The 72089-nt window shown below is 37.2% G+C and overlaps 1 pseudogene; it reads right to left on the bottom strand.

Annotated features, from left to right (window-relative positions):
• Window positions 1-15019: 15019 nt before the first annotated feature.
• On the bottom strand, window positions 15020-44500 carry LOC127185380 (splicing factor 3B subunit 4-like; annotated as a pseudogene).
• Window positions 44501-72089: the final 27589 nt, after the last annotated feature.

Below are 72089 nucleotides of genomic sequence, written 5' to 3'. Positions count from 1 at the left end.
GTGTGTGTGTGTGTGTGTGTGTGTGTGTGTGTGTGTGTGTGAACTTGATCATTGTGGTTTTATGACTGCAAAGTACTTCAAATCCCAGAAGTGAAAATAGAGAAAATAAAAGACCAGAAGTTTCTCTCCTGGGTTGAAAAGGAGCTTTCTAGTCTTAACAAAACAGTAAAGAAATGGTAGATTATTTGATTTAATAAGGAGATAGCATGGGTCCCAGTACAAGTAGGGAAGCAAGTAAAGAGAATAAGATGAAAATGTCATCAATAGAGATAATGAAGTTGGAGATTAATTGGGTGGAGAAATGGCAGTGAAAACATTCAATAGCAATAAATGAATATAAAGGAGTATGATCACATAGTAATGGTAGCTGGTCCTTAAAAATGATACACGGAGGAAACAGCTGAATTGTCTGAATAAAAAACGCATTGCTGAGCCGTTTGCTGGAAACTAAATCACCATGGATCTTCCATTGTAAAAGCTAAACTACTGTAAGATACTGTGCAAGAAGAAACGTGATGATAAACTCAAGATCTATTAAGATAGGTTACTTCCAGAGAGAATGAGGTTCCATCGTCCGCACCATATCAAATCAGAGTAGAGACAAGCAGTTGCCAGTTCTTTGATTGTCTATGGCTTCCTTTTAGAATCCATTTATGAGTTTTAGTGCATACTGCTGCTAGACTTACCCTTTCAATTGCTACCACAGCCATAAAACAGTTGCCGCATGGTGCTGTCTGTCACTTTCCCCAAGTGTACACTTGCAACTCAAACAGAAAAGATTTAGTCTGTAAAACTCAGCTAGAATAATGCCCTTATTAAAAACAACAGCAACACACTCTTGCTGATGGTAGCAGGAAGAAAAGCAAGACGAGACCGCAGTAAAAACAGTTAGTTGCAAAGTAGGAGAAGCAAACTATAAGCTTGCATCCAAATATCACAAATGAATTTCTGCTCATTGAATCCACATAGAAAGAATTAAGATTCGATGCTGAAACACAGTAACCGTGAATGGGTTCAATGGGGATGATGAAAAAGGACAGGAATACACAAAATCTACAGAGTGCTTGTCTCTAGAGGTTAAATGAAAGGAGGGGAGGATGAGGAGAAGGAGGAGGAGGAGAAAGAGCCTGAAGGGAAGATTTTTTCATAAGATTTAGGCTTGTCACAAACTTCAAGAATGTCTTAAAGTTTAAGAAAGAAAAATACGAAGAGTGAAAGAAAAAAATTTACCATATGTGTAACCTTAATCAATATATTTAACTCCTTGGATTTTTAACTCCTTGATATTGTCAGTTGTAAAATGAGACTATTAGGAATTACTCTGCCTATTTATTCCGCCAGTCAGGAATTATTGAGTAGAATATCATATGTGTTGCACATTGGTAACCAGTAGCGTGGCTGTGGGGAATCAAGTGAATCTATTTAGGTTATGCATTTGGCACAGAGAAAAGAACTAAAGAGATGTCATTATGTTCCTTCCATTTCTCTTGCGTGAAAGTAGAAGTGGTTTCTGAATGGGAGGCAAGGTAAAACTGAGTGAATGGTAAGTGAACAGGTAGAGTCGCCAGGCAAATCCTACCTGGACAGTAAAAGTCCAAGCACACATTGCCAAGAAGCAGGCTTCCTTAAAGTCCTGAGAAAGTTCCAGTGTCCTTGTGTGCTCCAAATCCATTTGATTTTGTTTGGTTTTTGTTTTGCCTTTTGGTTAGGGTCTTGCTATGTAGCTCAGACTGGTGCAAATGTAACAATCTTCTTCCTCTGTCTCCAGAGGGTTAGGATGAGACACAAACATCCCACCATATCCAGCTTTCCAAACCTCTTCTTGCATCCTCAGGAACACCTGAAACCTTGGAATCATTTTCATCTCAAAGAACTTGCTTTTTGGAGTATATCAGATTTTCTGCATTCAATCAAAACCCGCTCCCTACAATTAAGTGTATAGCTTCTTCCAGGCTACAGAGGAAGAAGACACAGGTAGTACAGATGAGACTTGATAGGCTAAGGTCAGATGTTAGGGGAGGAGGGCTCCCCTTTCTGAGGACTAGCGGAGGGAAGGAGAGTGGATGAAGGAGGAAGGGGGATTGGGAGGGGATGAGGGAGGCATCTACAATCAGAATGTGAAGAATTTAAACTGCAGAACAAGCTGATAACATGTTGCTAATCCCACTATATGGGACTAGCTCTGAGACTGGCTGAGACATGAGCGTCTAGGCATAGACAATGCTTCTTGTTGGTCAAAGAATCCTTGTGACTTATTATTAGATGCCATTCTTCGTATGGCATGAATGAAGATTTACAGATTTTTTTCTTCTCCTATGAAGAGCAGAAAAGCAGCCTTAATTTTTCTGTACATCCTGCACACCTTACACATTTATAAGTTTAGGAATGGATAATGCTTGTGCAAAACTGTATGCTTTCACAACAAAAGAACTGGACACTGACATTGGATCAGATCTGACAAGATTCATTCCTTTCAGCATGCTGGACACTGACATCCTGCATCCTTCATATTCCAGCACCAATGGCTTCAGTTTCTGTTCCTCATCAGAACAGCACAACATCCATGATAGCTTCAAAAAAAGCTTCCAATACCAATTGGTCCTGCATTTCAGAATGTCTCCCACAGGACTTCTATTAAGCATGTAATTATTCAACAGCCTGGACCACAAATGCTATTCCTAGCTTGTTTAACCATTTCCCCAAGTTTATTTGGGCCCCTACAAAGGTATTATTCATCCAAAATCAGCCAGAAGAAACCTTAAGAGAAGGACATCCCATTTCCTTTAAGGGGTGGGGGTGGGGTCAGGAAGGCTTTTGGTTGCTTTCTTGGCCTTTAGAAGGTTATTTTCAGTGGGAGTTAGTTATAAGTTATTATTGGTTTTATTTAGAGAGAAAACAAGGTTGGACTCAGGGATGTCTCTCTTTTCCTTTATCTCCCATTCTTAGGTTTGGAGATAGGGGTTGAAAAGAAAGAAGGAGGAATATAGAAATATATAAGGAAGATAGAACAAAAAGTAGATTAGTGAATCTACTCCTCAACTTAATGTCTTGATTGTCACTCACAAGGTTATTTTTAATTCACTGTTAGAGATTTTTGTATATAGATGCAAAATATGTTTAATTATAGATACAATGGTATAGAATTCAAATAAAAGATTATTCTTCACACAGTAGATATATTTCTACTCTAATATGAGGTATTGTACCCATATAACTCGATTATAATACAAGGTTTACGTCCAATACTTTGCAAGCGCTATTGCAGGCTGTTTAGGATAAATAAGTTATACAAGTTAATTGTTAGTTCATCAAATCATGGTCATGTCAATTACTAGTCTACTTTTTTCATAAGAATATACATCTTAGGCGCAACAAATAGATATGATTCTATAGAAAGATAGGGTAAAATAGTTAGACAAGGTCTTCAAAAGTCTCAGAGACATGCAAAATATGTCATTTAAAAACATTTTTATTAGTTTAAAAATTCACTGGCAACAAGACAGGTTAAATCCTGGCAAGATCTGGCCTATCTCAAAGAGGATGATGAGCATCAAAGAACCACCTTATGGAGATGGCTTCAAATGTGGCAAACAAGCCACTGGGCAAAATGTCTTTATTTCTACCATAGACAGAATTCTGTCTTAAAAGGGGCAAACTTCAATGCAGGCAGAGTCGACAGCCAAACTCTGCCAAGACAGGGTAAGCAAGTCTTCAATAGTTCCTGCCTTACAGATATGTCTGTCCGATATATTGGACCAGAAGGCTGAAGATGATGATCCAACATTACAGAGAGGTTTGGGTGACTGTTCAGGCAGCAAACTGTCTCTGTCATCTTCTCATTTGGAAAGCTACTAGCCTGCAATCCCGATATATTCAGGTGATCTCTGATGGAGTTGAAGACCAGGTAGCTTAGTTTTACAGTGAAGCTTAGTTGTTTAGGGGTTAGGATGGTTTTAGGTATAGATAGATGGTTTAAGTTGGTAATGATGAGATATGATAAGTATTGATTTACATTCAGAATTTTAGATGTACCAAGAAAGGAAAGATTTTTTTCAAGGCTGTCAAATACAAATAGCCAAAACACTAAGAACATAACATTTATATAATTCCTGATTGTGTCATGGTTCTTCTTGGTATAGGTAGTTTATTGTCTATATGTGTAATAATATGAATATATGTACAATAATATAAATATATATAAAAAATAAAAATGTTTAATTAAAAAAAGTATAGCTTCTTGAAGTACTTCACTTACTAACTAGATGAAGACACTCCAGTTTGTGGGTGCATGTTTCTATATTTAAATATTATTTAGTGACAGCAATGGATAGAAAGTAATGTTAAAGAATGCAAATGTCTCTGAAAATTGAATGCTGTTTATGAAAATAAAATGAAACTTTTCTTTAAGTTTGCCCTCATGTGGAATGTAAAGATAAGGGAAGTTGATTCATGATCTGTCAGTCATCTCATCAAATTGCTTTATTGTGAGAAATCAAATGATGTCATTTGGGTAATGTATCTAGTACACTAATTACTACTAAACTTCCAGATTCAGTATTCTAAATTCAATCCTCTCTTCAGTTACCTTATGATTTTGTAATAAAACAGCATTTAAATCATATTTTTGCAGTCTGGTACAAATATCTCATAACTTCATTGGAAAAAAATTATCCACTACAATATGACTGTGTTATTCTGCTTTTCAGACACTGGGGAGGTCAAAGTTCTAACCTACCTAGATTTATGTCCAGAAACAAGGCAACACAAAGAATATATGTAAGTTTCAGAAAAAAAATATGTTAGATTGAAACTGTTAAATAAAATTTGTTTTAGGAGGATCAAAGACTTGTAGATAACTATTTTGTTCATGACAAAGTTGATCTCTCACTAACACCATTTCTCCTGGAGCCAGAAAACATTCTATTAGCTAACCACACACTTCTGAGCAATTCACAGGCTGTGTTTCTGACTTGTGAAATGAGCGTAGTGCTAGCTACCTCAGAGCATAAATGTGATAATATTTATTAATGTATTTAGAACAGCATAAAATGTTGTATGTATGTTTTCAGGGTTGGTCATTTCGTATTAGATGACGAATTGATGTGCTACTTCTCCTGCTCTCACAATCCCTTAGTTGTCTTTAGTTCTTTGTCTATGGTTGAGACCTCTGGTCTCAATCGCCACACCCACAACACCAGTAAAACTACTGTTGTACTTGTTCAGATCACGTTTGGGCTGGTAAGAATTCATTGGTGCAGATTTAGACATTCCTAGGAGACACAATCTCACAGGCAATATACATACAAGTAGCATAAAAACAGATTGATAAGGCTGTACTTATGTGTTTATCTGTGTGTGTGTTTGTGTGTGTGTGTGCACACGCCCATGCGTGCGTGCGTACCTGTGTGTGTGTGTGTGTGTGTGTTAGTTATAATTAGTGAAAAAGAGGCCATGAATTGGAAAGAGAGCTATGAGAAAAAAAGGAGTCTGTGGGAGCATTTGAAGATAGGAAAGAGATGAGAGAAATGAGGTAATCTAAAAAAGTAAAACAATGTTATATAAATATAAAATGTTGTTTAATTTCCTATACCTATTTTATTTAAATTTTCTCATTTTACAATTCTAGAACTTGTCTATTGAGCCTTTTGCTATTTAAGACAACAATTTTCAAATATTTGTGTTTTTAAGTTTTAATTAAACCCCAAATTCAATATAGGTAAAAGAAGACTTGCTCCCTTAAAGCTTAACAAAAAGTAAAACATAAAAAATTAGAAAAAGATGAAAGAGAACAGATCAAATAGGGGCAGAAAATGTTTCCTTACATAGAATGTTCAGAGAAGTTTTTCTTGAGGAGGGTGTAGCTCAGTAAAAATCTGAGTGAAGAAGAAAGGCCATTGTCAGAGACAATCAAGGGATGCCAAGAATTCCACTGTGTGTGGAACGGGAAACTATAAAGTTCATGTGTATATTGAGAAGTTACGGGAAGGCTTTCATAAAAAATGAACGTACTTCTGTTTGTGTATTTTTAAAAAGAGAATTCCCACTGTATTTTGTAGAATAAAGTTCAGAGGGACACGGATGAGAGAAACTTTGAAGCCAGTTACAATATGTCCTGGTTTGAATGAGAAGCGCCTCCATAGGCTTTGTTTATTTGAATGTCTGGTGCCCAACTTGGTAAGACTAGAAGCTGTGTGGCTTTGATGGAGGAGACTTGCCACTGAGGGTGGGCTCGGAGGTTTCAAAAGCCCACACCAGGCCCACTCTCCATGATGGTCATAGACAAACTCCCTCTGAAACTGTAAGCAAGCCCTCGTTAAATGTTTTTTTTTTTTTCTTTCATAACAGTTGTTTTGGTCATGGTTTCTCTTCACAGCAATGGAATAGTAACTAACACATAAATTGGTATCAGGAACTGCATAGTAGGGATCCATAGCCCATATATATGTCTGCATATATGTCCATCAATAGAAAATTTATAAACCGTGTAATTTATACAGGCATTACAAAGGAGAAAATCTTATGATACAGAACATCATGATGAACCTGACACTGAACTACATGAAATAAGCCAGTCATAGAAAAGTTAATGCTTAAAACAGTCACACAACAAGATTATCAGGGGCTGTGGGGGATGGGGGAGTGAAGGATTGATAATCAAGGGCACTGAAATCCAAGGAAACATCTACAGGCCTGGTGTATAACATTGTGACAATACATACAATAATGTAATATTTGTACAGGTAAAAGTCTGTCTAGATATAAAAATCACTTCAAGTGTTCTTACTGCAGTAAAATAAAACATTATTAGAAGTTTGGATTCTTCTACGTGACATATAGCAAAATAATGTATAAACTAAAATAGAAAGAATGATTTTTTTTATTCCTTGTCTTTGAAGAATGCCCAAGAAACAGGGGAAATAAAAATAAATGTTAGACATTTGTATTAGTATCTATGACACAATTCTGTTTTTATATGTTTAAGAAAACTATAATTATCCAGGCAATTGTGGTGCACATCTTTAAGCCTAGAATTTGAGAGGCAGAGTCAGGTCGATGAGTTCGAGGTCAGTGTGGTCTACAGAGCAAACTCCCAGACAACAAGGGTTACACAGAGAAACTGTGTGTGTGTGTGTGTGTGTGTGTGTGTGTGTGTGTGTGTGTGTGTGCATAAATATAATAAATAATAAAAATAATATATAATCTATAGATGTTTAGGCATGTGTAGGAAAAATGATTTTATTACATTTATTTATCTTGTGTGTGTCAGGAAGGTCATGGGTGGAAGTCAGAGAATAGCTTGTGGGAGTTGATTCTGTCCTTCCATCATGTGGATCCTGCACCAAACTAAGGGCGTGAAGCTTGTTGGCAAGTACCTTAACCTTCTGAGGCATCTCACTGCCCCGCAAGAAAAAAAATATCTTTATGAATTTGTACAAAATTAATAGTGATTTATCTAAGGTGATTTCTGAAATTTTCCTTAATTTGAAGCTATTTCCATTTTAAGAAAGAACTCTCATGCTATATTGAGTCTTTGTGAATGTACTTAACATGAGAAGCCTGCCTTCTGTCAGCCTGCAGATGTCATTTTTCATCACTCTAAGGATTTGTGTCGATCTCTAAATACAACATATGTATATATGCTCTTCTTACTCAAAGCTCCTGTGAGGAATTCAAAGTACTAGCGACTGATGTACATGAAATTTCAATATTCAATTATTGGGGCCTATAAAAAGGGTCATTTTATAGGTTTTGTCTATTGTTTAACGTCTGAGCTGATACTATGATTCACGACCTGGAAGATCCTAACTAATGATTCCCCCTATGAATAGTGATTTCTTTCCCTCTATTCACCATCCTCAAAGGTTCCATTCCCATCTCACAGAGACAACTGTGATGTAAAAACAAGAACTCTAGACAAAGTCAGGCAGATTATACTTTAGAAAATTTTTGACGTCTATTTGAGTTAAGACAGAACTAACATATTTGAAGTCTTAAATTGGATTACTTTATACATAAAACCACACCACGATTAAGATGGCAAATATTTCAGTCAGCCCAAAGGGATTATTTGCGTACCTTTATAATTCACCCTTTCTGCAACATCCATTCCCAGGCAACTGCTGACCTGCTTTCTCTCACTATATTTGGTTACAATTTTTATATTAATGAATTTTAAAAGTATATATTCTTTACATTTTGTCTACTTTAATGTACTACAAACTACTTTGTTCCAAGCTATTTTCTTTTTCAAATTTTTATTGCATTTATTTTATTATCAGGGTGGTGTGTGTGTGTGTGTGTGTGTGTGTGTGTGTGTGTGTGTGTGTGTATTCCATGGTGTCTGTGTGGAGGTCAGAGAAGAACTTGGAGTACTTAGGTCTTCTATTCCTTCTATTATGTGAGTCCCGAACCTCAAGTTCAGATTGCTGGGATTGGCAGCAATCACCTTTACTTACTGAGCCATCTTGAAAGTGCTATTTATGATATTTTTGGTATCACATATCATAAGGAGCCCTTGGATTATACCTTGACACTATTTAATTTTTTTCCATTTTATTATTTTATTCATATTACATCTCGATTGTTAGCCCTTCCCCTGTTTCCTCCCATTCTTCCCTCCCTCCGACTTCCCCCCTTCTCCCCTCCCCTATGTCTGTGATTGAGGGAGACCTCCTCCCCCTATATATGCTCTTAGAATATCGAGTCTCTTCTTGGTAACTTGCTATTCTTCCTCTAAGTGCCGCCAGGCCTCCCCATCCAGGGGACGTGGTCAGAAAAGGGGCACCAGAGTTCGTGTGAGAGTCAGATCTCACTCTCCACTCAACGGTGGAGAATATCATGATTGTCGGCTAGGTATTGTAGTGTTTAAATAGCCCAGATCTAGCCACTTCTTCTGTTTGCTTGTTATTTACTTGAATGTGTCCCTGGTTCCTGACATCATTAAAAGGTCTAGGCATATCTTGACTATTTCTTTGTCTAGACTTAAGTAGCCATGAATCACTGGTTTCGTTTTTTAGAGAGTAGCATTACAAACTATAATATGAGCTCTCAGTATATTCATTTTAACCACTGAGGTTTAGACACATACAAATTTTTGTTATTATTTAACAGGGTCACAATTGTACTAGAGTCATTTCCCTCAGATCAGATTGAATCAAGATTCTTGGCCCACCTTGATTCAGATGCTATTTGCATTAGACTTTGGAATTTAGACCTTGTAGTTGATGCTAGAAAGAGCTAACAATTTTGAGCATACTGGGATGTTCTGAACACACTTTGGAGGTAGGAAGGACTTGAATTGGTAGTATAGCAAGGAAAGATGCTATGGTCTGAGCAAGAGGCAATAGAGAGTCTGCTTTTCTCACCTCCATTTTTTTTTCTTTGATAAGATTTACTAAGTTGCCCAGGCTGGCCTTGCATTCCCAATCCTCAAGTTTCTGCCTATCAAATATTGGTTACAGACATACATTACCATTTTGTTTTGTTTTCCAAATTTTTATTTGTGTTTTTGTATCTCAAAAATAATTCAGACTGATCTTGAGCTCAAATGTAACAAAACCAGTGTTGAATTACTGATCCTGTTGTCCCCATCTTCCAAATGCTCAAATTTACAAGCCCTAGCTACCATGCCTTGGTGACCAGTTTGTTTCTCAAGGCAAAAACATTCTTGATTTTAGTTGTACAGCAACATGAATTTCACTGACACTATGGAAGTATACACTTAATCAGCTGGGATGACTAATCACACCTGTCAATTTGACTATAAATGATCAATTAAAACCTCAAGCAACTAGGCATACTTATGAGAGATTAGTCTCAATTGGATTGATGGAGATAGGATGATTCACCCTAAACTTGGATCATTTGATGTCAGAAGACCCGCCCTAAATTTGGGCCACATCTTCTGGTCCATGTAAAAGGAAATGGGAGAAAAAAAGCTTTTGCTCTTTGCTTGCTTGAATGCAGTCCTTCTGTCAGGCTGATCTATTCTGCCACTGAATTTTTTTTTCTAGTACTAGAACCTAATTCTCTGGAATGCCAAAGTAGATGGAAGACCAGCTGAGGCTTCCAGCTTTGTAGCCAGAACAACCACCGGATTCTTGGCTTTTCCTGTCAGGACACAGCTATTGTTGGGAGAGCCATATCACAGCCTGTAGGTTTCACTAATAATCCCCCTTTCAATGTTTATAGATCCATCTTAGAAGTTCTGTTCCGTTAGAGAACCCTAATACAATGGACATGGCATAACAATTACTGTATATCTTTAAATGTACAAAATAAACAAAGGAATGGGGTATGTATGACTCTGAGAAAAAGCTTCATTTTGTCTGGATACAGTGGCTTATGCCCTAATTTCAGCTACCCTGGAGGCTAAGGCAGGAGGATCACAAGTTCAAGGGAACCATGGGCTACACAATGAAGGTTCAAAATCAAACTTTGGATAAAGAGTAATAATGGAGCTCAGTGACTAACACTTAAGTAGAGAGGCCCTGGGTTCAATAACCATTCTCTCTCTCTCTCTCTCTCTCTCTCTCTCTCTCTCCTCTCCTCCTCTCTCTCTCCTCTCCTCTCTCTCTCTCTCTCCCTCCTCTCTCTCTCTCTCTCTCTCTCTCTCTCTCTCTCTCTCTCTCTCTCTCTCTCACACACACACACACACACACACACACACACACACACACACACACAAACACACAAAGATTTCTATTTTCAGATGTGCTTCAGAACCCATGGCTCTGCATCAGTGACTTTCATGGGTATGCTTTTACCAATGGTAATGTGTCTTAATCATTATACTTTATGGGAAGTCTTGAATGCAACTAGTGTAATTCAGACTTGTTTTTCTTTTTGAAAACTGTTTGGGCTACTTTTGTTCCATTACATTTTCATCTATTTCTCTGAATGGTCTTTCTGTATCTATAAATAAACTATGATCTCAAATGTAGCTGAGTCAAACATATAGATTAATTTGGATGAAAGTGATAGATAACAACACTGAATCTTGTAATTCATGAATATACTTTAGCTCTCCATTTATTTAGGAGTACCTCTATGGTGATGTAGCAGTGCTTAGTAATTTTAATCATGTGCTTTTAAAATGTATTCATAAATTGTTCTGGTTGTCTATGCTGCTGTGAATAGTATCTTTTTAGACCTTGATTTCCATTTATTGACATGGTTTCTGGTGACTAGTTCATGGGTGCTTAAGTTACTATTCCATATAGAATTTATGTTGTTCCTTATCTGTTTTCATAACATTTTGTCTTTGAACTTTTTGATTATGATCCACCTTGGCATATTTTTCTCTGAGTTAATACTCTGCCTTAAGTTCATTGAGTTTCTGGAGTCTGTTAAGTTATGTTTTGCCAGATGTACATTTCTAGGTATCATTCCTTCAAATATATTTTTGAAAATATTCATTATTTTTTCCTCCAGTTGTTCAAATGACATGAATATTAGACTTTTTTGAGATTTGAATCACAGGTCCCCAAAGCTCTGTTCTTTTAAGTCTCTCTGTCTCATATTTTGTCTTCCTTGTTTTGGTGTTTCTCGGATCACAAAATATTTACTGTTTTATTTTCTAGTTCATTGGCTGTTTCCTGTAACATCTCCAGTGTACTAGTGACACCATCTGCTAAATTTTTCACTTAAAATGTTATCGTTTGGAGTTCACAATTCTCCCATTTGGTTCTTTTCTTTTTTCAGATTGTGTTTTTAGCATGAGGCTGGCCACAAATTTCTGGTCCTCTTGCCTCAGGCTCTTGTGTGCTAGGATAGCAGGTACACATCACTATGACTGGTTTCTGTCTTAGATTTTGTGCCTGGCGGTTCAAATCTTGTATTTGTAGATTAGCTACATGATGAAATAACTTTCAGACACAAAAGAACAAAATGTTCACTTATAATATAATACAGATTGACCTATAAACCAGCATGCTAAGCCATATGCAAGTGACTACATATTGTGTGAATTCACTCATGGAATTTCCAGAAAAGATAAATCTACAAACATAAGAAGTATATTTGCAGTTTTCCAGTGATAGTGGTGAGAACTTAAATATACATAGGAACTGGGTTCCTACTGAGATGATGGAAATATTAGTTTTATTCCTGTATGAATTTACTCTTCCTAATTGCCTTATGGGAATTACTTGAAATTAGTGAAGACTTGCAAGGACATTTCAGGCTCTACCTCTGTTGTTAAAAACTTTGCTTGTTAGAAGCTGTGCAGTGCTTGCGTAGGGCAGAAGCTAGCTGTGACTTCTGAGATAGGGGACTACTCCAACTTTCTTCTCTTTGTAATCCTTCCAGCAATCTAAAGCTTTGTGGGGCTCCTTTATCCTAACTCTTCTAAAAGTCAAAAAAACTGAGAAGATTCCTATTGATTTTTGTTCATTTATTTTAGTGTATTGCTTTGGTTTTTATATTTATTTACTGTTGGAGACGTTGGTAAAATATATTCTATCTCATGAAACATCTCATGAAATGATTTCCTAAGTGGTTTCTTATTCTTTAGTGATTTCCCATTATCTTAAACAGAACTTAGAGAAAAACAAATGAAGTACTGGATGGGGTGGTTCAGTCTTTTAATCCTGGCACCTGGGGGCTATAGACAGGTGGAACCAATTGCAAAAATCATTCTTGACTATGTAGTGAGTTTGAGGCTAGCCTGGGCTATATAACATCCTGTCTCCAAAATTACAAAACTAAGAAAAGAAACGATTCTCAATATGTTTAGCAAAAACCACGCCTGATCTAAGGCCTACCTATTTCCCATCTAAGCATATTACAGAGAACCACTATAGATATAGTGGTGAGTCTTGCCAAGAAGCAGAGAAAACCATACACACAATAACTTGGTTGTAGTTATGAGATATATCGCCTGCTGTAACTTGAATGTGTAATAGCCACATTTCAAAGGCTTCCTCCTCAGTGTGCTATTATTGGGAGGTAGTAGACCTCTATTAGGACAAACATGTAATACCACTGCACCACTCCATCATTGGTTCCCAGCTTTAGTGGAAAATAGCACACCAAAATTGGGAAGCGGGCTGAGATATGAGTTATTTTTCAGCCTTTTGTGCTTCTCTTCCTAATCTCTCCTCACCAGATTGAACGTTCTATTAAGGCAGGGGCCATAGTTTCCTCTTTGATGTTATATCTCCACAATATTTTCCAGCCTCTCAATGTTGCCTTTCATTCATTCCTTCCTTGAGAATTGATCTCTTCCCGGGGGCTTTAGCCTTGTATTCTATTCTCCAACCTTGATATCTTACCTTTCGACCTTCCCTCTTTCTTAAGATTTCAAAGTAACTCTCAATGATTTTCTTACAGAGCAATAGCCCTGTAAGAGCACATTGCTAAAGTGGGCTGTTTGCCTAGCTTCTTGCAGGGCTGACATTGAGGTATCAACTTGGCCTGAAAACCTGATTCTAAGCTCATTTAGAGTGTTGGCAAAAACCTAGTGACTTGCTGGATGTTTTTGGTGCTACACTTCATTCCCCCCCCCCATGTAAGTTAGGTTGACCTATGCAGATTCTCAATTCTCTTTTCTAATAAAGTGTGTAGCTTCCTTGGGACTATAAAACACTCTAAATAAATTTCTCAAGTTTCTTTTCATTTTTATTCTTTGGGCTCAATCACGGACCTGCATGCATGTGATAACATATCTCTAAAGTTAGTTTATGCATTAGTGATAGAGAAATGAATGTTATCCTTCTTACTTTATGTTGTTGTTTTTGTTGTTTCTCTTTCCGCCCCCCCTTTTTGAGACAGAGTCTCACCACATAGCCCAGGCTCCCTTAAACTTGCAGCTATAACGTGGGCTCAGTCTCACAAATTATGGGGTATAGGTAAGAATCATCATGCCCAGCTCATTTTACATAATTTCCTTGCTTGAAGGGCTATAAACAAAGTGTACTATATAAATGTCCAGGCTCTGAAAAGCCATTTATGTTATTAGTACACAGTTAACTTTTATTTTTTCCACAAATCTGGATTCCATTATGGAGTATCTCTCATAATGTATGCCTTTTCTACTGGTATATTTAAATAAATCCTATCTTTATGAAAAATAATCTAGCAATACATAAAATCTTTTGTTTCTTTAGGTTCAGGCTGACCTCTAACTCACAGCAATCCTCCACTTTCTGAATCCCAAGTGTTGGAATTGTAGATATATACCAACACAGCTAGCTGAATTTCTGCTTTTGAATTTTTTAACACAAATCCTCACTGTATACCCTATGCTAGCCTCAACTTCACAGAAACATTTCTGCCTCACCTTCTCAAGTCTTGTGAATAGACATTTTACCATTACACATGGCAAGCAGATTATTTTTTAACTAACTAATTTATACTTAATCATTAGAACAAATCTGTTTTATGGAACTAGAGTAATAAACATAGTCTATATTCCTAGTTGGTATTTGGGGAAATAATTGTTTTTTATTTTCTTATGGTCCTTTCCTCTTATTAACCTAAATCATTGTCAGATGTGTAAGCACTTTTGATTACTTAGTTTGAATTTACATGTCTTTCAACTTTCATGAATTAAAAATGTTTACATGCCAAATCTCTATATTGAAGAATTGAAAGTTATATGTTTGTGAATGTATGTAGTGTGTGTATAGACTTATGTTTGCATGTTTGCACATGTGGGGAGGAGAGCACATGCACACTTGTGGTGGGAAGGCCAGAGATTGACATTTGGTGTTCTCCTCTATAACTTGGTCTCCACTTAATTATTTTTTAACCATCAGTATTGTTTTATTTTCTTTATGCATTTGTAAAACACCTAGAATTGACATTTAAAAACAAAATGAGGAAAAATCTCCTGAGGGAAAGAAGATATTGAAATGATGGTGAAGGTGCTGGGAGTCAGTAGTTAGCCCCAGTGAGTTATAGGAATACTGATTGGACCAAGAAATGAAGATACTGGGAAGATATCAAAAGGGAAACAAGGCATGACAACTTACTGAGAACGTGGTCTCTGAAAAGGACCATAAGGCATAACTGAAGGCTATGTACTTGCATCTGAGTAGAGGGGGGTTCTCCTGATGGTACTCATAAGGAGGGAGTTGTGGAGGGCCTGTGTATCCATGAGGGTGTTTCAATGGAGGAGGTCCACAGACACCATGTGCAAGCATGGGACTTAAATGGCCCATGGGAGATCCAAAAGGAGTCCAGTGGGGGAGAGTATGTCCACTGGAGGAAGTATAGGATGAGGCATTCCTGGAGGTGTTCTTGGAGTTGGCTGCCCACCCACCCCCAGAACCTGGAGACTCAGCAAAAAAGTGTTCTAAGCTATGATTACTGTGGTGGGTCAGCTGTATCTGGGACATTTGGTCCCCAGAATTCCTGTTGCTGGTGGGACATGTCATCCAACCTCAGATTGAATGAATTGTGGGTGCATGGCTGAAGGTATCCCAAGAAGGAGGGCTCTAGGAGGCAGCATTCAAGGTGGAAAGAAGTCAGGAGTAGGTATGTCTGGTGGAGGAATCCCTGATCCTGGGGATGAAACCAGGTGGAGAAAGAATATCTGCAAAGAGCTAATGAGGGCAGTCAGCCTAAGAGAGTGGGTTCTGTGGTGCCAGATGTGGTTTAGTTGCTGTACCATGGCACTCACCCTTAGAATCCTTTCTGAAGGTATAAGATAGAGTGATAGGGCAGATGCAGAGGTACTGTCTATTCAGAGCCTCAGTTGCTGCATCCATAGCATCAAATGAATCAAAATTAATGAAAGCATAACCCTTGAAATTGCCTATGTTAGGGTACCACATAATCTTGGGTTTGTAGGATGACCCCAAAAGTGCTGAAAGTGTCATAACATTTCTGGGTCTAGGTTGCCAGTGAAAATTATGGTCCCTACATCCAGGTCTTGCCTTCCCATGAGTTTGAGTACACTCATAATTTTAATGACATAGTCAACATTATCTTCACTCAAGACTCTGATAAAGCTATCCTTTGACCTGTGAACTGGGCCACAAGGCCAGCTTGGAGAAAAAGTTCACAGAGCAGTGTTTCTCTTACAGTCTCTTCTAGATTTCCTCTGTATTCGGTGACATCCTTATGGCATCTGTTTTGCAGCAATAACAAAAAGGCTTTTTCTGTCTCTAAGCAAAAAGATAAAACACAATATATCACTGGAACCAGTACTCAGCAGTTTGCTAACATTGGCCTGCCACTGAGCTGTTATGGAGATATGCAACCACACCCAACTTTTTTATATGAGTTAACAGTTTCATGTAATTGCATAGTAGGCACTTTATCCAATAAATGTTGCTTGTATTTCCTCAGATGAAGGGTTGAGATGAGAGTTGTTCCCGGGCCTTTCTAGCTCTTTCTGAACTCTCACTGATGGTTCAACTCAGTTGTTCTGACCTAAACTCCTCTCCAAGCCAACTGGTTCAGACTGGCTAATCTTGGCTTCTGACTGAATTGCTCTGCCTGGCCTCAAACTAATTCCAGCAATCTGTTCTAATCTTCTGGCTCTTTCTCATTCCCTGGCTCCTTCATCTCCACCTATGTCTAGTTTGTTCCCTCTTCAACATGTCTCTGTAAAACTGTCCCTAATAATTGACTCTCAATTAAAACCCCCTCTATCAAAAAGGAGTACAAAGTGAATTAATTAAGTATAAAAAGAAAAACCAAGAAAACTCTCTCTCCCTGTGCTGCTCTTTAGTAGCTTCTCTCTCTTTTCCTCATCTCATGAGAGTTGGCTTTAGCCTTTCTCTGACTCATTCTGTCAAACCTTTCTCTGTTTTTGTTTTGGTTTTGATTTTGTTTTTTGAGAAAGGGTTTCTCGGTGTAGACTTAGCTGTCCCGGACTGGCTTTGTATACCGCACTGGCCTTGAACTCACAGAGATCTGCCTATCTCTGCTTCCCTGAGTGCTGGGACTACAGGCATGTGCCACCATGCTCGGTTCAAACCTTTCTCTGATTATCATTTTGTCTGACCCTCAATTAGATGTCACTTTCAAACATGGCTGCTTCTTTTTATAAACTATCCTCACCTTCTTCAGTGTTTTGGACTAAAGGTGTGTACTAAGGGCATGCCAGTATTCCAACAAGATCATACTATAATCCAGACCATTTCTGCATTCCAGATGGACCTAAAAGGTCTTAGGATGGGATCCCTTCCCACAGCAGCTGTGTTGCAAGATTAAAATTGCTCCACATTACCCACTGATTCTTATCCTCAGGGCTAAGAATTTCAGTTTTATGATGGTTTTCAATAATGAATGGTGGTTAATGATAATTTCCTTTGTGGAATGGTAGAAATACTTTGAGTTTAAACAAGTGAATGAAGGAAAGTGAGAGAAAGAGGAAAGATGTTAACTTTTGCTTCTTGTTAAGTCAAATGCTATCCTTGTTTTATCCAGTTTTTATTTATTACTTAACTTTAGCCTTTCTTTAGGTTCTCTTTTTTCCCATCATCCCTATCTTCCAAAAATTACTCTTTTTATCATATCCTATAATTATTTGGTGTCTCTGAGAGTAGATAACCAAACACAGCATACATAAGACAGAAGCTACATGCATTTAATATGTGCTTAAGCACTCCCAAAAGACACCAATTGATGACTTCACAGCCCCATAGTTTACATAAACATACTGCTACACTGCTAAGACTGAAATATTCCATTAAAAGCCTGAAATTTATAGAATAGAGGTCATGCATAAAGAATATAATGCAATCCTCTGTTTATTTTGCAGAGAAACTGAGCACTTTCAAGGTTAATTAACATGACCAAGAATGCACAGTTAAATTGTCACTATAAAATGAACATTCATTTAGCAATAGTGGAATAATATATATGAATCTTAGTACTACATTCACAAAATGAAGCATTTCCTCTTTCATATTCATTTTGTAAGATAGAAAAATGACCACAAATAATCTGTTCATTGTGAGAACACTCGGTCTGTTGCTTTAGGTCATAAGTCTAAGATTACATTCATTTTGTATTTTGCTTTTTATTGCTATAAAGTGCAATTCTCTTAAATATCATAGATCCATTTATTCAGCAAATATTTGAAACTGTGTTCTTGATGCTGTTGGTGAGATGGAAAACGTGTTAGAACAAAGAAGAAAATGTGTTACTCACTGGAATGGAAAAGCTTCTAAACTACTCAGGAGATGGCAAAAAATATGCAGAAAACATTAAGACCAATACAGTCAAAGGCCTTAACGCAAGACCTGAAATTTTTTTCAAAGTTATTATTTGGTTTTTTTTGCACTTTTTTATTATGTTTCTTTTTTAATGTACACACTTATATTATTACACATGAATAAAATAAAATAACATACAGCAAGGAGAACCATGAAACAATCAGGAATTATATAAATGTTACATTCATAGTGATTTGGCTTTTTGTATTTGGCAATCTTGAAGTAAACATCTTTTCTATCTTGGTGAGTCTAAAATTCTGAATGCAAATCGATATCTATCATATCTCATCTCTATTAACTTAAAACAACTATTCTGATCTAAAAACATCTTAATCCCTAACCTACTAAGGTTAATTGTAAGACTAAATTATATGGTCTTCAACCCATCAGAGACTTGAGAAGGAATGAAACTTAAATACCTAAGTGAACCAGAAGTGCAGGTTAGCAGCTTCCAAAATGAAATATGACTGAGACAGATTACTGCCTGAACAGTCACCCAACACTCTCTATAACGTTCGAGCATCATCTTCAATCTTCTAGCCCAATATCTCTGACAGACATATTTGTGAAGCAGAAACTATTGAGGACTTACTTACCCTGTCTTGGCAGAGTTCAGCCATCAACTCTGCCTGCAACTAATCTTGTGTATTTTTAGGCAGAATTCTGTTTGTGGCAGAAACCAGGACATTTTCCCAGTGGTTGGTTTGCCACTTTTGAAGCCAGCTCCATAAGGAGGATCTTTGATGCTCGCCTTCTTCTTTGAGGCAGGCTCGATGTTGCCAGGAGTTAACTTGTCTTGTCAAACAATCTTTAGAATAATAAAAACATTTTAAAATGTCATATTCTGTAGGTCTCTGAGGTTTTTGAAGACATTATTTAACTATTTTTCCTCATATATATCTATAAATTATATCTATTAGACCTAGAATATATATTCTTGTGATAAAATTAGACTAGTATTTGATATGACCATGATTTGCATCAATATACAAAATTCAATAGTATTTAATTGAAAATAAACTTATTTGTGAGTAACAATTAAGGCCTTGAGATAAGGAGTAGATTCAATAATCTACCTTTTGTTCTATCCTCCCTCTATATTTCTATATCATCCTTTCTATTTTTTTCAGCTCCTTTCTCCTTACTTACAAAAGAAAGATAAAGGAAAAGAGAGACATCCTGGAGTCCAACCTAGTTTCCTCTCTGTATAAGACCAATAATAACTTATAGCCACCTCCCTATGAAAATAAGCATCTGTAGACCAAGAGAGTAAACAGAAACCTATCCAATTCCCCCCTTAGAGGAAATAAGATGTCATTCTCTTAAGGTTTGTTCAGGCTGATTTGGAGAGAATAATACATTTGAAGGGCCAAAAAAAAAAAAAAAAATGGGTGAAAATGGTTAAGTAAGCCAGGCATATCATTTGTTGTCCATTTTCCAAATGTTGCAAAATTCTAGGCTTAATAGGAGTCCTTTGTGGGACAGTCTGAAAGGCTGAACCAATTGAGATCAGAAGCTTGCTATAATGCATGAAAATGCCATAGTGAAAATTTAATTTTAAAAATACAAAGCAATGCAAAGCTGTATAGCTGTAGGTGCAGCGATTGTGTAAATTGACCTTGTGAGGACTAAAAGAGTAATCAGGTAAAATCAACAAGGAGAGTTCATGGAAAAGGTGCGTTTCAAACAAGATTGTGACAGTAATTGAGATGGGGTGGTATTCAATAAAGTGCCCTACAGTGAGGGAGTAAAGAATCTGAGTAGGAATTCAGTTATAAAAACTACTAAACTATTCTCTAAATTATGAACACTATAGAAGCTGAGTAATATATCAAAGGAACTTATTTTACCTACAACAAAAGGCCAGTCCACAAGAAATTAAGAATCCAAGTACTTGGCCTAAACATGGGAGTCAGTAGCTCCAAGTTCTTTAGTAGTATCAATAGCTATTTGTTCATTCATGTAATAAATATTTACTAAATATGTAGGATGTCCCAAAGGTTCAGGCATGCAGGGCACTCTGCTAAGAGCTTTAAACACTACCTCATGTATCCCTCCCAACAATACTATCTGTGATGCTTTAACCATCACCTCCATTTTGTTTATTAAGAGACTGACCCTCAGAGGAAATATGCAGTCTTTCCAAAATGTCACAACTAGCAAAAATGTAATACAGAGACTCAGATGGCTATCTCTGGAGCTCACGTTGAAGATATTGGAATGCTGTAGAGGTTTTTGAACAATAAAAATTATAAGAAAAATACTGTTAATAAGATACTAAGCCCAGTAATCTGTGAAAGGAAAATAATTAAAGCACATGCCTTTTCTACTCATGGGGTTTTTAATACATTGTATATCTGAATGTTATGTGAAAGGAGACAGATTAAAACTTCAAATTACCATGTTACTTTTCCTAGTGGTGCAGAACAATGAGAAAAATACACATAAATTGTATTTTCTGCCTAGCAATTAATGAGGTTTGGTGTGTAGCAACTTTTTGCATTTATTTTTAAAATTTTGTTAGAATACAAAATCCTAGCCAAGGAATTATACATATTTTCTTTTTACGGATATAGCAAGAAACATGTTGAAGTTAAATGTCCTTTTTATAGCAGTGTCTTGGTGGAAAATAATTTACTTTCTACCTTGAAAACAGGTATAAACTTAAATAAAAAATGTATTCTTAATGCTTGAAACTTCTTCCTTTGCCAGTTTGAGACATATCAAGACTTAAAGCACTTAACAGAACAAAGGATAGTACCTGTTGGTGCCCATAGCTGCCAGTCTCACATATACTAAGTGCCTGTAGAGGCAACAGGTCTCTTTGTATTAGTGGTTAATTTTTTTTATTATTCCCACATAAATACACCAAATGTGTTATAATTTATTTAGAAATAAGGAAAACTAGAAAATCTCATCCATGGAATCTCAGGTTGATTATTTGAAATATTCAGTAACTTGTCATTAAATTTTTGTAATTGGAATTCCTTTGGATGTTTTCACAGTCAGCTCCCTTTGTTCTGAGAGAGTAATCCAGAGTAAACATAAACTTTGGCCTTGAGGCTCAGCTAACCGAGTTTTCCGATGAGCTATGAAGGGTTTAGGAGATAACAATCCGAACTCCCTGAAGGGTTAGAACAATTGCTAAGGAACTGTGTGAGTCTCTTCCAGCGCCAGCTTTTTCTAATCTGCGGCATGCCAGTGAGATTGCATTCTATTCCCTTCCTGGGGCTAGTCTCCTAGCTAATATATAACCATCTCTATCTTCTTTTTGCTAAAAACAGAACCAAGAAGAAAGCCCCATGAAGAAAGTTTAAAGTTACTTTCTTTGTAAGTTTAAAGTGTCTCTAACTCCAAAGATGTTGTAACCCCAGGACAACAATGAAAAAAAGAAAAAGCACACCTCTTCATTACAATCCAGAAAGGAAACTATTATGTATTCTTAGATAATTTGAGAAGTTGATGAAGCAATGTGACACATTTTCATTCTTTTTCAAGAGGGAAAAATTGGGGGTTTCCTTTGAAGTGTAGGGATAAAGATGGAGCAGAGACTGAGGGAATAGCAGACCAATGACTGCCCCAACTTGAGACCCACCCCATGGGAAAGAGCCCACATCACTTGCAGATAGGAGCCTTGCATAACTATCTTCTGAGTGGCTTCATCCAGGAGCTGATGGAAACAGGTGCAGAGACTCACAGCCAAACAATAGGAAGAATGGGAGCCAGAGGAGTCAAGGACACCACAAGAAGATTTAGAATCAACTAACCTGGCCACATGGAGGCCCACAGAAACTCAACCACCAACCAAAGAGCATGCATGAACTGGACCTAGGCCTCCTACATGTATGTAGCAGATGTGCAATGTGGTCATCATGTGGGTCCCATAACAATGGGAGTAGGGGCTGTCTCTGACTCTGTTGCTTGCCTCTAGATCCTTTTCCCCTACCTGGCCTGCCAGTTAGGTCTCAGTGGAAGAGGATGAGCTTAATCTTACTGAGACTTGAGATGCCAGGGTGAGTTGGTACCCCTTGAGGGCCCCCCTTCTCTAAGAAAGAGAGGCAGGAATGGAGTAGGACTGGAAGGAGAGGAGGGAGGGGGCTGGGATCAGGCTGTAAAGTGAATAAATAAATAAAAATCATATTATGTGACCACCCTAGGCCAACTTCCCAGGATATCCAGTCAGTTGGAACAGTGTGGAGGCATTTCCAGAAAACAGAGAATTAGTTTTTACTACTGTACAGCCAAACAATCAAGCGAATTTGAGTTTACAACCTGGGATTGACTCAACTTTCTGATATCTTACATATGGACTAATACAAAAAATTATGTGGCTTTCCCAGACTCGATCTACAGAAGAACAGGATGAGAAGATCTCCTCCTCGCTCTCAAATAGCTTGTATTCTCACTCTGTAAACACATCTTTATAATACAATACAGACTATGATAATCATCACAATGAAAGTTTGTATACAGTTCATAATGTTGCAAGAAGTAAAGCTTCTATTTTATTGGGAGAAAAAAAAGGCTTTAGGAAGAAACACTTTCCAAAGCTGAAGATACCATCAGAGACCAGTCTGTCAGGTTTTGCAGCATGGATTCTAGCTCTGTAAACAGCTTCCTGGATAAGTGAAAACCTCTCAGATTAAATTTTGTCATCTGTAAATGGAGTCCATAGAATAACTGAATAGGATTAAATAAGAACAAAAAGATAGTGCACCATGCATGCAGCAAGGTATTATTCTAGATTTGTTAAATCTTATTTCATGTGTATGAATATTTTTGGCCTGCATGTATGTCTGTGTACCATGTGTGTACCTGGTATCCTGGGAGCCCAGAATAGGGTGTCAGATCCCCTGGAACTGGAGTTACAGATGGCTGTAAGGTGCCATGTGGATGTGGGAAATAAAACCCAGGTCTTCTGTCACAGAAGCCAGTGTTCTTAACTTTAACCACAGAGCCATCTCTCCAGCTCCCTAGTAATATTTTCTTATTTTTATGAAAATTATGATTATCAGAAGATGAAAGCAGGCAAAGGCATTTCTAGCCATAAGAACGAAAATTTACCTTATAAAGTCTAAGGTATGTCAGGGGAAAGTAAAAAGTTAGAATTATAGTAAATAAAAGTGTCTGATATGAGAGTGGCAAACTCTGCTGGTCACTCCAATTCACAGCAGCTGAAATATTCTTCCTAACACTAAATTTGGAAGAAGAACACAAGCCACCAGGACACATTTGAATCACATAATTTCATGGAAAAACTGATCTGCCTCTCTGCCATGTCCGTCTATTCCCCTTCTTTGTCTTAAAATTCCAGGAAAAGGTGCCATGCTATCCATGTGCAACAGAACTTGTTCACCAAAATTGGAGTACACCTAAAACGTGAGATTTAGGAGAGAGAACACCCTCTCAGAGATAGCTTGTGAAGACAAAAAGGGAGAAGAAAACTCCACACACTTTGAGCCAAGATGGACTCTTCCATACTGCTCCCTCCATGACTGGTGTCTCTACTTCCCAACACATACACACATGCAAATGCACACAAGTGCAAGTATCTCCTTGTCTCCCACACTTATCCAAGTAGATGCAACCAACAGCTTGGAGCCAGCTTTTCTTCTCCACTGAGATGATGCCTCTCCCAACCACTGTTATGGTGAAACTTTGAATTCTGAAGCAAGCTGTAAATTTCTAATGGTTCCAGTGGCACAATCACTGTGGGGTTCAATTACCCGGGGACTCTACTCAAAAAAGCATTTTACCAGCATGCGCAAGCACACACATAACCATCCATGTCTATCACACATACTAATAGATTCAAGGAATGGTAAAAGCACAAACACGGCATTTCAGCTGAATAGAAAATAATCTCATCATTAAAAGCACCACTTTTTCTTCAGCTTTACAGCAGTTGATCTTACAAAAGGCTACATTTTGATTATTCATCTTTCAAAGCAAATTTGAATTTGAATTGCTAAAGCAATTATTTTACTCATCAGTGTGTTGAGGGGGAGTGTTAAACTCAGGTCTTCATACTTGTGGGGCAAAGATCTTAACCTGCTGATTCATTCCCTGGACCTGACTCACATTAATTGCACATTTACTTAACTATCCGTTTTGTTTGACTATAGTTGTTAAGCAGATAATATTTCAAAATGGAAAACTGTTTGATCATCTTAGTTAAATTCAGTATTTTTATATAAATTCAGTTCTCCTTGATTGATTATACATTAGCATTTCATACATGTAGATATAAAAATAGTGTCACTTAGGCTAAGCATGTAGTTTAATGGTAAAATGTTTACTTATTATAGAGAGAGCTGGAAATATGACTTAGTGGGTGAAGGCAGTTACTGTCAAGCTTGAAAACCTAAGTTTGATCTTTGGGACTCACATGGTTGAAAGAAAGAATCAACTCAAACACAGTTTCCTTTGATCATCACATGCATTCTATGGCATGTATACAGACAATATATAGTAAAAGATGAGAATAAAAAAATAAAAGTGAGTTAAAATATTTCAACCTGGTCAACAAACACTTTGGAGTAAGCACTTATTTAATTCTTTATTCTGTAAAAAAAATACTTCATGTGTATGTTCTAGTAAGTAAAAGATATAGATAGACTGCCATTATTTTTTAACTATACTTCTGCTTCCACACAGCAAAGTGTGGAATCACTTATGTTGATTTCAAGCTGAAATTGAGTGTGCTGTTGACCTTATAAGACATTATAAGGATAGATAACACTAGTCTCCCAAATAAATCAATTGAAATGATTACAAGTGCCCTGCATTAATCTTCGTAATGTTTTAATCATTTAATTAAAAATGTAACCTGACATAATATTATGTTAATTTATCACTTAATTTATATATGATTTAATTCAATGGCCTGCCTTGGGATTTCTTTTTTTTTTTTTAATTATTTAAAAAAATTTTTTATTAATTTATTCTTTTTACATCTCAATGTTATCCCATCCCTTGTACCCTCCCATTCTTCCCTCCCCCTCCCCATTTTCCCATTCTTTCCCTCCCCTATGACTGTTCCTGAGGGGGATTACCTCCCCCTGTATATGCTCATAGGGTATCAAGTCTCTTCTTGGCTACCTGCTGTCCTTCCTCTGAGTGCCACCAGGTATCCCCCTCCAGGGGACATGGTCAAATGTGAGGCACCAGAGTATGTGAGAAAGTCATATCCCACTCTCCACTCAACTGTGGAGAATGTTCTGACCATTGGAATACTACTCAGCTATTAAAAACAAGGAATTCCCGAAATTTATGGAGAAATGGATTGAGCTAGAAATGATCATAATGAGTGAGTTAACCCAGAAGCAGAAAGAATCAGATGGTATATACTCACTTATATCTGCATACTAGCCCAAGGGGCATGTCCCACGAAAGCCTTCACTTCCCAGGAAACTGGGACAGAGGGGAGGACATCCTATTGGGAATCTAAATGAGAGAAGCATGAGAGAATACCAAAGCAGAAGGACCCAGAGGGTCCTAGAAACCTACAAGTAGAACATTATGATAAGCAGATTTGGGCCCAGGAGTCCAGCTCAAACTAAGGCACCCACCAAGGACAATACAGGCGGTAAACTTTAAGCCCCTGCCTTGGGATTTCAACAACAAATAAAAAAGAACTTTGAGGGTAGAATGTGTTGGGTAGATTTTATCAAGCCACATTTTATGCATGCATGTATATTTTTAAAATATGTTATAAAGAAAATCCTGAAACAATAAATTTGATTCTTTTTTCTCTGTCTCTTCATGTTTCTAGTCCTATCTTGGAAACCAACCTCTTCTACCCCAACATATTGGAGCACTTCTTTTATTTTATATAGTGTAGGTCTCAAATGGAAAAGAAAGCCAATTAAGACCTTTTAACTAAATCACTGTAATTTTTGTCCTTTGACACCACAAAGCACAAGGTAGACATTGTTCCTGACACAGTTGGAACAAAGTGCCTTAGGATATGAATGAATCTATTTACTTCTCATGCGACAACAGTAGAGGATTGACTGGTTGAAGTGGCTGTGTTGATCCATATAGTTAGAGGTCCAAGTAAATAGAGGCCTGGCCTTTTAGAAGGAAGCATTTCCAAGGTAACTTTCAGGGTCAACTCCATTCTAAACAGTAAGAAAAGGAAAGGCATATAAAGCAGGTAACTTAGATGGAGAAGTAAGCAGAACCAAGATGTGTGGTTAACACATAAGCATTCCACTAAAATGTTATTATGTAGAATGACACTGGATATCTACATTTGTGATGAAATTGTCTCAAATACTAATTTTCTTTTCTGCCTTGTTTTTTAAAGATTTACTTCTCACTATGTGTATGTGGGTCTGTGTGTTTGTGGACAGTGAGTATAGTGCCCAATGAGGCCATAAGATGGAATTGAATCCCCTGAGGAAAGAATTACAGATAGCTATGATCTACCAGACATGTGTGGTGGTACCTGTACTCTAGTCCTCAGCAAAAGCATTATGTGTTGTTTTGTTTGTTTGTTTGTTTGTTTGTTTGTTTGTTTTAATGGCAGGGTCTTACTATGCAGCCTAGGCTGGCTTTGAACTTCTTATCTTCTTGACTAACTCTCCTCAATTCTGGAATGAAACACATAGACCACTATGTCTAGGCCACAGTTGACTTTGTTAGGGAGTAGGAATCATTAGATTAAATAAGATAATGAGGTGTATGCTTAGCTAGTGAAGAGTGCATGCAAATGTCCCACTGCAGGAAATGGGTTAGTTAGCTATTACAGGAAGATGAATGCAGATGATGGGCAAAAGTTTCAGAAAATGAAGCTAGAAGAGGTGGCTATTATTTAAGTATTTCAGGACATAGTGCTTGCTGTCCAGGAACTCACTATGTACACCAGGATGGCCTCAAATTCACAGATATCCAACTGCCTCTGCCTCCCAAGGTTTGAACCGCTACAAACCCAGCTCTACAGAAGGTACTAAAAGGAAAATGACAACTTAAACAGGTTAACCACACCCAAGAAAAGAAACAGAGTATAAATAATCTCAGACCAGCAAATCAAAAGAGGGGGATAGGGACAGATTCTGGGAATCTGAGAGTGGTATGGAAGAATGGGAGGATGGAAGACCCAGAGAGTTGAGGAGCTCCATAAGGAGGCAATCAAGGATAGTGTATCTGGACCAAAGGGGCCCGAACAAACTGTTGCACCAGCCAAGGATAATGTATGCAGTAAACCTAGACCCCCTGTTCAGATCTAGCCAATGGACAGTTCATTCTCCATGATTATGGAGCGGTGACTGACTCTGATATGAGCTCTGGTGCCGCCTATTTGACCACTTCCCCTTGGTGAGGAGGCCCAGCAGCACACAGAGGAAAGGGAAGCAGTTTCTGCTGATGAGACCTGATAGGCTATGGCCATATGGTGGGGGAGGAGGTCCCCTTCTCTCAGAGGTATAGGGGAGGGAAATATGGCAGAAGTGCAAGTGGGGGGGGGAAATGGGAAGATAAAAGTGAAGGGATAACATTCAAGATGTAATCCTAATAAATTATAATACATTAAATTTTTAAAAAGAAGGGGGACACACACACACACACACACACCTCCACCAGTACCGATACCTCCATTACAAAAACAACAAAATAATAGAGATTAAAAAAAAACCTCTGCTCATTTTATCTCTCAATATCAATGGTCTCAATACCTCAATAAAAATACAGACTAATACAGTGGGTTCAAAAAAGGGATCCATCCTTCTCATGATTCAAGAAAATCACCTTAACATTAATAACAGACAACACTTCAGGGTAAAAGGATGGAAAAGATATTCCAAGGAAATAGACTTAGGAAGAGAGTCAGGGTAGCTATTTTAATATCTAACAGCCTATACTTCAAACCAAAACTAGTTAAGAGAGACAGGGAAGGCCACTGCATACTCATCAAAGTTAATACCCACAAAGAGGACATTGCAGTTTTTAACATATATGCTTCAAGCACAAGGACACCCAAGCTGGTAAAAGAAACCCCTCTGAAACACACATTTACAGTGGGAGACTTGAATACCCCACCTTCATCAATAGACAGATCATCCAAACAAAACATAAACAGAAAAGTACTGGAGCTAACAGACATTATAAACCAAATGGGCCTAAAGGATATAAAAGATTTCACCCATACACAAATGAATATACATTTTTTCTCAGTAACTCATGGAATGTTCTCCAAAATTGACCACATACTCAGACACAAAATGAATCTCAGCCAATACAATAAAATTTATATAACACCATGAATTCTATCTGACCAACATAATTAAAGCTGGATATCAATGACAATAAAAACAACAGAAAGTTTTCAAACTCATGAAAACTGAGTGACTCACTATTGAATGATATGCAGCACAGTCTCCGTATGGGGCCCACAATATGTGGAGTAGAGGCTACTTCTGACATGGACTCTGGCCTCCTAAAGTTTTTCACTTCCTCCCTAGCAGGGTGGCCTTGCCAGCACACAGAAGAATAGGTTACAGGTAGTAGAGATGAAACTGGATATGATGAGGTCAGATGTTAGGGGAGGAGGGCTCCCCTTTCTAAGGACTAGGAGAGAGAGTGAAAGGGGATGAGGGAGGGGATGGGATCAGGAGGTGATCAGGGAGGGGGCTGCAGTCGGGATGTAAAGAATTTAAACTGCAGACCAAGCAGGTAAATTATATTGCTAAAAACCACTGCATGGGAATAGCTCTGAGACTAGCTGAGATACAAATGTCTATGCATAGACAAGGCTTCATGTTGGTCACAGATTCTCTGTGACTTATTATTAGAGGCCACTCTTAGTATGGCATGAAGGAAGATTTGCAGATGTCTTACTTCTGCTCATACAGTGAGCATATAACCAGCCTTAATTGTTCTGTCATCCTGCCCACCTCATACAATAATAATGTTAGAACTGTATAATGCTTGTGAGAATTATATATTTTCAGAACAAAAGAACTGGACACTGATGCTGGATCAGAAGATGATGAGCAGCAAAGAACCACCTTATGGAGTGCGATTCAAATGTGGTAAACCAGCCATTGGCCAAAATGTCTTTGTTTCTGCCACAGACAGAATTCTACCTAAAAACAGGCAAGTTTAGATGCAGGCAAAGTTGATGGCTGAACTCTGCCTAGACAGGGTAAGCAAGTCCTCAATAGTCCCTCTTACACAAATATGTCTGTCAGATATATTGGTCTAGAAGGCTGAAGATGATGCTCCAACGTTATAGAGAGTGTTGGGTGACTGTTCAGGCAGTAAACTGTCTCCTTCATTTTTCATTTTGGAAGCTGCTAACCTGCACTTCTGGTTCACTTAGGTATTTAAGTTTCATTCCGTCTCAAGTTTCTGATGGGGTTGAAGACCAGATACTTTAATCTTACAATTAAGCTTAGTTGGTTAGGGGTTAAGATGTTTTTTACATCAAGATAGATGTTTTAAGTTAATAGAGATGAGGTATGATAGATATTCATTTTCATTCAGAAATTTAGACCTGGAAAGACGGGAAAGATGTTTACTAAAAGTTCATAACATTAAGTGTCTACATTAAAAAAAATCTGGAGCAATCTCACACTAGTAACTTAAAGGCACACCTGTAAACTATAGAGCAATAAGAAGCAATCACATCCAAAAGGAGTAGATGTCAAGAAATAATCAAACTCATAGCTGAAATCAATGAAACAGAAGTAACATTGAAAACAATACAAGGAATCAATAAAGCAAAAAGTTGCTTCTTTGAGAAAATCAACAAGATTGAGAAACTCTTATCCAAATTAACTAAAAGGCAGAAAAAGAATATTCAAATGAACCAAATTAGAAATGAAAAGGTGAATATGACAACAGGTACAGAGGAAACCCATAGACTTTAAGGATATACTTTAAATACCTATACTCCATCAAATTGGAAAATATAAAAAATATACATAGAAAGACAGATAGATGGATAGACAGACAGACAGATAGATAGATAGATAAATAATTTTCTTGATAGACATCACTTACTAAAGCTAAATCACAATCAGATAAACAATTTAAAGAGACCTATTAAAATAGAAGCAGTCATTAAATGTCTACCAATCAAAAAAGCACAGAGCCAGAAAGTTTTAGTCAATACTCTTCAAATTAATCCACAAAATAAAAACAGAAAGAACACTATATAATTTGTTTTATGAATCCACAGTTACCCTGCTACCCAAACCACATAAAGACTCAACAAAGAATTACAGACCAATTTCCTTTATGAACATGAATGCAAAATACTCAATAAAATACTTGCAAACTGAAACCAAGAACATGTCAAATAGATCAACCACCATGATCAAATAAGCTTCAGTCCAGGGATGCAGAGATGGCTCAATATTCATAAATTGATAAATGTAATCCACTGAGTAAACAAATTAGAATAGAGAAACCACATTTTCATTTTATTTGATGCAGAATAGGTCTTTGACAAAATCTAGCATACTTTCATAATAAAAGTACAGGAGAAGGTAAACTTCGACATAATAAAGGCAGTTTAGATAAAGCCCATAGGTAACATCAACTTACACAGAGCATTTCCACTAAAAGCAGGGAAAAGACAAGGCTGTCTCCTCTCCCCATACCTACTCAATGTAGTACTTGAAGCCTTAGATAGAGCAATAAGACAGCTGAAAAAGATCAAGAGGATACAAATAGAAAGGAAAGAAAAAGTATCCTTATTTGCAAATGATATGATCGTATACATAAGTAACTCCAAAATTCCACCAGACAACTCCTACCCTTAATAAGCAAAGTAGCTGGAAACCAAATTAACTCATACAATTCAGTAGCCCCTCCTTTATACAAGTAACCAACTGATAAAAAGTCAGAGAAAAATCATTTTCACAGTAAGATCAAATAATACAAAATATCTTGGGCTAACTCTAACCAAACAAAAAGACAAGTATTGTTATAAGTAGATATTTGCTGTTAAGGGAGTTAGTCAATGATTACTGTGTTACAATTCATTGAACCATAAAGGTTAACAATAGAGTAAAGGACTAGAGGAGGTACATAGTTCTTGTTAGAAAAGAGAAATATAATTGATATGGCTGGATGGGGGACTGGAATGAGGGGATCAAGTGGGGAGGAGAAGGAGAGAGTGATAGGGGAGGGAATACTGGGAGGGACAGGTAAAATTGAGGGCCAGTATGAAAACCCAACACAGTAGAAGCTTCCTAAAATATATGCACATATGAAGGCAATCTAAGTGACAATGACAACCCCAACTGGCCATCTCTTATGACCAAATGAAGTACCAGTACCAGGACTGGGTTAGGTCTAATAGAGTTGTTGTCCAGAGGGGCCCATGGGAATCCATATACAACCCAGCTTGTTGCCAATACTATAGGTTGCTTTCCACAAGCTGATGGTAGGGTGCCATTACTGAAGACAACACCTACACAACTAATAAAACATGAAGAAGTTTGACATCAAGAAGAGACTTCACCCATATGTTCTAATGTCTTTGGTACAGGAAGCTTCTTGCATGCTACCAACAGGAGACCTAAAAACCAGCCATAAACCCCTTTGATCTACTGGCTTGCCTTCAAGATATGCTAGTGGAAGGCTGACACAAAACTTGTGGGCATAACCCCCCAATATCTGCTTAGACTTAAGGCCCAGTCCATGACAGAGAACCTATACCTAACAACATTTGGGTGACCAAAAACCTGAGGCTACTTAGCTCAAGGATTTACGATCAAACAAATGCTGTGGAAGAGGCAGAAAGATTCTAAGAGCCAGTGTGGATGGAGGACACCAAGAAAACAAGGCCCTCTAAATCAGCCGTTCTCAGCCTGTGGGTCACAACACTTTGGGGAGTCAAACGACCTTGACACAGGGGTCCCATAAGGCCATTAGAAAACAGATATTTACATTAGGATTCATAACAATAGCAAAATTACAGTTATGAAGTAGCAATGAAAGTAATTTTAGGTTTGGGGATCCCCACAACTTGAGGAACTATATTAAGGAGCAGTAGCATTAGGAAGGCTGAGAACCAGTGCTCTAAATCAACATGAGCCAAGCTCATATGAACTCACAGAGTCTGAAGCAGTATGCACAGGGCCTGCAAGGGTATACAACAGGTTCTCTGTGCATATATTATTGTGTTCAGTTTAGTGGTTTTTTTGAGACCCCTGAGTGTGTGAACGAGTGGGTTTCTGATTCTTGTATCTTCTCTTGGCCTCTGTTCCTTCTGTTGCGTTATCTTGTTCAATTCTGATGTGTTAGTTTTATATGATTGTATTTGTTGTATTATGATCCTTTAGAATGCTTATTTTCTAATGAGAGACAGAAAGCGAGTGTAGCCAGATGGGAGGAACTGGGAAAAGTAGAGGGAAGGGAAACTGAGATTAGGATATATTATATGAGAGAAAAAAATCCATTTTCTCTAAAAGAAAAAAAGGAAAATAGCAGAGTCATCAGACTGATGATGCAGCAGGCAGAAAGAAATTCTGATGGAAATTATGACAAAGAAATGAGAGAAATATTGATAGATTGAAAGAGAGTGAAAAGGAGAAAAGGGAGGAAGATGATGGAGCACGCACACGAGAACAAACAGTAAAGAGGTAAATTCTTTTATTTTTTATACAGTGAGCTTCAGGTGTGTTCAGGATAGAAAGTATATGCTATGGGCAGTTAACTATAGAGCACTGAAGCTGCAGGAACATCTGATGCCAGAAAGAACATATTGAGCATCATGCGAACTTGGTGGTAATTTGATGGACAGGAATCAAGGAAGCTAAAAAAAGAAATTAAAAACCAGGCACAGTAGTTCCCACCTGTAACCCATGCATTGAGTAAGCCAAGGAAGGAGAATTGCCCTTAGTTCAAAGGCCACCTGAACAACATAAAATGTGTTCTAGGTGAGCCTGGACTACACAGTAATACCCTGAATTTTAGATGGGGGGTGGGATGGAGAGGGAGAAGGAAAGGGAAGATAAATTGAAAAAAAAAAAAAACAAGATGACTAATTGAGAAAGAAGAGAGGTTCAATCCGCCTAGGTAGTAAATACGTCACTGTGCTCTACTGGCATTTTACAGGCCTTGTGTGCCCCCAGAATAACTATGAATGTGGCTGAGCATGGAATCAACCACAAACAAACATAAAACGTTGGTATTTGTGATTTGTTTTCTTTCGCAACTCAGTTGCAAGCTCCTACAGCTCCTGAGCTTGAACTTTGTAGACAACAACTTTGTATCCCACTAGTCAAGGGTTCTACATGCCTGCCTGAAAGAAAAAAAACAAGATATCCAGAAATTTAGGTGGAAGATTGCAATAGATTTGCACCCAGGAAGCTAAAACAGTAAAACATTAAAAGGAGTTGGTGATCTGAAGAATAGAGTGTTTCAAAGAGTCAAAAAGACCAGATGGTCCTCTGACTGTAACCAGGAAAGCCTTTCTAAATGGGGCAGCTCTTTCCCTTCTTGCATTTTGTTGGCTTTATGACAATCAATATTTTGGTAAGAAAAGCCCTTCAATATTCCTCCAGCCTAGAATGACAAGGCACAGGAAAGAAGCCAAGAAATACTGAAAGGCACTGCAAGTTCTTCCATGAACACTTGACCATGGGTGTCTTTAGGCACAAGAGAAAAATAAAAAACATGTAAGAAGATATATTGTTAATGCACCTTATTGGGAGCACTTTCATTTCTCTTATTTCTGTGGTCACCTTCCCTCAAAATGGAGGCAACTCCCCAAATGACCACAACACAGAAAACTCATGAGCTGCTGTACATAATACAATAATCATCAATTAATAGGAACACGAACTTTGCAACCAAGAATGCTTTCCTGTCTCCTTCTATTTGCAGAGTTACTACTATGTGGAAAGACAGAAAAGAAAAAATCAACAGCTACCCAATGCTTCCAGGTTTTGCTTTGTGGCTAAATAAATTTAAAGAAGCAATAACCATGATAAATTCAAGTTCTCCAAGCAACTCATGGTTCATTCTTCTTGTTTAGGAGACTATCAGTTTTACCAAATGTGACCTTTGGTTTATCTGAGTATATCTAGTCTCAGGGAGTAATTAACGGGCAAGATTATATTTCAGGCTGCATTTGGGCTCCAGTTTCCCATTTGATTTCACTGTACTGTCAGCGGTTATTTATTGAACATCTACTATGTGTCAGGCACTCTTGGTGTCTGCAATAAAGCAATAAAATAGACATAAATCCTGGCCGTAATGGAGCTTATTGGTTGTCTTGTTTGGTATTGTGCTAGAACACTTTCTGCATATGTTTTTGTGAGAAATACCTAATGAAGAGGAAAATGAAATCTCAAGGAACTTCCTTCTTTTTTGCTCTTTGTATTTCCTGCTTCTAAAATTATATCCCTGACTCTCAGGAGTTAAAAGGAGAAAACATTTGTATGACCTACTTCTATATACCTCATATAACCTTCCTCTGTCCTTCCTTCAGGTTTTATTTTTGTGATGGTGATCAACCCAAGACCTTGTATATACTGAACAGTCCAAACTACCACTTACTTGTCTTCTAATTTCTTGTAATGATGTGGTAAATTCTCTGCTTCCTAAAGGGGGTTGGGTGAAGGTCTACTTGATCTAGTGACAAGGAATCTTTGAGCAGAGTGCTGAAGACCTTCAGTATAATATTACCCATCCTCAAACTCTCAGTATTTTTCACTACATTTCATTCTCTCTCTCTCTCTCTCTCTCTCTCTCTCTCTCTCTCTCTCTCTCTCTCTCTCTCTCTCTCTCTCTCTCCCTCTCTCTCTCTGTCTGTCTCTCTCTCTCCCTCTCTCTCTCTCTCCTCTCTCTCTCTCTCTCTCTCTCTCTCTCTGTGTGTGTGTGTGTGTGTGTGTGTGTGTGTGTGTGTGTGTGTGTATGAGAGAGAGAGAGAGAGAAAACAACTTCAGGAATTTTCTCTCTTTCCAGCATGTGGGTCTAAGGACGGATCTTAGATGGTCAGGATGTCAGGCTTGGCAGCAGGCACCTTTACTCACCAAACCATCTCAGTGGCCTCTTCTCAGCAATTATGATTAGCACTTTCTGTTGAGACAGGGTTTCTCAGTGTAGCCCTGTCTGTACTGGACACACTTTGTAGACCAGGCTGGCTTTGATCTCACAGAAATTCACCTGCCTCTTCCTCATTGAATGCTGGGATTAAAAGCGTGCACCACCATACCTGGCTGATTAGCACTTTTTTCCCTTGATCACCATGTACCCTTCATTTTTGTGATCCCAAATTATCCTGGCTCCTCAAACACTACTGCTGTGGTCACCATTCTCATCTCTGAGTGTTTTCTTTCTCTGTCCATCCCTTAAATGACAGAGTTTTATCTCGCAGGTCGATCCTAAGCCCTTGTTGCTTCTTCCCTTCCTATCCTCCTTTCTAGTCTCCTCTCCTTTCTTCCCACTTCTACAAATACAAGGTCTGTATGACCTGCTGGCAATAAAATGAGCTACCATATATCTGCCAATTGTTCTTAAATCTTTGTCTCCATACATAGTTTCTCCTGAGTTACAGATCATATAGTGGGAGGTCACAGACATTTCCAGTCCTCTACACACCTAAAATTGATGGATATCCATGATTTCACCTTTGAAGTGTTTTTGGATTCTTTTTATCACAACCCTAGCCACATCCTACCTTGGCAATCACCAACTTCTACCAATTTTCCTTCCTGAATAAACGTCAAGTGCATCCTCTGTTCTCTATGCCACCATTAGTAGAAAGGTTTTCCTTGTATAAGCCATTGTTGTCTGTTTTTAAGGCACGAGACAATCCCCTCAATTTTTCTTTTACCCTTTTGTTTTGGCTACCTCCACATTGCAGTTAGCCAAAAAAGCTAATGTCCACATCTAATCACAGGGTTTCCTCACTGCATACAGAATTTCAGTGCCTTTTTTTTAAGAGATAAAGAAAGCTCATAATAAGAACTTTGAGGCTAATATAATCTGAATTCCCTCATTGGACCCTATGCTTTCGTCATGTGTCCATCTACCACAATATACACATAACCTTTAAATTCTACAATTGCCTTCAGAGCTTGAACAGAATGAATTAATAAAATATATCTAAAAAATAAAAAATAAGAAACATGTTTAAATGCCAAAAAAAATCTACAATTGCACATGACATTAACTGTGCCTCTAAGCTCACCTACCTGTCAATCCATTGAGTACAAACACTCAAAATAAAATTATATTTCATTTCTGTTTGAGTACACTATTAACAATCTGTATATATGGCAACTAATGCCTGAGTATTTTTATTCCTGTTGCAATTACTTTTATTTTGTGATTTTCCCTTCCATTCAACTATGAAGTCATTTAAAATATACATTGTTATTGTTACTGTGTGTGCATGCATACCTGTGAAGTCTGTGTGTATGTGAGTGTGTGTGTGCATGTGTATGTGTGTGTGTACAGATACATGGGGTGGGCAATGGCAGTGAATGCAGGTGCTTACAGTATCCAGAAGAGGACAACACATACCCTGGAGCTGGAGTTACAGGAGACTGTGTGCTACCAGACATGGATATTGGGAACCAAATTGAATCCTCTTGAAAGAAGAATATACAGTTTACCTTCTAAGCTATCATTCTACTCAGAGGTTTAAATAATTTTTAATGATGCAACCAGACTATAGGTTTTTCAAAGCTAACATTTTCTGATTCGTGTTTTTATTTATTAGACCTAGCTTATCTTTGGAACGTAATATTGAGATAAAGAAAAATGAGACTACAGAATTCAGATGAATGGAACTCAAAACAATCATTCTGAGTGAGGTAACCTAGACTCAGAAAGACAAACAGCACATATCCATTTTCATATATGTGGCAGATGCTAGCTTTGAGTCTTTAGATACATGTTTTTAGATTAGATTACCCACAGAAGGTAAGAAAGTAGTAAGGAGCTCGTGTGTGGGGAGTGTTGGGGGGGGTGTTCAAGGGAAGAGGATAAAATGTAAGTGACATGGAGGGAGGAAGAGAAATAACAGGAAAGAGAGGGTTAAAATGGGGTGAGATATGGGAGGGGAAGTTAAAGGAATGAGTAATGAGGGAGATAACTAGACTAAAAACCTTTGAAAATATTGTATGAAAGCTTACTACTTTAGAGGCATCCTAGATGCATACCTATAGACATACATACACACAATAAAAAGAAATGTAAATGGAGTTACCTTATAACAGTAGGACAATGCATTTGAAATGCCCATAGGCTATCAAATACAAAGCCCAGTGCTTGGTATAGATTAACCCCTTTTGGGGTCCCATAGGACTCTTCTAAAACTTACAGTCTGCTGCCATTGCTCTTGGCTACCCTCCAGAATGCAGTATTGAAAATGCAATGTATCAGAGAACATGGAGCAATCAAGCTGGTAGCAACGTTGATGTTTAATTCCTATTGGCTAGTTTTCATAGTACTGAATAGTTTTATAAATTGTATCAGGAAGAAAAGTATTCAATAAATTTACTCAGCTATGAAATCTGAAAGATACAGTAAACACTGGCCCAGCAAGACATGTCCATTGATGCAAAAGGGGCACAATTTTTGGTAAGTGGCCTGTCTTAGTTACTTTTCTATTGCTGTGAAGAGTCTTGATGATCAAGGCAACTCTTATAACAAAAAAGCATTTAATTGGAGGCTGGATTACAGCTTCAGGGGGTAAGTTCATTTCCATTATGACAGGAAGCATGGCAGCAGACAGGCAAATATGGGGCTGAGATGTTTACTTCCTGATTCACAGTCAGCAGACAGAGAAAGACACTGGACCTGGCTTGGGCTTTGGAAACCTCAACGACCACTCCAGTGACTCATATCCTCCAACAAGACTACACTTAATCCTTTCCAAATAGTTCAACAACTGGGGGCTAAGTGTGCAAATATATGAGCCTATGGAGGCCATTTTCATTCAAACCACCACATAAGCATAGGAGAAAACTGTCCCCTAAGTACTTCACGTTCTATCCATAGATTACAAAAGCTTTGCAGTAGATAGTGACTAATACTGACACATACAAATGGTCTGTGTGCACAGAATAAGGGACTATGGAGTGTTCCTCTCTAGATAGCACTTCTATATCAGATATCCTTTCCCAAGGCTCAAGGATCTTTGTGGAAGAGGGAATGGAAAGGTTTTTAAGAGCTAGAGGGAATAGATGTCTGCTATGAAAAAAATATTTGCCAGACATATCAACATGATTGCACAGTAAACCACAGGATCAAGGCAACCAAAATCCAGGGGAAAGAGTTTGTGAAGCTGAGCATAATTTATGACTATCGGGAGAGGTTAAGGGAGAGTCAGTTTTCTTCAGGGATGTGAACTTAAGAGATCAGCCAGGTTTCAGTAGATTGTATTACATCTATGCACATATGGGCAGCACTAGGTGTACACAGTGGACTCCAAACAAACAAATGTTGGGAAAGAAAAGTGGTGGTGAGGGATATGGAAAAATGAAAGAGAGAGAGTGGATTTTATCAAAACACACTATATGCATGCAACACCACCCCTGAACAGGTAGGTGGTCCTCGGTTGCATAAGAAACCAACATAAGCCGAGCAAGCCACCAATCAGCATTTCTTCATGATCTCTGCATTATTTCACGCCTCCAGGTTCATGCTCTTTTTGAGTTTCTGCCTTGACTTTCCTCAATTATGGACTCTGATTGAGAAATATAAGCCAAAAGAAACCCTTTGCACCTCAAGTTGCTTTTGATCACCACATTTTATCACAACAGCAGAAAGCAGACTAAGAGAGTCCTGTATAACACAATAGAAAAAACACCCCAGTGTCATTGATGCACTAATTTAATTCTGTAAAAAAATGAATGAAATTTTAAATGCATGCACTTAAATAAAATAGTAACTTTTAAAACAATGGTATATCCAGGTAAGTGAAGTGTCTTTGTTCTGGGCATGGTGGTACACTCCTGTAATCTCAGCTCTTGTAAAGTGAAGACACAATTGCCAGGAGTTCAAGGTCATCATCTTTAGCTACACAGCAAGCCAGAGAACAGGCTAGGCTAGGTAGCATTGTCTCAAACAAACAAATAAAGAAAGAAAACATGGTTTCAGATTTAGACAGACCAGATGCTATAGTTTGGGCCAAAAGTACCCCCAAAAGGTTTGCCCAACACACTAACCAATTAAGGTATGAACCTATGGTACATGGAGAAATTCCCATACAACGCTTTAGTTCTTGATTGTGAACACGGAATTAATAAAAGTTATTTCATAGTTCCTCTGATATTTGACTTCTCATAATTTATTTTTGCCAGTTGCCAGTTTGCTTTCGATTTATTTGTCTCCCTTCAGAAGGAAAATCAAAAATATCAAAATTAATCTACTTTTCCTTATGTATTAATTCTTGAAAAACAGTATCCATGTGCAATTCTTTTGCCTAAGAATATGTTGTTCTCAGAGGTCTGGTAACCACCTATTAGTCGGGTTACATTGGCAATTCCTTATCCTTGAAGTGTTTACTGAATTTCAATTTTTATCAGCAGCTTCAGTTTCTTTAATAGTGACATCATCAGTCAGCTTCGGGTTTTCTGAAATTATAGCTCAGGCAGCCACTTGATCTTCATAAATTTTCACTCATAATTCTCTTCATTTACCTTTGCTGTTCTAAATTTTGGAAAAGCTAAGAAGGGGAAAATGTCCTTTTTTGTTTCATTTCCCACAACAACAAAGCACTAATTCTTAGAATGTATTTCTGAATGGGTCCTTGGTGAATAGATTTTGTCTTTTCATCTAAACCCCAGTTCCCCCGACACCTCTACAGCCATCTATTTTCTTAAAGTACAATCACTTGCAAGTTTTCTCCCTGTTCTACCCTTAAAACATCATTTTTATCTCTGTAGTTTTTCTTTCTTCTCTTCTATACATCTCAAAGGAATGAGCACCACTTCACTTTTCTACTGCTAAAATACTTCTGATTTTAAGTATTATTTCTTTCCATCTTCCATCCCATTATTGCTTTGACTGTGATGATATTGACAATGATCATAATTAACATTTACTTAGAACTCGTCTTATGTTAGCACCATTTCATTGAAGGGAAGTAAACGAAGAAGCCATGGAAGCCATGTAGATCTAGGGATGTTCATAACAGTATTCATTTCAGAATATTATGATTTCTTCTTTCTATATTCAATATTGATTGGGTTGTTGATAATGATCTATCTATTCATGATGTTTAAAACATAAACACACCAGATTTAATAGAAATTTTCTCTTGGGTACAAATAGAATCATCAGGGTAGTGTACCTCAAGGTTTTTTATTCTTTCTCCACTAAAACTGATAAATCAATCAGGGACATTCTGTCCTTGAAAAAAATATTGAGTTCTTACTACATACAAAACATTGTGAGAAAAACAACGCAACGTGATGAAAAGTTGGGGACTGATAACTGTTTCAAAACAAATGGAGTCCAGATCATAAAATGTTTAGAAAAATGGTGAGTTCATTCTGATGAGACTGTGTTAACATTAGCTGAATCTTTAATGTGAGGCTCACTCATCATTCAGTTATTTGGTAAGAGAAACTAGTTCTCACAAAGAAAGGACAGCATACCCAAGTCTTCGCTTTCATCATCCTCTCTAGCTCCTCTTTTTCTCCAAATTGAAATTTCAATGGCAAAAATGAATACCGAGGTGTGAACATAACTTGGAGAATGTCTGAGCCCTGATCTGATTATTTTTCTCATCTCATGTTTTTCTGGTAGTTTCCAGGTTGCAAACCTAAACCACAAAATATTTCATATTCAGAAAAGTTCAGGCTTATTGCTAACTTGGTCTGATTCACCTGCCTTAAGCTTAATTTCAACAATGTATCCAGAAGGCTATTATAACAGGTTATATAAAATGCCCTCTCCCTCCAATCTTGTCTCTGAAAACATTGCATTTGTACTTACCACGACTAGAAACACTATTCTGGGCACATTAAGAAAATCATTGGTCACTAACTTTTAAACCTTAATTACCTTTGTTCCAACAGTTTGCTATAAATTAGAAACCCCTATAAGAATAAGATTTTACAAACTAGATAATTTATCTGTTAATATTTTCAACTTTTAATAATACTGTCCTTTGAACTGAAATAGGATTTTGTACCAAAATAAGCACCAAGCCAGAAATACAATCCATGGATAACCTGGGAACCACAGTCCCCTGATCCCTTCATATGTGTACCTCCACAAAAGCCAAATCAATTTAATGGACCAGACACAGACATTTATTCTCCTTTTTCATCTACTATACATATTCTATTCTATTGGGCAATACAGATAAACCCATTTCAGAAACCCTTAAAGTTGGCACAATGGGGGCTTCATTCTTTCTTCAGTGCTCATTTTCCTCTCATTTTTCTTTTCCAAACTGGCACTTTCTTCTATTATGGAATCATCATGTGTAAAGCAAGATTTCCTAGGATGTCAACCTCAGATATTGCCTTTATCTTGAGTAAGCCTATTTTTATCACAAAGAATATAATTATAGGAGAGAGTGGTAAAGTTGCTTCTCATATAGAGGCATTGATAAGATTAAATTGTGTATAATCATTTCTAAAGCTATAAGGTTTATGGGGTTAGTTGGGGGGATTGGTAATAGGGATGAGTCCTGTGGCCTACACACCACTTGTTTTTAAAGATAAGGTCTTACTATATAGGCCTGAGTATGTTGAAACTTGCCATATAGACCAAGCTGGCCTAGAACTTCCTTCAGTCCTACTGCGTGCTAGGATGCCATGTGTAAGCAAGCAGACTTGTCTTCTTTTTATTTTAAGGCCTTATCCCAGAAGGATACAAAATTACTCTAGGTTTAACATTTTAGCGTTTGCTTGAAGTAAAGGCTCAACAATATAATGCAAATTGACCATGAACTCAGATGTTTCTACCTCATATCCTTGAGTACTGGCATTCCAGGTGTGAACAGCCATGCCATGCTCATTTCAGCCTCTTTGTTGAAGAATTTTAAAGGACAAGTACATTGAAAATTAGAATTAATGGAATAGAGTGATTGTTCAAGAATTAAGAACATTTGTTGTTCTTACAGAGGACTAACATTTGGTTCCCAGCATGTACACAGTGACTCAAAACCATCCATGACTCCAGTTTCAGCAGACCCAATGCCCTCTTCTGGTGTCTACAGACACCAGGCAAACAGATACATGAAAGCAAATCACTGATAAATATAAAATAAACTATATAATGTTTTTAAAAGCTTTTAAATATCAAAACATTTTTGAAAACCAAATGAAAAATTATAACTAACTTGGGAATAATTATTTTTCTACATCAGCTAATAAATACTGTATGACATGCTTTTCTAAGCAACATATTTGAGTTAATAAATATAAATATAAATGTAGAAATCTCTAGTGACATTTAAATGTTCAAGAAGGGGCTTGTGAGATGGGTCAGCAGGTCTGAAGCTTACCATGAAAGCTTAGCAATCTAAGTTTGATCCTCAAAATACATTTCTGCAAAGTTGTCCTCTGACTTCCACATGCATGGTGTGGCTGTGTCCTATAATTTAGATGTATAAATATCCAAGAATGGAAGCACAAATACCACGAAACTATTATGCTGAAATGGCATGAGAGAGATATAACACTTGAAGCTCACATCCAAACTATAATAACAATACTATTATTCCTATTATATTAACATATTATTTTATTTAGTAAAATTAATGTTACCAAAAATTTAATAGAGTATATGTGCCAAGAACTACCTCCAGGCACTTTATATATATAACACATTACCTTTTTTCCACCAACTGTATGAGGCTAATAATATTATTGTCCCAATTTTCCAAAGCAGTTAAATACTTTACACAACTGGCAGAGATATCATAGAAAAGTAGAAGTTAAGCCATTTTTCAAGGAAACTTTCAAAAGACAGTTCTAACTAAACAATTGTAAATTGTACTGAAGTAGCAGAAAACAAGAAGTGAATACCCAAAAAAGCCAGATTAGCTGTTCAGGATGATGGATGACACAAAGAATGTTGCCTCATTTACATCCTATTTTGTTTCTGTGTTTCCTGTCAAAGAGAATTATTTTAAAGCTAAAAATGATACCAAAAACTATCATTACTTAGAAGTAACTGAAGTGACAGTTGGAAAGATAATTTAAAAACAATAAAACGGCAACAAAAAAAAAAAAAAAAAACAACTAGTATTCCAGTATTTAAATGGCACATTGGCTCCTGTAGTGTAGAATTTAAATTAAAAAATGTGTATCCCTGGAAGGTTGGAGGGAAGGTACCAGGAAGAGGCTACAGGAATAAAGTGCAGAAAGGTATGTGATATAATTCTATTCCATTTCAAAATTTATTTTTAAAAGGAAGGAATTTATCCACTGAGAGTGGGAAGAAGTATATGCAATTGAAAGATTCACTGTGGTAATGATCTTTGAAGAATCATGCAGAACAAATGAGATCCTGGAAGACAGATGGAAATATTCTCCCAGCTTTTCTTTTTACTAAGAAGAGCAAAGAGGTAGATTCTACAATTAAATATAGGCAACATGTTTCTATTCTACTCCAGTCTCTTCACTGCTCACTCCATGAACACAGGCAATAGACCCTTGAACTAGTATAAATCAAACCATGAACCTCTCCTGCTTTCTACAATTCTAGTTACACTTACAATAAAGTTTTCTTCTCTCCTCTTGCTGCTGTGGCCTTACCTGACTCCTCAAATCCATTACTTTTTACTTTTACCCATTCTTGACTATGCTCCAGTCACATTGATCTTTCTGTTCCTCCAGCTTCCCAAAGGACATTGCATTGCTGTTATCTTTGCCTAGATCTTTGCAGACCAAATCCTTGGCAACAGGAGTTCAGACAAAATGCAGTTCTCTAAAAGAGATTTTCACTAATGTAGCCACTATCGCTGCATTTACTTAAATCCAGGCACATTCTATATCTTTTCCTAATTTTACTTTCTTCAGAGTAGTCATTATCTGAAATTATTATGCATGCGTGCGCACGCGCGCATGCACACACGCGCCTCTGTGTGTGTATGTGAGAGAGAGAGAGATTTGTTTTGTCTTACTTTCTTAGTAGTAGTGTGTAAGCTTAATGTAGGCCAACAAAATATCTTGCTTACTGTTTTATTTTCAGTCCTCAGAATAGACCCAGATATAGAAGAGCAGCTAAATGACTAAGTAATTACTGGCCTTTTTAAGGCGATCTCATAAGAATAACAGTAATTAGACCTTGTGGTGCACAACTTTTATCTGAACACTTGGAGGAAGAGGCACATAGAGCTCTGTAAGTTTAAGGATGGCCAGATCTACAAAGAGAGTTCTTATATTTTCCATGGCGTCATTAGCCTCCTTGGGCTGGAGTTTTCCTTCTAATCTTCTGTATGGCTGGATTTGTGGCTTGGTACTATTTAAACTTGGTTTTGTCATGGAATATTTGTTTTTCCCAATTATGGTGATTGAAAGTTTTGCTGGACTGGCATCTGTGGTGTCTTACTTTCTGCATGACATCTGCTCAGACCCTTCTGGCTTTCATAGTCTCTGCTGAGAAGTCAGGTATGACTCTAATAGGTCTGCCTTTATATGTGAATTGACCTTTATCCCTTGCAGTTTTTAAATATTCTTTCTTTGTTCTGTACATTTAGTGTTTTGGTTATTATGCAGTTGAAGAATTTTCTTTTCTGGTCTAATCTATTTAAAGTTCTATAATCTCTTGTATGCTTATAAGCATCTCTTTCTTTAGGTTGGGGAAGTTTTCTCTTATGATTTTGTTGAATTCAACAACAACAGAAACAGAAAGCCTACAAACTCATAGAAACTAAGCAACTCCCTACTCAATGACCACTGTTTCAGGGACATAATAAATAAATTAAATACTTTCTAGAATTCAATGAAATTAAGGCACAATATACCCAAACTTATGGGACACAATGGAAGTAGTGCTAAGAGGAAAGTTCATGGCACTAAATGCCTTCTACCTTGTTCCCTCTCTTCAACCATTACCTCAGTGTATTCTATTTCTCTATTGAGTGAAATTTAGGGATTGAGTGAAATTGGAGAGATCTCATACTAGCAACTCAACAACACACTCAAATGTTCTAGAACAAAAAGAATCAAAAACATCAAAGAGGAGTAGACCATATGAAATCAAACTCAGGGCTTAAATCAATATATTAGAAACAACAAGAACAATATAAAGAATCAGTGAAACCAAGAGCTGGTTCCTTGAGAAAAATCAACAAGAAAAACAAACCTTGAGCCAAACTAACTAAAAAGCAGAGGGAGAGTACTCAAACTAACAAAATCAAAAATGAAAATAATACTCATCTATTAAAAACAAAGAAAACATGAAATTTGAAGTCAAATATATGTTAATAGAAAAGATTATCCTGAGTAAGGTAATCCAGACCCAGAAAGACACACATGGTATATATCCACTTATAAGTGGATTTTAGCCATGTGCAGATCCAAAGATAAATTACAAGGAGGAACCAAGAAAGGATCCCTAAATTTCACTCAATAGAGAAATAGAATACACAAAGGTAATGGTTGAAGAGAGGGAACAAGGTAGAAGAAGAAACACAGAGAGATATGAAGGGGGGGGCATCAGACCTGAGGAGAGCAGGGATGAGAGGATGAAAAGTCCATAGAGAAAAGAGAAACTGTGGGTGGGAACATCTCTGTCACAAGATGGAGACCTAAGTCAGGGTAGGATTCCAGCATAGACTCCTAGTATCAGGGGCCTTGGAGACTTAATAGGACACACTCTAACTAGAGAAGTTTTCTAGTAGAGGGACAGGAATATAACCCACCCACAAATACTTTCATGTCCTGTTATGGCTAATCTTGGAAAAATCAAAGATATCAGACATGTAAGAACACGTGTGTGTGTGTGTGTGTGTGTGTGTGTGTGTGTGTTTCTAGTATTTTTTTCATTTTTAAAATTCTGATTGTGTTGGTTATTTTGTTTGTTTTCTGAAGAGAGAGAGACAGAGACAGAGAGAGACAGAGACAGAGAGAGAGAACATGGAATTGGATGAAAGAAGAGGTAGAGAAGAGCTGGGAAGAGTTAGGGGAGGGGAAACTATGATCAGACTACATTGTACAAAATTTTTTCAATGAAAAGAATAAAAACACAAGCATTTGTGAGATATTATACATTTCTTCACTCAAAATTTAGGAGGCATTGGCTGAACACTGTTCCAGTAGACTTTTAAGTGACATAGTTTTTTATGTCTTTCTATAATAAAAAAATCTCCTAATTCTTTGACCATATAAATATTTAAGAATGTGATGAAAGTTGGCTTGCAATATAGCTCAGTGCTGGAGCATTTGCCTCTCATAGTCAAGGCCCTGATTTTGATTCACACAAATGCAATATATCAATATATATGTACATATTTTACATAAAATTCATGAAGCTACTATTGAATTGTAGATTCCAGATTAAGTGTAACTGAGGGAGAATATTTCCAGTGGAAAATTTCTGGGTTCCTTTATGTTCAATAATTTTATGTGATGTAAGTTAATGAAGAAAAGATGAACTAATGTGTTTGGATACAGTAGGTGATGAAAGACAGAATATACTAAAATTTCAAGAGCTCAAATAAGTAGCTATCATAAACAGTATCTAATCGGAGATCTAAATTCAAATGCTACTCAACAGTAAATTTGATAGCTTGATATGGGATAATATTGCAATGTCACCAAAATAGGCTGCATAAAATAGAAGGAGGTAGGTTAAAGACTAGATTATTTTGCACCCAGTACAGCATTCTATGTGCTAGCCTTTCAGAAGCACATGAACAAATATATTCAGAGTTACTTGACATGCATAAAAGAGAAACATGAAATAAGATCTTACAGTAACTAGTCATTAAAATTAAATTGTTGAATTCAAAATAAAGAATATTTTAGTAGACGAGAGGCTTGTTGAATAGTGTTTAGATACAAAAAGCTGCGAGGCATTAAGATGAAAAATATGTGATTCTGTCTACATGGTTATAACAAAAATTATAACCTCATAGTTTACAAAAGAACATTTTACTCAATATCAAAAAGCTTTGCAATGACTTATTAAGAGCTAGTGTTTCACAGTCATTGGTCTCAATACTGTAGAGGAAATTCAAGTATCAGCGAAGAGGTTGGAAACTAGATAACTTACAGTTTCAGTCTGTGCATCTCCTCAAAACCAAGCAAATTAGGCAAGTGTAAAGAAAAGAACTCTAAAGGCATCTATCACTACACTCCTCTTATGTGGCTGCTGAAAACCTAATAATCACATAGTTTAGTATAGTATGGATCTTTATTCTGTTCATGACTGCAGATTGCCATAGCTTCATCAGAATTCTTACTCAAAATGAATGTATTGGAAATGACCTCTTCCTTAAAAGTATACAAAAATGCTCAAATATCTGCTGTGGTCCAAACAAAAATAATTTCATATTATTACACAAGAAACAAAACAAACAAAAATAGTGTCTAGTATATTCTGAAAGATGGGCTGTTGACAGTTTGATAATTTGGAAGAAAGGATGCAAGGATGTTAAAAACTTTCAAAGCTGCAATGATTTTTGGCAGAAGTTCTCATTTTAAATTTCAAAAAAATATGTTACACATTTATGACAGGATAATTTAAATATATATCCCAACAGTGGCAAGTGGATCCTACAAGTTGAGACTATTACAGTGATCTGATACATTTACTCTGATAAGAACAGAACTTGTACAAATTGCTTTCTAAATGTCATCAATGTAATAAACAAAGGTGTCAAACCACATGAAATGTTCTCAATTTCTCTGTAAACATTGCATCTTTATTAAATTCATTTATTTATTTACTTTACATCCTGATTTCAGCTCCCTCCTCTCCTCCCAGTCCCTCCACTTTACCCACTCCTCCCCCATCCTCCCCTCTCCTTCTCCTCAGAGAAGGGGGTGGTCTTCCATGGGTACCAACCCACCCTGGCACATTAAATAAGTGCAGAGCTGGGTGCACCCTCTCTCACTGAGGCCAGACAAGGCAGCTCAGTTAGAGGAAAGTGATCCAAAGAGAGGTATCAGAGTCAGAAGAGGACCCCCACTCCAATTGTTGGGGGATCCACATGAAGATCAAGCTGTGCATCTGCTACATCTGTGCAGGAGGCCTAGAACCAGTCCAGGCAAGTTCTTTGGTTGGTGGTTCGGTCTCTGTGAGGCCCAATGGGCCCAGGTTAGTTGACTCTGTAGGTCATGTGGAGTCTTTGACTCCTCAGGCTCCTTTGATCATTCCCCCAACTCTTTCATGGAACTCCCTGAGTTCTGTCTAATGTTTGGCTGTGGATGTCTGCATCTCTTTCCATCAGACACTAGATGAAGCCTCTCAAAGGAGTTACAGTAGGCAACTGTCTATAAGCACAGCACTGTAACATTAATAGTGTCAGCGATTGGTTCTCTCCGATGAAATGGGTCTCATGAAGCTAAATTACAAAGAGGACCCAAGGGAGGATGCTTGAATCTCACTCAGAAAGGGAAATAAAATAGGCATTGGAGATAGATGGAGGGAGGAAACTGGATAGGAGAGGGGATGGGGAGGGGAACATGAGTAGGCATTAGGAATAGGGAAAGCAGGGAGAGGGGGGCCAGACAAAAATAGAAATCAGAGGCGGGGGAATCTCTGGGATTTGCCAGAGACCTGAGATAGAAGAGGCCCCAAGAAGATTAGGTGGTCACCCTAGATCATACTTCTAGCAGCAAGGGATATGGAGCCAGAAGTCACCTCCTGTATCCATGCAGAACTTCCAGTGGAGGGATGAGGACACCAATCCACCCACAAAACCTTTGACTCAATGTTTGTCCTCGTGAGAAAATGTGCAGAAACATTGCATCTTAAGGATAGAAATAAGCTGAGTGTGGCTATGCTTGTCTATAGTCACGGCACATGGAGCTAGGGTAATAGAAAACAAATATCAACCACACACTCCACAAATTCAGACCAGGTATCCATACAAAGAAACATCACGAACACCTAATTCCTGATGCCTAGGGCCCATTGCAAACACACAAACAGCAGGAATCACAGACAACAGTAAGTTTCATCAAGAATTTAACACCCTCATAGAAATTTTTCCTGAGAAAAGGAACTTAGATGATGCAGATATTCGTGTTTTCAAAATGGTAATTATAAATATGATCAAGTGGCATAAATGGATATTAATAAGAGCACAAAATGAAGAGCACAAAAACATAAGTAGAGGCTGGAGGGAGGGATGGTTTATTCTTTAATAACACTTCTTGCTCTTTCAAAGGATACAAATTCAGTTCCTAGCACACACATGATGGTTTATAGCCACCAGTAACTCCAATTTCAAGGGATCTGATGCCATCTTCTGACCTCTGTAGACACAAGGCACGCATGTGGTACACATACACATATGCAGGAAAACTATTCGTACACATAAAATAAAGCAAATAAATCTTAAAAACGTTTAAAACTGAAGGCACACAGTTGAACGAAATAACTCAAAACAAGAAAGGGGAATTTAATAAAGATAAAATCTCCAACTAAGAGCGAACTTGAGATAAACTCAAAATGAAGACCTGAGGAAGTCAAAGGAAAAAAAGTTCACAAGAGAGCCTCACCAATAGGCTAGAAGAAGAGGAACAAAGAATATCAGGTCCCCAAGAGAAAGAAGAGCCCATGGAACATTCATTTAACAATACCGTAGTTTCAAAAAGAAAGAAAGAGCAACAGAAAAGAAAGAAAAAAACCCTTGAAAAGAAACATGGGAACATGTAGGAATTCTGAAATATAAAACACCAAACTTACAGGTGATAGGTATAGAAAGAGAAGGAAATCAAGTCAAACATATGCAGATTTACTAAAGCTTCCGGGAGCTTTTTTTCTGTGTTGGTTTTTAAATAAATTTTGTTACATTATTTCTCTGACAATTTCATATATGTATACAACGCATTCTGATCACTCTTGCCTTCCCTTCTCCTTCATTCATGTCATTTCCTCTGTGTGTGTGTGTGTGTGTGTGTGTGTGTGTGTGTGTGTGTGTGTGTGTGTGTATGTGTGTGTGTGTCACCCTGGGTTTAACCAGGCCCATTGGTGTTTATTTTTAAAACTTTAATCCTCAATGCCTCTCCTAAATCCAAATGATATTGCCTGAGGTCCTGGGATTAAGGCAAAAATCATCATACCCATGTAAGCCTGCAATATAAATTTAGAATGATTGACATAACCAACAAAATCACACTTCTGCCTTGTATTTTGTGCTTAACCCCTCATGACCCATAATAATGACCTTAATAATGTAACACTTAGGCCGCAGTCTCCCCTGATGACCTAACCATGAAAGATAAAGTGCTAGGTTTTAATTCAACAGGACCATTTCCCGTGACATTCATAATAATTCCCAGTTGTAAAAGTGATCCAATTTCCTGAGGAAATTATTTTGAAAAAAAAAAAAAAAACCCTTATTACCTTCCTGGTGATTCCTCAGGTGAAAGTAGTTCAAGAGGTTAGTCATCATGGCCGGCATCTTGCCAGGTGAAGATATAAATCAGATCTTCTAAAGGATCTCTTCTCACCAGATGAAACTCTTGCTTTTGAGATTTGCTGCTGGTCCTCTGGACTGAGTTACAAACATTGTAAATAGACATGTGATATGTCCATTTTGCATGGCTGTGTTGAACTCCATTCAGGAGAAAATAGCTTTATGTCTCCTAATAAGTTTAAGCTTCAAACCTCCTTTATTTTCCCCCATTTTTAAATTAAATGGCATTTGAGAATATTTATACATTTAAAGTGAAACCAAAATAATGCACGCCCTCAGAAAGATATGTAATGAAAATCAAAAAGAAATTATATTAATTTTAATATTTCAATTTTTCATAAGAAACTAAATGTGTATTTCCTCTGATTATTTTCAGCACAAGAAGTATTTCAATATTACAGTGACTTATTATATGCCCTTGATATTATTAAACCTTTGGCTAAAATCTGGATACATCATAGATGATATAGAAAGACAATGTTACTTGTAATATGGAAAAATCATTTTGGTATATCCTTTCCCTCCCGCCCCCATAGTTACAGGCTTTATTTGTCACCTATTTCAGTTTTTTTAAGCAAGTATTTTTATTGTTACATATTGGTATCTATAAATATTTCCGGTTTTATTTTATGGAAAAAATAAAAATTTCTATTCCATTATTTTTTTTTTGTTTTAAATAAACCTTCCCTGTTCATAAATAGACCCTGAGTGCTACATAACTCTCCTCAAAAGTTAAGGGTGAATCATCCTGTGCATGAGTCCAATGATTTGAAACCAGTAAACATTAACTGAAACCCATTTTGTTATGTCAAAAATGGCAAAAGATTTGAGATATTATTTAGAAAAAATATCTGTAGTGATCATTGCAGCAAGTTGGAAATTATCATTTTACAATCCGGAACTTAGATGAAAAGAATAGCTTCTGTAACACATATAGTTTCGGAAAACACCAACTTCATTACTATCAAGTTAACACTAAAATTAAAATAATAATACAAGTTAGAGTTTTCAAGGTTACATGGATTTTTAAAGATCTAGTTATTTTATTATTTTTTTTGTTTGTTGAGATTATAAGTACATATTTTTTCCTCCTGAATCCCTCCCATGCAACTATCTTTGTTCTCTCTCAAATTTGTGGACTTTTTTCTTTACTTGTGTGTGTGTGTGTGTGTGTGTGTGCATACATATACACATATACATATATACCCGCAATATGTATTTACATATATATTTTAAACACATAAATACAACCTGCTCAGTTTGTATAAACTTGCTTGTATATGTTTTTAGGGATTAACATTTTGTATTATATGGTCAAAATGCTCTTCCTTTGGTAAGACTCTTTACCCACTCCCAACATTCTTTTGTTTGTTTCTTTTAAATTGATCATAGTTTATTCATATTACATCTAAATTTTATCCCCTTACATGTATCTTCCCATTCCCTCCCTTCCTCTTCTGCCCTATTCCCCTCCCTAGACCTCTGACAGAAGGGGCCCTCCTCCCCCACCATATGACCACAGTCTATCAGGTTTCAATACTGTTTCCTTAATGTAGTGGTCATCACTCTCAGCATTCTTTAGTTGCCTATAGATTTTTCCAGGACTAGGGGCTTATGAGCTTCTCCTTTCTATGTGAGCAGGTATGTTGGCCTCTTTTTTGTTCAGGTCATGTTTAGTCAGTTATATTGATAATTTTCATCTATATTAAGAAGCTATATTGCTTTTCTGATATTTCTAGCGAACACAATCTAAGAACAGAGTAAACGTTCTGTTCATCTGACTCCTACAATTATTCTATCCTGTCTTTCAAAACATCTCTTGAAGATGTATACGTTGGGACTAGGCACCACAATTCTGCATTTTGATCAGTTGTGTTTTCTCATCTGGTCTCCATCTATTACAAAGAGTATTTTTCTTGATGAAGAATAAGTACTATGCTTATCAGCAGGTATTAAGATAAACATTTTGGATGTAGTTAGGTATATTTGCTTAATAAAATGGTAGTTGTACATTCTTATCCAAGACCAATGATTTGCATGCCCCAGGTAGTTGGCTGTTTACAGTACCAGGTATGATTCCTCTTTTGTTGAGTTAACCTTAAATCCAATTAGGTAGTGATTAGTTGTCACCAAGATATGTATGTCACTATTGCACTGTTCAATAACTTGAGGTTGTCTTTCTGTTTGTTGCTCTTTGTGGTACATAGGCATTGTAGATGAAAAATATTGTTGGTTGCTTACCTCCTTTGAAAGCTTGCGTGGCACCTTCGCGTAACCAAGAAAACTAACCTTCATGAAAGAGACTTTCTGGTAAAAATCCAGCTCAGATCCTCTAGGTCCTGTGTCCAAAATTCATAATGTCTTCAGCAATAAGGACTTTCATATTTTGGAGGTAACCATGGGTAACAGCAATAACAGAGTCTTTTGGACAACTGAAACCAGAGCTTTAAAAACAAGTATTCATGCTGTATGTTGATGATTATTTTAGATGATGCATGATGTTGGGGGAAGCATTGTCAGCCCAGGTGGGAATTTTTTACACTATATATGTATTCACAGACTCACATGTATTAACTTACTATTTTTGTTTATGTTTATAAACCTTCATAAGTCTATGTGCACCACATGTGTACAAGTGCTGCAAGAGAGCATGAGATGCCCAGGGACTGGGGTTTCAAGTGGTTGAGAGTTACTTGATGCAACTGCAGGGAATTAAATCTGGGTCCTCTGCAAGAACAATAAGTGTTCTTAACTGTTGAATCATGTCTCTGGATAGTGAAGATTATTTATTTGAAAAGCCTTCTAGTCTAGAAATAAAATAGACCTATGATTGCCTGTATTCCAATGTCTAATAGACTCAGCAGCTCAAAGCAACCACGAAACTATAAACAAGAAGTAACATGAGAATACTAAAAGCTAGATGTACAGGTTGTATAGGTCTTGTATTTGTGCTTGTTTCTTTACCCATAGATAAGGAGCTACATTTGACACTGCCATCTCTCATAGGAAGAAAGACTATATAACAGGGTAGTCAAGATAACAACAAACATACAAGAATAGAGAGACAGGAAGAGATCAGTTGAAAACAATGGAAGGAGAGAAAGCAGATAAAAATATAATTGATATTACAAAGTATAGGAAAAGTGGCAAGCATCTCGCATTTTGTGGCATGAGCAGAGAGACAGAAGTGATGTATAAAAGAAATGAGGCCTCATCTAGTGAGTGATATGAGGACTTAAGGCCAAAGGGGAAGCTAAGCCCCCACTAACAAGTGAGATAATTGTGAAGTTAGAGAGTCATTAGAAAGTGAATCTGAATGTACTTACTCTAGATGCCTACAGTACCCCCATCCTTAGTGATTTCCAATGGCTCATTACATAAAAAGAGTAAAATAGTTGACATGTATAAAGCCCCAAATCAGTCATATTCATATAAAGGCTTTATGAATGCAGTGATGCTTAGAGTATTTTAGTACAACAGGCATTTTGTCTTTTAATTCCTGAAAGATAAAGCTTCAGATCTGTGGAGGAAAATTGCAAATTTGAGTTGCTTAATGCCCACATCATGTAAGACAACTGAATGATTATTCTCCATAGAAAATCAACAAACTGTCAAATGTCCTTTGAAGTGGTGTTAATGGGTGAATATGGATGGTGCTTGTTCAGATTCTTGACTGACACATTAGAGACAGTACACTACAGTCTTTGAGCATAAAAGTTCTGGAGCCAGACAGTCTAGCTTCAAGTCCTGGCCCTGTCACTTGCTAATCTCTCCTTGGTGACATCATACTAAATAATGGCTTAGGTGAAAAAAAGTCCTGAAAATAATTTGCTGCTTCTTCTTCTTCTTCTTCTTCTTCTTCTTCTTCTTCTTCTTCTTCTTCTTCTTCTTCTTCTTCTTCTTCTTCTTCTTCTTTTTCTTCTTCTTCTTCTTCTTCTTCTTCTTCTTCCTCCTCCTCCTCCTCCTCCTCCTCCTCCTCCTCGTCCTCCTCATCCTCCTCCTCCTCTTCTTCTTCCTCTTTGTTAGCATAAAAATAATGTATTTCATTATGATGTGTTCATATACATATTTGTACTTTGTGCATACTTGCTGTACATAAGTCTCACTGGTTTTGTATCTCAATTTCTTTTTTATTGAAAATAATTTTTGTATACAATATACTTTGAGCACAGTTTCATCGCCCTCATCTCCTCTCAGATCCTCTCCATCTTCCCACATTGACACCCATCCACCTCCATGCCTTCTTGTTCTCCGTCTTCCTCTCTCTCTTTAGCAAACAAGAATAAAAACAAAACAGATTTTAAGAAAAAAAGAGGAAACAAAAAGCACAGGAAACACATCTACACAGAAAGACAAACACATGCACAAAAACAAATCCCCTAAAAACACAATTGGAAACCATAATATACAAGCAAAAGAAAAATAATGTAAAAATGTGCAAAGCATTATGAGACAAAAATTCTACAAAAATATTATTGAATTTGTTTTGTGTTGGCCATAACCCGCTGTGCTGGGGGCTTGCCCTTAAGTGTGGTGTATATATCCAGTGAGACTCAGTTGGAGAAAGTGAATTTCTCATTTGCAAGTGGCTGTCAATTGAAGGTAGTTACATGGTTAGGGATGGATGCTTGTGTCCACTTTGCCCTCTTCTCTCTGGGCCCCAATTGACTTGGACCTGTGTAGGCTTTGTGCATGTTTCCCCAGTCTTTGTGAGTTCATATGTGCACCAATTCTTTTGTGTCTGGAAGATACACTCTTTCCTTGATGTTCTCCATCCCCTCTGGCTCTTACAATCTTTCTGCCTCATCTTCCAAATAGTTCCCTGAGATTTGAGGGGAGGGTTTGGATACAAACATTCCCATTCCATTTAAGACTGAGTGTTCAAAGTTCTCTGCCCCTCTCCACACTATGCTATCTCAGTTTCCCCTTCTGTAAAATGTAGTTAACAAATCTTGCCTACTTCGTGAAATAGCTCAGACTCTGACAAATACAAGAATAACATAGTGCCAGTGATACAGTACATATTAAATGTGAGTAATATTAGCATTACACATCATGTGGACTTGGTAAATTACCCACCAGCCTTTAGCTCTCCTCCTTCCAATGTCTACTCACACTGCCTCCATACATTTGCTCTTATGGTTCATGATTCTGTGTTCTGCAACAGCCCATTCTACTGTTTCAAGGCAACAGTTTCTCTAACAATCTGTTACCTTTCTCTCAAAAGTAATATTAATTATGGGTTAGGCTTATCAGCCTCATCTTTCAGACAAGGAAGCCAAAGTTCACTCCAATAAGAAAAATATTGCCTTGTGGAAATGGTTTCCAGATTTGCTTCTGACTCAGCATCTAGTAACAAGCCTCAGAGTCAAACAGTAAGCAATTATGTCATTCTCATCTCCAGGTAGTGCTTCTTCCCTCCATCTGGCATTTCTGCAAGCCACAGAAACTCATGTGACAGCATCTAAAGATTCAAGTGACTCCATGTTTTCTGTAGGAATTGGGAGAGACTTTTCTGATTCATCATAACTAAATTCATGCTTCTATATTTAATGGTCTAAAAGAAAATTAGACCATTAGAATGATTACTTTAAGAAGATAGTTAATGGAAAGGGACTCTAAAATATAACAAAAAATAAAAGGAGGAAGGAGAATAGGATGAACAAAGGATGTTACAAATACTATTTTACAATTTGTTTTCCTGTGTTGATTGAGAAAAATGACAGAAAATATTAATAAGCATGTAGCCGTAATAGTATTTCACAAGAGGGCACTGGTACACAGGGTGATGAGAGGACTGGTCTAATGTAACTCAAAGCAGTAGAACAAAGGGGATCGCCAAATTGTTTGGAACTAAGTATGGAACCATTCACTTTGTGTGCTCGCCTGAGTTGTTCTCATGCACACAGAGACTTTCCAAATAGAAAATGAAGCCAAATACAATATAAAAACAGCAATACCAAAGAAAGCCAGATCAGAGTTTTAAAGGACAGGGTTGGAATACCAGCACTCTGGAGGCTGAGGCAGAAGGATCTTAAGTTTGAAGATATTGTGGGCTGTGAAGGCGATATGCAAAAAAAGCAAAGAGAAATCAAAGGGGCAGAAAGTCAGGGACATTAAACTATTTTGTGCGATGGTTGGTATTTTTGGAATAGTCTTCTAAACTCTTATCTTTTAGTTCTTATATTAGACAATAGTTTTTCAGTCACAAAACAAAACCCATATTAGATCTGTTTGAGGTCCTATCTGAGTATTGTAACACATCTCAATCCAATTGAGCTGTCAAAAATATAATAATAGTGGCTGTTTTCTTAACTTTGCTCATTCTGCAGATGAGATGGCAACTGGAGGGAACATCAATCAGATCCAAGTGAGATGCTAAGCTGAACGTCAGCTTTGATGGAAACCAACCCTGCACTTAAGTGGGGAAACTCAAAAATGCAATTCTGTGAAACTGCAAATGATCCTCACAGAGTGGAGGGAAGGTGGAGACATCTAAGGAAGCAAATGCCATTGCTCAAGTAGCTTTCTGATTAATTACTTTAGAAGAATAGTTTTAATGGGAAGAAAGGATAGGCCACTATGGAATATTTATATAACTGAAGCATAAATTACATTCTACAAGGTAGTTCCCACATGAGGATTGTTGGCTTGCAGAACCCTAAGTAGTTGTATGTATCCAGGGGTTCACTAAGAAAAGCAAAAGGTACTGTTTTTCGGCATTGGAATGAAAGAATAGACAATGAGCACAACAATTAGCATTTTGTAGAGTGTTTTACTTTGATATGTATGAGAACTTTTATGGCTGTTTTGTGATGCTGGGGATAGAACACAGGGTAAGCGCTTCATCATATAGCCAATGTATCTTTTATTTATTTCAAAGCTAATTAATTCATTTATCTATTTTTACTTTTGTCTCTCCCTTTCTCTGTCTGTTTTTCTCTGTGTGTTTCTTTATCTATCTAACACACACACACAAACGCACACACACACACACACACACACACACACACACACACACTCACACACACGGGACTCTTCAGTTGTTGCGGTATTTCAGTATTTTGCCAGTTAGTTACCTGTCTTTGTGCACATTGGCAAAATGCCATTCAGGAATGTGCCTAGATTTTTTAGAGGTTTAATGCAATGTGTATGTGACTATGTTGAACACTTGAAAAGAAGGGACTTTTAGGACATACATTAACAATATAATTGATTCATATTCTGATTTGTTGGGGCCCCAACACAACAAATAATAAATATTTTACATATCATTACATTGTCTAAGCATAATATGATATATTATGTAGCTATTAACATAAATGAGAACAGCTATAGAGGCAATCATAGTAGGCTGAACAAATACATTTAGAAATGATGACTACTAAACTTTACTAAAATAGTAAAGAAGAAAAAAATAGGTCATGAAACTCTAAAAAAAAAAAAAAAGGAATATGAAAAGAGATGGCAGTAGACGAGAAATGTCAACAGAAGTTGTTTAAGTTGGAATGAAGCTGGGCAGGTGGAAACTACTTTAGCTGAGTAGATAATATGAAAACTGGGAAGACGCCAACAAAAGCAAGACAATTCATACTGCAGAATTTCAAGAAGTCTTAGGATTTTGATCCATCAAGAATCTCTGCAGGTTAAAACGAAAATCAGAAAGACCAAATGGAAGCTGGAATAGAGTACATTAACACATTAATAAAGACTGGTGGTATCATTTTCCTGAAAAGGTTTATGTGGATAGAAACTAAGGTGATGTGGCTGTTAAATAAGAATCCGCCTAACCTGAAACACTCATACATTCGAATTCTTAGTCACCAAGGAATTGCACTATTTGAAAGGATTCGAATCATTAGGAGATGTGGCTTTGCTGGAGGAAATGTGTCACTGCACGTGGCCTTTGAAGTCTCAAAAGCCCATGCCAATCCCTGTGTCTCTCTTGGTCTGAGGATCAGGAGGTAGCTCTCAGCTACTGCTCCAGTGGCATGTGTGCCACCGTGCTCCTGGCTATGATTATAATGGGCTAAACCTCTGAAACTGCAAGCAGGCCCGCAATCAAATGCCTTCATTTATAAGAGTTGCTTCAGCCATAGTGTTCTTCACAGCAATAAAACACCTACCAAGACAGGTGAGTTTCCACTCTAAACATGAGAGTATAAAATCTGTGCATCAGGTGGTTCGATCTGTATACAACTCTTTCCATAAACCCCAGAATCCTGACATACAGGCCTATAAGTCATGATAGGAAATTGGACTATGTTTTTTCTGTAGAATGTATACTTTTAAGTAGAAATTTGATAAATATATTGGCTCTTAATTTTTACAAAGGTGTCAAAACATACACTAGGGAAAACGGCCTATTCAACAAGTGGTGCTGGAAAAATTAGTTGTCTACCTGAGCAAGAATCAAGTTAATCCCACATCTCTCATCCTTCTCACACATGAAATATTTCAAAGTGTGCCAAAGACATTAATATAAAATCAGAAACGCTGAAAATATTAGGAGCAATCTTAGGGGAAAGATTTTAATACATGGATATACGTACGGACTTTCTGAATGGGAGTCTAATAGCAAGAGAAATAGTGGCCCAAACAAATGAGACTACTAAAAGTTTAAAAGTTTCTTTGTGGTAAGGGAAAATGTCAGAAGAGTTAGGAGAGAGTCTATATAATGGAAGAAAATCATTGCCAGCTATAACTCTGACAGGGGGAAAATATCTAGAATTTATGAAGAATAGCAAGAGAAAACATTTTTAAAATACAAAATTACCAGGTCAGCAAATGGGCTAATGAAATGAAGAGGCCATTTTCAAAATAAGAAAGGTAAATGGCTTCGAAGTACTTTAAACTATGCTCAACTTTCCCAATTACAAGAGAAAGGCATACTGAAATATGACTTTATCTTACCCTAGCTACAATAAAAAAATACTATTGAGACTACAGGGAAAGGGTAAACCTATACTCACTGCAGGCAGAAATGTAAACTCATAAATCAATCATGGAAATGAATATGAGTGTTTCTCCAAAAATTTAAAATAGAACTACTATATGTCCCAGCTATATCATTTCTAGGTATATATCCAAGGAACTCTATATGTTACCACAGAGAAACTAGTATATCCATGTTTATTGCTAATAGTAACAAAGAAAGAGAAACAACCTAGATATCCATCAACAAATCAATGGATATAAAAAAAGTCACACTGTAGGTTTTGATCTTTTTAAAACATACTTTATTTGGGTTTCTTTAATACCTCCTCCTCCCTTCTAACCCACCTACACTAGATAGGAGACGAAGAAGGTTAATAAGGAAAGGAAAAGTAGACCTTTTTAAGACCCTGTTCCTTGGGGCAAGTCTACTCTCTTTCACCAAGATTCCAGGAGACCTATTAAACAGCAAACCAGAGAAATTCAGCAAAAGTGACCACAGCCACAGCAGTTGGGACGTAAAAGAGTTCTCTGTAGCATTTTTCTCCAGGAGCATCTCGAAGTGGAGCAATGAACAGACAAGAAACGTGAAGCAATGCAAGAGTGACTGATCTTTGTTATTTGGACAATTTACACTCTCCCATAGTCCATACAGGATGTTTTGCAACTGGCAAAGACCATGCCTCTGCATGAGGCAGTTCTCCTCCAATCTACCAATCATGTGCCCTGTGACAAGTCTGTTTCCAGTGGACAAACATCACACGCCCTCTCACAAGTCTGTTTCACATCCCACACATGAGATCAAAACAAAAACATATTTACATCCACTACATCATACATATGCACAATTAAATGTTATTCCATCACTAAGAAAAATGACAGTAACAAGAAAATTTATAAAGGTTAGGCATAGTGGTGCATGCCTTTATTCCCAGAACTCAGAATACAGAGGCAAGAGGATCTTTGTGAGTTCAAAGCCAGCCTGATCTGCATAGAGCGTTCCAGGCCAACCACAGCTATGTAGTAAAACCTGTGTCACACACACCAAAAAAGATATATTGACAGAACTGAAAAGTATTTTATTAAACTCAGCAATCCACAATGTTCTTTCTCTGATGCTGATCCTAGTATATAGTGTGTGTGTGTGTGTGTGTGTGTGTGTGTGTGTGTGTGTGTGTGTACAATTAGAAGTGAGTGTGGATTAAGCCACACTAGGGGGCAAATAGATGTTGAGAAAGCAGGGCAGGGCACTAGAGGACATAAGACATGGAAGCAGAAAGGTAGATTATTGAGGAGGTGGTAGAAGGGCACAAGGGTGTGTTCAAAGGATGAGGGAGAAGATGTGAAAAGAAGAGTAATTTTGTTTGAAAATGTCATAATTTAACCTAATACTCTGTATACTCATTTAAAAGTTTTTGGGTTTTTTGGTTTGGTTTGGTTTGGTTTTTTTTTTTTTTTTTTTTTGGCATGGGGGTTTCAAGGCAGAGTTGCTCTGTGTAGCCTTGGCTGTCCTGGACTCACGTTGTAGACCAGGCTGGCCTCAAACTCACAGCGATCCACCTGTCTCTGCCTCCCAAGTGCTAGGATTAAAGGCATGCGCCATCACTGTCTGGCTATCATTTAAAAGTTTTAAATGGAAAATAATTAAATATAGTGTCATTTTGGAGAATGAGTGGAAAGCTGAGTTTCAGCCTTCTCAACTTCCTAAAAGCTTTTTGGCATAAAGAAAAATATTCACAAAATTTCTTAGCAATGTCTCAGTGCCTCATTGTGAAATATAGATGTGCCATCAAGAATGAGAAAACAATGAGGATAAATCAAAACAATAGGAGAAAAAGGAGAATTTGTCTGAAATTCAGCTAATGGTGGAAACACTTCTATATTGTCATCTTTTTGAGATATAAACACTGTGAACAATTGGCTATAAAAACAGAATGACCTTTGGAAAACAAAAATAAGATAAAAATAGAGGCTATTAAACATAAAAACATCCTAAATTTCCTAGAAACTAAAAGAATAGTACAAAAGATTGAAACCAAGAAGCAATGGGGCCTAGTAAAATGGCTGGCCCAGCAGATAAAGGACACGTCCAAACCTCAAGACCTATGCTTTGTTTCAAGAAAATACATGGTGACAATAACTGACTCCCACAAGTTGTCCTCTGACCTCCACACTTGTATAAACACACACACACACACACACACACACACACACACACACACACACACAGAGAGAGAAATAAAAGTAAAATAAGTAGAAGAAGATGACTTTGAGTATCAAGTTAGGAGTTTCAATATCTACAAGGTAACATTTATGGAGAGAATACAAAAATTTTTTAAAAGGAAATGATCCAAGATATAATTCAAGAAAAAACTTCCAGACCTGAAGGACATGAATTTCCCTCCTAGAAGAATCTGCCAAGTGTCAAGTGTAATAATAAAAATAGATCACACTGGAACACACAGTAGTGAAATTTTAGAACACCACAGGCTACAAGTGAAAACACTGACTCAAGGCAGCATTGGGCCAACACTTTCATAATATAAGAACAAATTTTCTCCAATGTAGTAGTTTCTACCAAGACAAACTTAAAGGATTTCAAAGTATTTTCAGTATAAAAGTGTTCAGTTACTATCATTCTGCCTCAAGTAGCCACACATAGTACATTCCAGGGCTTGTGTAATCAAGATAAAGAAACTTACTCAAAAAAGGAAGAGTGAGGAATATGGAGTTTCCAGGGATTTCTCCAAGGTGTGGAATCTGTAGTAGGTTTCATCTCAACAGAGGGCAAAACCGGGAGAAAACTATTCTCAAGAAAAAATTCAGCAGGAATGGTTGGATATGATTTTCAAGAAAATCTTTATCCAAATAACAAAAAGACACCTAAAAAAGTTGTAAAAGGAAGGAGACGTTTTATAATTGTACTTTAAACACTCTCATGGAGGATATTCTAGGATAATAAGAATGTTGCTATTTTTCTTCACCTTCCTCTACTCAGATGGCCACCACCAACAAGCTACCATTGCCAGGCAAGCATGTACCATCACTTTGGTCTTGGTAAGTGGAGGATAGGTCTGCAGATCCATCGAATACCTTAGTAATACCAAGTCTTGCTCTTGTTAGTACATTCCTTGTAATTATTAGATATCTGATAAATAGATGGATTCTGTAAATCCATTAAAAAGATTTTTTTCAAAGCCAGTCTTCAAGGCTTGCAGCATATACATTCATCCATTTTACTTGTAAGCAAAACTACCTGTAAACTTGCCTCTAAAATTGTATCAATATCTTTTCCTACAGCCTACTTACTCACATAGTCATAGGGAGTCACAAATTCTGACACCCAAATAAAGAAATAGATTAAAAAATAATCATATTTCAAAATTAGTTGTGATACTATGGTTTGGAGTATGAGAACATGAAAATAATTTCCAAAGCCTCTGGGAAATCAGTGGTTAATAAATCATTCTCTAAAACATGACCCGACCTAAAATCTAGCATGTTTCGAATTAAAGCCCTGAGAAGGATTCAAGTCTATCTTATCAAGATGTCATGTTATCATCTGGCATCATGAAATTTCTGAAAAAGGATATGATGTTGTTACAGTGCACTATACAAAAGAATAATGCACATTCAATTCATTTGCATTAGTAATCCAAGTAACATTAAAACATGTAGGCCAATGTAACTGGCAATAGAATCTTGACCAGAATAACCCTTGAGTCACATCAGGTCATTTTAAGCAAACACACTAGACAACTCCATACCTTTGAAATCTAAGGAAAGTGATAGGGGACTGAGGGATTTCAGTAAACACTGCAAGTACATAGCTCATGTTTAAAGATATCAAATTCACATTGTGAACTTTAGCACAAATCTCACAGTAACTCAGGGGTGGGTGTTATCGTAATTATGAGAATACGGTTTATGAAAATAATCTGGAGACTGCACTTGAATCATGTGTAAGCCAACATATAAAGTCTAAAGTGGGGCATATAACAGAATATAAAATTAAACACATTCCAATACATAAGGTAAGGATGTTATTTTGGTACTCAGTAATGCACAATGAAGCCAGGAACACATTTTGGTATGCTGAGTACAGTGGCAAGAGCCCAATACTCAATGCCACATTCTCTGAGGGGCGGGAGGCAATGATGCCATAACATTCCACAAATGTCCTTTCACGCGGTAAAAATATTTCTGACAGTCACTCATCCCAAACCTTCCTCTTCATAACAGTATCAGCTGGTGTGTCACTCATAGTGACAGGAAAGTAGAGAGGGAAAGATGACTATAGTAAAGAACATGGCAGGCATTAAATAGCTGCATGATAATGAAGTTAAAGATGTGCCATCACAAAATGGGCCACATTGGTGTTTTGGTCACTTGAAGATAAAATTAGTGTCAGACATGGTGGTACACACCTGTAATCCCAGCACCTAGGGAGGCAGAGGCAGGCAGATCGCTGTAAGTTCAAAGCCAGCCTGGTCTACAAAGCGAGTCCAAGACAGACAAGGCTAAACAAAGAAACCCTGTCTGGGAAACAAAACACAGAAGGAACTGTGAATGAAAGAAGGACCATTTGGTCTTTCTTTCTCCACGTGTAGCAAGCTATAAAAGAATTTTTTGGTCAGCTCTTTCACATACCAGCTTTAAAGAACAATAGCCTTGATCATCAGATGGTACCAGTAATTAGAACTACAATGAAACCAAATAAATTCTGAAGGAAACATTATCTTCTACTAAAATCATAACCCACCCCCATAAGTCTCTTAGTAACATTACTAGAATTGACTACCCAAGACCACATACCAATTTGTCTTCTTATTTGTTCATACATTTACTGTGTTTTGTTGTTGTTTCTTTGGATCTCACCATTTGGAGGATATCTCATGCACATGTAAACATTAAAGAGTTGAAGACACAGGTCAGCACTTAAGAGTACTCGCTGTTCTTGCAGATGATCTGGTTTGGTTCCCAGCACCCACAACATAGCCTACAATTGTCTGGAACTCTAGTTTGAGGGAGAACAGTACTCTCTTCTGTCTTCTGTGCATACCAGCAACACATTTGGTAGACATACATATATGCAGGTAAACATTCATACACATAAATAAAAATGAATCTATTTAATTAACCATTTATTTTTGTCTTGATAATCAGCTCTTATATCTGTTGGGTTTCTAGATCCAGACAAAGAGCCTATATAAGTACTCAGGAAGAAAAAGGAGATTCTCTTTTTTTTTTAAAATACATTTTATTAATTTATTCTTGTTACATCTCTATGTTTATCCCATCCCTTGTATCCTCCCATTCTTCCCTCCCCCCCATTTTCCCATTATTCCCCTCCCCTATGACTGTTCCTGAGGGGGATTACCTCCCCCTATATATTCTCATAGGGTATCAAGTCTCTTCTTGGCTACTTGCTGTCCTTCCTCTGAGTGTCACCAGGTCTCCCCTTCCAGGGGACATGGTCAAATGTGAGGCACCAGAGTACGTGAGAAAGTCATACCCCACTCTCCACTCAACTGTGGAGAATGTTCTGTCCATTGGCTAGATCTGGGTAGGGGTTTGAAGTTACCGCTTGTATTGTCCTTGGCTGGTGCCATAGTTTGAGCGGGACCCCTGGGCCCAGATCTGCCCGTCATAGTGTTCTTGGCCCATCTTTTAAAAGAGGAAAACAACTTCAGAATTTCCCTTCAGAGTGTTCATGTGAGAGGAGAATAGATCAGATGTAAAACATTTGTTTTCTTCTTTGCCATACCAAAGTGCTAACATTACCGTTAAACACAGAATCAATGTGCAGTTTCTTTCTGCCTTTATTTGTCTGACTGACCCCAGCTTGGCCTATGGACAATTGTTTTGTAGCCACAGGAATTACTTCTCTCTGGATGTTGATTTTTTTGTTTTGTTTTTACTTTGGGGCTTTGTTATTTGGTTTATTGTTTTGTTTTGTTTATCTGTCTGTTTGCTTCTCTGTTTTATTAGCCAAGAACTCACTAGGTAGTCTAGGCTTGTCTCCAGCTCACAGCAATACTTCTGACCACCTCCACCCATGCAATATTGTCTATAACCAAATTATTAAATGGTTCTGGCTATTTTAATTTCAGGTTTGTTTTTCATTCTTCTAAAGCCACCCCGATTTTCTGAATTAGGAAAGTTTGGCTTTTAAATGCAGTGACAAATTGACATAGGATGGAAACTCTTGCTCTACAATTCTCTGAGAATTAGTATCACCTTTGTTTTCTCCATCCTTCCAGCTCAGCTCACTGCTTCTGCGTGGCTTCTGCCAGCTATTCAGATGAGGTATCTAGTTTGACTGACACCCAGAAAATCCTTTACTATGAGTTCCGTCAAGATAAGATTGACAAAAAAAAAAAAAAAGATAAGATTGACAACTCATTGTGACTAAAGGATTTAAAGGATAATAAATCACATGCAGAAATAAAGAATGATAGCATCTCAAAGTAAACTTGTTCTAACTTAAAGTCACTTCAGTTTGACTGATACAGCTTCAAAACAATGCAAGTTCCTTTCCTTCCTCTCACGAGTTCTAGGAAAACAAAAGCATCTTTAAACTTATACTAAGTCAGCTGAGGTGATGCCACTTTAAGATAGCCAAGATCCTTTCTACTTATGAGTCAGTCTTCTGGTTTACCTCCTCTGACTCTCTAGTGTCCTAGGTCTCCATTTGGCAAAGTCTTAATTCTTCTAAGTCCAGCCTTGCTCAGCCCTTTCTCAGCAGTTGTGTGCTTCAAAAGGAAGGCTAATTCTTCACCTATTAATTAATGCCCTTCCAGTTACCAATTTCTCTGGTCTCGGAGGTCTTCTACCCTATTATTTTGTCTCAGTTCTCCGATGGTTGTTCAATTCATTAGGGCAAATTTAGCAACTCAATGAAATTTTTTCTTTGTACTTTAGGCATGTTTGTTCTCTTGGTTTATTTTTGTGCCTTTTGAGAGCCCTGAGCTCTTTTCAAGACCACTTGCTAAATTCTGTTTGCCCTCAGCCTATTCTAAGAATAGAGATCACAAGCAAGCCACCAATCAGTTTATTGGATAGTTCAAGACATTCCAGGTTACTAGATATTCTGGCTTCTCCAGAACCACAGGATGCAATCTATTGGAAGCCATCACCATCATTAAAACATGGTTTTGCTTAGTGTGTGTGTGTGTGTGTGTGTGTGTGTGTGCATGTGTGTGTGTGTGTGTGCGTGCGTGCGTGCGCGTGCACACGCATACACATGCACATGCATGCCATTGTACAGAATATAGGACAACTTGAAGAGTCAACTTTCTCCTTCCACCACATGAGTCCTAGGATTCAAACTCAGACTGTCAGATTTAGCAGCAAGCACATATACCTGCTGAGGTTGCACACCATTATTTTTGTTGTTGTAGTTGTTGTTGGTTGGTTGGTTGGTTTTTTTAATACACAAAACTTTTTTTTCCACCACTAGATAATTTTAAACAAAGCAATCTCTTCTTATCTAAGTATTTGTCTATTCAACATAATGAGTTAAGGCAAAACCAACTAGACTGCTAAAAGGAGTTGGTGGCAAAAATCAGCCTGAGAATGCATTGCTATTAGATATTAAGTAGGTATCATTCAAACTACTTTTCAACTCTTAAATCCATTCTTTCCTTGAATAGACTCTGAGAAACTTAATCCAGAGTGAATCAGAAAAAAGTACAGTACCCCTCATTAGTAGTCACAAGTGTGAATAACCAATATATAAGAAATGTGACGACTTAGCCTTCAAAGCATCTGAGTAGTTAATAAATTCAGCTTGCGTCAGAATACTATTACACTTAACACATTTCTCAAGCAAGAAAAAAATAACACCATCACAGTTGAATTGCTTGTGTAAAATTAAGAAACATACACAAATAAATAATTGTTTATGGTAACTAATGTGTTTATTACTTTTCTATTTCTGTGACAAAACACCATGAACAAAACAACTTATAGAAGAAAGAGTTTGTTGGAGGCTTGCTTACAGTTTCCTAGGCTTAGAGGCCATCATGACTCTGGCAGGGAGCATGACAACAGGCAGGCAGCCTTGGTACTGGAAGACAAGCTGAGACCTTACATATGAGCCAAGAGACAGACAGAGATACCTAGGAATAATGGTGTGGGCTTTTGAAGCCTCAAAGTCCACTCCCAGTGATACATCCCTCCAACAAGACCACCAACTAGGGACCAAATGTTCAATTATTTACTCTATGGAGGCCATTCTCATTCAAATCACCACAATAGGGGTACAATATGAATACAATAGTCATAGTATTTTGAGGTCAAAGTTGCCTGTGAAGAATTCATTTGTCTATTTGAGTGAAAGTCTAATCTCTTATAAATTATTGCTGACTATAGTCTAAATCCATGCTTGCTTATCTCCTTTTTTATGCTGTCCATAAACAAACCAAATTACTCATTGAATCCTGTAATTTTATCATAATATACTCTGCTTATTAACCTATGGCAACTTACAGCTTTCCAATAAAACACAAACCATTTTACCCACATTTCTAGTTCCTATATCATCTGGTCCTTATCTACTATGACCATTTTCAGATTAAGGTAATGACTAGACTCACATCTCAATCTTTAGCTATTCTGAATTTATAGTTATTTGAGCTTCCCTAATATCTTTAAAGAGAATGTTCCTCCAGAACACGTTTTTTTCCAATGCTTACACAGCACATGGCAGGCTCATCATCCTTTCAGTCAAGTGAAACAAGCAAATTATTGTAAGTCCAGTTCATTTCTCATTGTTTGCAAAGTTTATTTCCATTGCAGTCATGCATTTCTATGACCACTTAATTTTCTCATATTTTTCTTTGTACTAAAGGCTTCAGGAGATTTGTGTGTGTGTGTGTGTGTGTGTGTGTGTGTATGTGTGTGTGTAAACAATTCAGTGTCTATTTAACTTTTCACATTTAAAAATGAGTGACAAGTAGGAAATGTATTGTCAAGACATGTAGTTTCATTTAAATAGAGGAGATTAGAAAAATACCCAGTATAAAAGATGGACTTGTTTTAATGCACAATTATCACATTTAAGACAATTCTAAAATACTTTTGAGAGAAATACATATTCGATAGTATTCTCATCAAATATTTTTTATATATTTGACTAATAAAAGTAAATATGATCAATGTGTTTTTCAAGTATTTCTTCTGTAGTTCTTATTGGTTGAAGATATTATTTCTATGTATATGTTTATAGGTAGATGTAATTTCGCATATTACAAATGAAGCTTCAGAAAAGAATATATAAGGTTAGGGTACAGTTGTAGCAGAGAACTTGCATGACACTTAAAGCTCTGATTTCCACTACACAATGTTTCTGAAAGAAAATGGGAAAGATGAGCATTTGGATCCATACACATTATAAGGTAATGCAATTGCTCTGCAAATGAGATCTGCCCCTTTGTTTCTAAAAAGAAGCCATCTGGAAGATGTTCATGATGTTACATTAAAATACAAACTATCTGAAGTAACTACTCTGAGGAAATAGTATCTTGGCTGGTAAGGTATCTGTTTTAACTTGACACTGACAAAAAGAAAGTCCAAAAATTGTGTTACCTTTATAAATATTGTCAAATGCTGCTAAGTGAGAATATCAGCACATGTTGTATATGTAGTCATTACATAAGGAGGGAGAAACATTAAGAAATTCTTGACTTAGGAAACTATATCTACTAATTTTTTATAGCAGCTTCTGGATTGTGAGGATGTGGCCAAGCTTCCATTCAAAAGAACCTTGCAGGAAAATCAGAGGTTCCACAACTCAAATCCTTTTGTCATTGTGCTAAAGCAGGACCAAATAGAACTTTCACTAACTTATTGGGAAACACGTAAAGCTCTATTTTACTATTTTGTGGCTTTGGGGTGTTGTGTATTTTATTTACACTCATGTGCCATTACCATACTGTTTTAATAACTGTAGTTTTTTGAACCAGTTTTTATAATTTGTTAGAGCAACATTGCAAAATTAATCTTTTTTCTTGTTCTTTGAGGTTTAGTCTTTTGGGTTGAGTTTCAAAGTATTTAAGGAATAGAACCTGAGATGTTCTTTTTTCATTGTTGGTTTTGAGATTTGAACCAAGGGCCTTCCATATGCTAAATTTGCCCCTTATTGCTGATCTCCCTATTCCACCAAGCCTTTATTTGGGAGATTCTTTTAGAATCTATTTCAGGAGGCTGGAGAGATAGCTCAGCACTTTAAAGTGTACACTGCTCTTGCAGAAGACATGAGCTTAGTTCCCAGCACTCATATCATGTAGCTCACACTGCCTGTAACTTCAGCCCAAGGGATGCCCTTTCTGGCCTCTGCAGGTATCTTCATTCACGCTCACATAACCACACATAGACACATAATTTAAAATAAAATAAATCTTCAAAAGATATTTCAAAAGAATTAACACAAACTATTTTGTCTTCCTATTCATTTTTTTGTGCCATACTAAATGAGTTCTTTCTCCACTGTGTTTTCTAGATGGTTGTGGAAATGTTTATGGAAGCAGGTAGTCTTTTAAACTCTCATTATAAATGTACTTCATTGAAATTCTCCTGAGCTAAGAAATCATTCCATTTGTAGATATTAATTGTTTCTCCTGATTTCCAATATTTCTGTTTCCTACTTTATTGCACTGCCTATGTAATAAAACAATTCAATTCTAATGATATTAGCAGGGCTTTATATCCTGTTATGGATTATCGTGGGGTGACATCTCTAGTGCTTTACCACAATATGTGATGCTGTCTGATTAAGAATGACATCTTTCATCCCAGTATGTAGAAAAGGATATATGTGTGTGTGTGTGTGTGTGTGTGTGTGTGTGTGTGTGTGTGTGTGTATACATATATATGTGTGTGTATGTGTGTGTGTGTATATATATATATATGTTCTTCTTTGTAAATTGTCATGCAATTCCTGTTTTTGGAAATTTTTCCTTATCATTTCAAAGTTAGCCCAGGTGCTGCACAAGAAAGGAGTACATTCTTCCTTAAATGAAACTGGCCTGTCATATTTAAATGTCTTAAAACATTTTGAGGGGACAGGTCAATCAGTGTAGAAATGTAGCCTGCATGAACAGTAGAGCTAGAGAAGATACAGCAGATTGTAAACTAGTCAACACAAAGCAGTATGGTGGTAACGGAGACGTTTCTATGGCTAGGAACCATTCATGCAGAAAAGAAGTGATGCGAATGAACTGTTAATTTGGTGGCACAAGGAACATTTCACTGATCAGTAGCTTGACATTTAGGACAAAAATAAACACAACAGTAAAAGAATCAAAAAGCTCTCCCCCATGTTAATTTAAGGAATAGTAGACAAAGAGGGGCTGGAGAGTTTTTCCAGTGGTTGTTCCTCCAGAGAACCCAGGTTCAGTTACCAACAGTGGTTGTTCCTCTAGAGAGCCCAGGTTCAGTTACCAACACTCACATGGTGACTCACATCCATCCATAATTCAAGTTCCAGGAAATTCAACTTATTCTTCTGACCTCTGAGAGTACATGGTTTGCTGGCAAAATACGCAGGTGCTTATATATAAAAAAGTAAATAAAATAGAATTTTAAAATTCAAAAATAAAATTTGGCAAAGAATTACCACTGTGCTCCAAATCTATTTAGTAGCATTAAGAAAGGGGCCTGTAGCTAGGAGTGGTGGCACACACCTTTAATCCCACACTCATGAGGCCAGCCTAATTTACAGAGTGAGTTCCAGGACAGCCAGGGCTACACAGAGAATCCCTGAAGCACAACACCAAGATTAAATAAATAAAATAAAATAAAAGGATTTGTTTTCCAAAGGGATTTGTTTTCAAAAGGGGGCAAACAGAATAGTTAACAGCACTTGCTAGCTAGAGTCTTTGGAGTTTAGCCATTAATGGTTATTAGGTAAGATAAGAACTATTGTCAGGATGTTGTACAGATAGAAAGGGCCAGAACTTTTCGATGTTTGGAAGTTTTGTAGCTAAAAGTTAACTAGTTAAAATAGAAATATCAGTCTTTATTTAAAGTGGCCAACAACAATTGAAGCTAATGGACAATGAGGCCAGCCTACGTAGTTTTTACTATTTCATTTTGTATGGGTTCCATTTCTAGGCAAATAGCTGCTTTATATCATGAATGTTAAATATTCTCCCCATTTCCCTTCTGTGTATCAAGTTTTTATTCATATTTCCAGAACACATTTTGGGTTTACAATCATGTTCTCATCCAGGCATGGTATATTGTGCCTATCTTCAGCATTTAGAAGACTGATGTGGAAGAATTGCCATGACTTTGAGACCAGCCTGAGTTACTTAGTAAACTCTAGGTAGATCAGCCTGACCTATAGAATGAGAAACTCTAAACACACACACACACACACACACACACACACACACACACACACACACACACACACAGGAAAATAAAGAAGCAAACAAAAGCCAGAA

The sequence above is a fragment of the Acomys russatus genome, chromosome X (assembly GCF_903995435.1).
Source record: "Acomys russatus chromosome X, mAcoRus1.1, whole genome shotgun sequence".
In the NCBI taxonomy this organism is placed as follows: domain Eukaryota; kingdom Metazoa; phylum Chordata; class Mammalia; order Rodentia; family Muridae; genus Acomys; species Acomys russatus.
The sequence above is the reverse complement of the archived record's forward strand: the minus strand, read 5'-3'. Positions and strand labels throughout refer to the sequence as shown.